A 60,948-nucleotide genomic window follows, 5' to 3' on the forward strand; every position below is an offset into this window, starting at 1 on the left:
TTTTCAAACTTTCATCCTTTGTTCTAACAAAAACCAAATATCAGAACTTGAAATAAAGTCCAGAGAAAGAGAAGAGGAGCTAACTGCTATGATGAAGAAACTCAAAGATAATGAGAATGAGTCTTCTAAAATGTCATATTAACATCTCAGATAAACAAGCTGTTGGCCGATATAGGCACATTACATGCTCAGAAAAATGAACTGGAAGAGCAGATCATTTCTAAAAGTGATGAAGCTTCGACTCAAGTCAAAAGCATTACAAATGAGTTGAATGCGTGCATGATCTCATGGTCAACATATGTACACATACAAAACCTCCTCCTGTCTACACTACCATGCTTATAGTTTGAAAAGGTTGGAATCTAGTCATGATTCAATTCATATCCAATTTTGATTCAGGAAAGTACCTGATTTCTTATTTATTTCTCTGACAAAATATTGAACAAGAGTGTAACCTGAAATTGGTTTATAAATCTAACTCCCATTTAGGTTTGTTTTCTACTTTCGGAGCTTTTAGTTTGTGAAGAAAGCTTTAAAATAGTGATTAAGTTTCAAATATTACGAATTGAAAAGTGAAAACTAATATCTACATTATTCCTGAGACAAGAAATGTCTAGAATAAACTGATTGATTGTTTCTATCAGTCGTCTATTCTGCATTTAGTCAAGTTATCATCTTAAAATGGTACCAAGTATTTTGTATATAATCAAGTCAGCATTGTCACTGATCTTGTGCACTTGTTAATTATATAAGTGAGATAGAAGATCTGAAGCAGAGTGGAAGAACTAACAGAATCAAAGGAGCAATTAGAATTTAGAATTTAGATATGAAGTTTTACCATGATAATATGTATAAGCCTTAATGCAAACCTTTATTTCACATATTATCTAAGTAAAACTCCAAATATAATTGGAATTAATACAAACAACACCTATAGAAATAATACTTATATATAGTTGTATGTGAGTTTTGTCCTAATTTTAATTTGGTCATTTCTTTTATGTGATTGATATCATGATATGGTACATGCAGCCTCATATTTGAAAATTAAATCCCCCACACCTTATATATTTAGAAATTCCTCGGAACTACAATATGGTATGAACTTTGCTCACGGAGGGACTGGTATTTTCAACACTTTGGTTGATGGACCAAACATGACTGTCCAAATTGACTCATTGGAGAATCTAATCAAACAAAAAGTCTATACTAAAGCTGACCTTGAAAGCTCAAGTTGCTCTAGTGAATGCTGCGGGTAATGACTATGCTACATTTCTACTACGAAAACTTGGGAGCATACAAGTGAGTGGTTAAGCTAATTAATTTTTTCTACATACATCTTTGGCACGGTTTGGTGATCCAATCTTCTTTCTAATTTTGTTCACCGACTAAATTAGAATCATGTAGAATTTTTTTTTACCAGTTTTCCACAATGCTTATGAGAAAACGACAAAGATGAAAGCACCACGACGACAACTAACAAAGGTAAAGGAAACGAGAAAGCAGGAGAGGTAAGGGCAAGGCATGGGGGGTTCTACGAGTAAGGGCAAGGTACGCGAGATCTCCAATGGAATTGACACTAAGATTTTAATTTTTAGATTGATCAATACGACGATGATTATCCAAAATTATTTTTAAACTTGTTTTATCGACGATGGTTTTCACCAAAATTGTCATCGTATCAAATGTATTTATAGTGATTTTAAATAAAATTGTCGTTAGCATGTTTCATAAATTAAAAAATTGTCACATTTGAAGACGGTTTTGGTACAACCCTGGTTGTCCGAGCATCATTAAAATTTTTATTTATAGTAGTGTAATATTTACACAATTGATCACCAAAAGTGCAAAACCTACTTGACTATATATAATATTGGTGAAAGTTTTTTTTTTCCTTTTGTACAATGACGGCAATGAGGATTGAAGCTAGATATCCTCATGCATCTATCAAACCTCCCACCACTAGCAAACGGTTTGAGGTGGAAGATATGGTGAAAAGTGTTTTTCTTTATATCAATATTCAATATTACCACTATCCCTAATAATCTTTCCACGAATATGGCTGATATAGTTCTCAGCGTTGACATCAACATCGTCTAGTGCCTGACTCAAATAGTTCGTTGGATCCTCCTTTGGTAGTTTCATGAGGTACGAACGAGGCCTTTTGATCCTCTCCAGCTTTTTAGTTCTTTCACTCTTGTAAAATTTTGATACCGAAGAAGATTCATTGCCTTTGCCCACATAGGTTCCTTCCTCTTGTGGAGGTTCAAGGTCTTTCGTGAAACTCTGGCCAGAAAATCTTAGAGAAGATAATCTGATGATGTTTGCCACCAACAATATTGACGTCTCACAAACTGATCTCTTGTTGTCTCTGTAATCTTTGTTGGCCATTGCGGAGAGGCAAGAAAGTGATCAACAATAAGAGGCGAACTTAAATGGTTGTTCTACTACAAGAAAAAGTGAAATTAAATGGGTTATAGTCTTATAGCTAGAAATATATAATCCTTAGTGGATTCTCTCAAGAACCGTGACTAAATGGTGACCACGTAACACATGCACTTTGAAGAAAGGTTCCGTAACAATAATTTAAAAAGTGATAAATCACGTAAGTATATGTACCATGCACGTATCTTCTTCTAAAAAAATGTACCACACGTATCTATATGTATGTTGTCCATGCTAAATGATATGTATTCGTAAGTATGATATAATCATTAATACATGTTTGTGGGATATTTAATGGAAAAAAAGGATTTTATTCTAGGTTTTGGCTCCTTATAAATGAGTTATGGTGTCCTTGCTGTCTAAGATCACGATCCCTTGAAGTTAATAGATTAGTTTGGTGATTGAAAAGAAAGGTTTAAGAATGGAAGGAGAAAGAGATTATGGATTCAAAAAAAAATCCTTCTGTTAATATTTTAATAAAAATTAACAATAAAATAAAAAGTAAAAAGATCACCATCTCCCTCAATGAATTATGAACTTACTAATTCAAATTTATCACGAACCATGATCGTTTTCATATTTAATAGCTTTAATAATCATGAACAAAATTAATAATATGTATGTGTGTGTAAAATAAATGAGTAGAGTGTTAAAATTAAAAGGGAATCAATTTGTATTTATTTACTTTTTATAGACTTTTGTTTTATTTTGAATTTTTTAGACAAATTTTGACCGGTCAACCTATTATATTATAACCCAACAACCCACCATTTTATCTTTTGACAGTCAACTTGTTAACCCATCTGTATTTTCTAACCCACTTTTCATAAACAAGTCAACTTGTCCTGTCCTACTTTAGGAAGGTTGATGACAAGTTAGGGTGAGTTGATCCATTTTTTCACCCCCTACGTGATAAGCAAGCCTCCATTATATAACACGAGGGGAGAGAACTCAAGAAACCTTGAGAAATCTAGATATTTATAGTGAAAAATAGGAGTTACAAAAATTGCATCAGTCCACTAATTAATTACGTGTTTAGTTTAAAAAATAAAAATAAAATATTTTTTGAATTAAAGTAAAGTATAAATGGTGTGAGTTTTCCTATAAAAAAAACTATAAAATTTCTCTCCGATAATATTATTTCCATCTTTCCTTTGAGGTAAGAGAGTTGCGTTTACTTTGATGTTTAAACTTTCGCTTAACGCCAACCCATTATTTCTCTCCATTCACGTTCAACTTCATTGAAATGTGTGAGAATGGTTTTACAAACACTCACTAAATCTGACCAAGTCAAATATAACAAAAATATCTACTTTTTAGATAAGCACTAAAACTCAAAATAATATTCTCTACTAATTAAATAAATATATTAACCTTTTGAAATATCAACAAAATTTACATCAAATTATATGTATATATTTATTCGAATCTATCAAACAATGCTCATTGACAAAGCATAGCTATTTGGCCGATCCTAATTGAACATCACACGTACCCTTAGAGGGCTTTGTCTTTGCAATCATAAAAGACAATCTACCTTTGTCCTACTTAACTATCAAGGCATCAATTACTCACAGCCAAATAAAATTATGGAAAGCTTTGCACATCACATTAAGTGTCATTTAGTGTTCAATTTCCTTAATTTTTATTGTTGCCTAATGCAATTGTGTAATATTCAAGCCCTTTCCCGAAAGGCCTCTTCGTGCATTCCTTTAAGTGGTGAGAACTAAGTTTGATCTCTTTGTGAATCAGTTATCATCTTTGGGAGAGTGAAAGAAAGCAACTAAAGCATTGATTCCTTCAGGCCTTAACTTCTCGAATCATGCTTGTTTTCCCCATGAATCAAAGGCTTTTCGTGAGGGCCCACACAAGACAGGTGCAGCTCTCACGAGCTGAGATTCAAACATCCACCAATGATTTTTTTTTTTCTTCGTTTGTTTGTTTCCCCTAAGTTCTTCTTTTTCTATCAACTTCATCATATCAATCAAACCTAGCCTGTCCCTCAAGGACCAATGTCTCTGTCGGAATCAATACCGTGTGGAGTTTGCGTGGTGATTTCAAATTGTTCTCAATGTTCATAAAAAAATTATGAACATAACATATATGTCACTTTCTCTTCAATACCATATTTTCAGTTGTTATTAAGTTTTGGGCAATTGCTTTCTGCCCCCACACTTTTTGCTTTCTGCGCCCATATGTTTTAAAATTTTCATTTTACCCTTACCCTATCCAGAATATGATTTTTCTATTCTGGAATAAGTTTCTGGATTACCATATCCTATATTGGAATACGTAATCCGAAATATGAAAATTATATTCCCTAAAAGGTATTCTGGAATACCTATCCTGTTCTGGAATACCTATCTTGGACACCTCTTTTCATGGCACTGACATAAATACATGCACCACTTCTTTAATTCTTTGCATATCATAGCAATTGCAAGCTCACAAGGGTGCTCTTCACGTCTAGTGGGGGCAGTGGTGTTGGGTAGCGATGGGGCGCAATGGTGGTGTGTGGTATGGTGGGGCATGATGTTTGGGTAGGGTGTTGGTGAGGGGTATTTTGTTCTATGTGGGCCTTTCGCGGGTGCAGGAAGTAATTCCCTTGGTTTTGAATTGCAATGGACAGAAAGGTAACCTTGATCAGAATGTTCATTTATGCATATTCGACCTATAGTTTAAGCTCTGCTCACACTTGCTACACCATTATCAGATTGGGTCGGAACAAATACATCGTACAAACTAATGAGCAGAAAAATTGAGGAACAGGGATTTCCTTTATCTTTGTTGATGGACCTAAGTTCTTGTTTTTTGTGCCTGGCTATTAGCTAATTCTTGATGCTTAAGAATTCCCTAATAACACCTACGAATGAGTCATATGCTGAGTATGATCTCCTGAAGGATAAGATAATAATAGTCAACAGAGGGGGGCCTATAGTACTCCAACTTTGATTTCAACAAAACCCAGTATTAACAAACTTTAATTTTGGTCAAAAATGAAATTTTGGTTAAAGCAGTTCAAAAACATCAACAATAAGTTTAGCAAGTCCAATGAAATATATTTCATCTCAAATCAACATAAACATTGCAAGTTTATTGAAAAACTATTGGTAACATTTTTTATATATGTAATATCATGATCACTTATTTGTATCTGAATATATGTACATTTTGTTTCTTGATTATCAAACTGTTCGTGTAAAAATGACAGACGCATACTCTAAAATCTAAACTCTATTTCCATTATGTAAAAATTTACACAGTAGAAACTCATTTTTAAAATGTAAATTTACATAAAAACTAGTTTATGTAAACACGTAAAAAAAAATTATTATATTATATTACGGAAACCAATAGCTACATTATGAAAACAAATTTTCGTAATGTAAAAACTTAATAAACTAGTCTCTAATGTTTATGTAAGCACGTAGCACACCAGAGGGGGCGACAGGGAGGTAAGAAGGGCCGTGAGGGAGTGGTGAGGGGAAGGTACTTTGGGCATTTTAAAATGTCCAAAAATAAATAGGTGTGCAGAGTAAAAAAGTGGGTGTAATAGCAATCTCCTTATTAAATCGATAGGCACACACAGATACCCTCTAGTACCCTCTGAAGAATTTGGCATGTTAACCCACAATTTGAGACGGTCATAAATTTGATAAACTCTGTCGCCTCAGTTTAGCATAAAAGGAATTCAACGACGAAATGAGCAACAGCAAAACCGAAGGGAATTGGTTCAAATAGGTTCCTAATTATTAGGTCTCAATGCACCATCCCTACTCAACCCTCTACCATGATATAATTTAATCACGAAAAATGAACACCTGCACTTTCATTTGGAATCATCAAAAGTCTCAAATGGACATCATTGTCAGGACTCAAAAATCTGCTCTCTAACTTGAGATTCAATTTAAAGAAAAAGGATTACAGAACAAGATATACCATGTTATTACCGCTTCCTCCCAAAAATATACAACCCCAATTGGTGGCTTGTGTCAGTTCTATTGGTTTCTTGTACAAATAAGGCAGCGGCAGCGGCAGCAGCAGGAGGTAAACTCCAAAAGAAAGAATTATGTTGATGACCACCCTCCACTTAAACAGCAAAACTCCTTTCCTTAAAGACACATCTACAGTAATGGCAGAGAGCAGTAACTACAAACAGGCAGATAAATGAAATTATAAAAAATAATCTGGAGTCTTGCGTGTGGTGTCAGGCTCAATTTGCCTGGGCGCTGGATCAAACTGAAGGAAATTCTGATCCATATTCTCTCCTATTTCTAGTATAGCAGCCATATTCCCACATCGGTAACAGTAATTTGGTGCACTAAATACAGTCACCACATTTTTGTCCTGAAAGAGTCATCATCAAAATGAAATCAATAGATAAAATAAAGAAGGTATTCTCAGAGTGGAAAAAGATTATTATATTGCTTGAAGAGAAATGCTAGTAATACACTTTCTTAAACACTCTTCATTTTTCGCAGGAAATCATTGAGAATCAAAAATTATATAGATCTTGCCTTATTTAATGAGTCCCCACTCATGATTTCGTAATTTCTACTAAATTTTAATCAATAATAGTGTTAAAGAGTATCACTCCTCTTAATTGAAAATAGCTATGTCCGTCACCTGGCACCAATTGAATCCTTCCATAACAAGCTGATGAGCTCTCGATATCAGGGAGAGACCATTGGTATGATTAAACTGAGCAGCTATATCCTGTCCAAATGTGTATCCTGCACCACGTGGAGATATTCCCCATCCACAGCGATCATCAGGGTCAGACCACAAGAGATCACACATTGGTCCTTCATGTGGAACCTGTAACATAAAAGTACAGTTGTTAGACAAACTAGGAGACATAATCACAAGGTATCTAGCCAATACAAATGTTAAGAAAATAGCATTCCATTGTGGAGTATAAGATGAGATATCCTAAAAGCTTCATGTGCCTGGCTAGGCCAATAGACATAGCATATTAAAATATTTTATTAAACTAAAGAGGAAGATATTGTGGGAGCTATATCGTCATCGTGGCTTGGAAGTAAAGGATACCATAATGTGGTCATTGAAGTTGACTGCCAAAGAGTTTCTAATAGTGTCAATAAGGAGCATGTGGATAGCTCTGAATTTCGAGAGATTGTCAAGCATTGTAAAACTTTGTTGAAGTCCTCACTGGATTACAAAGTTTGCTTTATTAGAAGGAAAGCAAATCTAGTAGCTCATTCTTTAGCTAGGGATTCTAGAAGTTATGCTAGCTTTCATGATTTTGAGATATATCCTACTTGTATTGCAGAGCAGTATTTGAAGGAAGTAATAATATAAGTCTCTCCGTTTCAAAAAAAAAAACAAAAGAAAGCAGTCATGATGGTAGGTCCTAGATGAAACATCTCGAGCAAAACAATATTACAAACTACAATTGCAACATCAAGTAAAATATTTCTCAAACCATAGTAACCATCAGATGTATATCTAACTCAAGACATCATTCTGCAAATAAAAATGTTCTTCATATTAAATGGATCATAAGGCAATTCAGTGCATTCATGCTAGCAATTGCATACAAACCTCTTGTATACGATCCAATGCTCTGATGTTATCCAGTGTATCCAAAGAAGGTGAGAGACCTCCATGCAAGCAGAAAATCTGTATACACAGAAGTTAAATGCTGGCATAAAATTAGTCAGATGAACATTCTGCAACATATTTAACTCAAACCTGACTCTCAATGAGGGCAGTCAGAGGTAAATAATCAAACAAGTCTGTAAAGTATTTCCAGACATTGGCATTTCCATATTTTCTCAAGCATTCATCATAGAAGCCATACCTGAAAGCAGTAGGTAAAGGATAGATGAAATAACACAGCAATAAAACAATTTTTAATTAAAAAAAAACTTGTTTGTAGTGTTTAAAGAGATTTTCTATTTTTTCCTGTTTCATTTCTGTCAAAACATTGATAAATTTGTTTTAACAAGTTTCATTCAGACAAAACTTACAAATTTGCTTTATAATGTTTCGCAGTTAAAGGGTATCTTTTTAAAGTTAGTTACCCTAGGAATTCACGTACCAGGTTCATCTCAACAAAGTACTTTTCTGGTTTGAAGTTTAGTATAATTGATTATGATAAAATTAATTTTGAACTGCTGAATGTACTGAGAGATGTGTGCAAATTAATTTCAACCACAAAGTTCACATTGGAACACGTGCTACAATGGGAGAAATTGATTTTAGTAAACCTCACAAGCACAAAGCAATCATGCTACTCATTCAGTGAAAAGACCATAAGTTGATAACAGCAGTCAGCATTGGATACATAGCTAAAAGCAACAAATATATTATTTTATTATTCTAAATATTAAAATCCTAAAACAGTCAGCATAATATTTTTTTTATTGACAAATGTTAGTTGTTAGTATTGTTAGTTTTTGTTAGCGGAGGGATTCGAACCAGCGACCCCTCCCCCCTTCCCTTCTCCCTTCACCACTAGACCAACCTTATATCTCAAGTCAACATAATAATGATGAGAACGACAAATCTAGAAAGAGAAAAAAATATGGCCTAAAGCCATTACAAACCAAAGCTGCTCTTAAGCCCTTAGAAATCACCCATTGGATAGATGGTGCACCAACAAGTTGGCTCCATTTGGTAATGAAGACAATAATGATTAGAGGTATTGAGGTTGCATGCAACTCCCACAAACTATTATCAAAATTTCAAGCTGAATACATAGTTATCAATCCTAGATAGCGGTGTGGAGTGGTTGACTCCAAAGTCCAAAACTGTTATAGTGGAATAGCAGATAGCAAGATGGCCACTATTGTGAAATTTTAGATGCAAGTTAATTGATACACACACACACACACACACACACACACACACACACACACACACACACACACACACACACACATATATATATATATAAATGTATATATGCTCAAATATTAAAAAAAATCTAAAAGTTAGACATTCATTATTAGCAAAAGACAGCCATAAGGGGCAGAAAACAAACAAAAAATGATAGGAAAGAGAAGAGAACAATTAGAGGGTGAAAACAGGGATAGCTGCAAAAATGGCAGAAGAGGATGGACATAAACTTGGGGTATGTCACCACTAGCTGGGCAATGTCGCCAGAGAAAGGTAGGTGTTCGCAAGAGAGAATGCATGCAAGAGTGAGAAATTTGGGGTTTCATTTGAAACCTCTGATTCAATTAAAGAGGGGGAGGGAGGAGGCAATCAAGGTTATCAATGGCAGGTGGCTGAAGGCCAAAATTCTGCCATATAAACACGCCATTGCAGCCCATGATGTCACCATAGAAGGCTGCCCTTCACAAATTTCCTGTGGCTGAGGGGTTGAAAAATAACATTTTATAGTAATGTAACTGTTATTTAACAACATTGGGGGAAATATCCTGAAATTACCCCCTATAAATCCCTAGCAGACAGTGAGACACTATTCCAGCTGCAAAAGATAGCAATTTCAATGTTATAGCAGCTGAAATGGCTGCTATTCAAAACCACAAAACTATTTGACTTCCATAGCACCCAAGAGCAGCATTGTGATGCGATCCAACTAAAGTGCGCTATTGACACTTATGGCTGAATATATATCAAACCTTCAGTTTAAAATGATAGAACTTAAACATATATAAATGACAATGGATCCAGAGATTGTGTTGTGTGACAAACATTGAATAAGAAGAAATGGTTCATACACTTGAGTAATTTGACGACTTTCATGATTTCCCCTGAGAATTGTGATTCTATCTCTGTAACGGACTTTCAAAGCCACCAAAAGTGTAACAGTCTCCACTGAATAGTATCCACGATCTGCATGAATTAAGCCATTATCATGAGGAATTGGAAGCAGTATCCACAGACACTGAAAATCCTTAAGAGCAGCGTGACAAAAGAAAGAAATATAATGACCAATGGTAAAACCTATGATGCACAGATACAATACAGGTATATAAGGCAACATGTCTATTCATGCAAAATGTAGTATGCAATATGTCTAGGATACGCAGATAGATATGCATGGAAAAGAAAATCATAAAGATAGTAAACATATGATTGCAATTCCAAAAGTTCAAACTAAGAACATACTTCTTAAACATTAGTGCATTACTAAAACAAAATAGAGACTGTAAACCATATCAGCAAAAACCATTGCCTATTTCCTACATTGAAGAATAGTTTCAATCTCATTGCCCCACCGACCATCATCTGTAAGGGTGTGAAAGATGAGATTTAGGTACTCATGCTTTGCTCATCCATTGTGTTGATAGTACAGGCACTATGCAGAGATAAGAAGATCAAAATAGTCATGCAAGAGAAAACTGAAATTTCATGTGTTATGATATGTATGAGCCAATTCCAATGCAACTACACTCCCATAACAAGATCTAATATACCCACAATTTCAATTTCAAAGCAGCCCTAAGAAAAATCCTTATCACGGATGCACGCCAATCACCGAACCAGGCGGGAGGAAGCAAGTTTCACTAAACAGTTCCCCATCTAACAACCCTTGGGCAGCTCAAAAAGTTGAAGTTCTTACTATTAGACTTCATCATAACCATCACAGACACAACACGGAACACAAACACGGAAACAATCAAGTTCATTTAATTCACCCAGAAATCATTAACAGTTATAAATAAATAAATAAAGTCAACACCGTGCTATCGACCTGGTCATAATTTCATTAAACCTATATGAAACCAATTACAAATTGAGCCCCCAGAAAACCCTAACCACACACACACAAATATTAAAAAGATGAAAAAACAAAAAGGGAAATTGAATCGAAGAGTGACTGACCTACATAATCACCCATGAAGAGATAATTGGTATCGGGTGCGTTCCCTCCAATCCGAAACAGCTCGATGAGATCGTAAAACTGGCCGTGAATATCGCCGCAGACGGTGACGGGGCACTTCACCGGTTGCACGTTCCATTCCTCCACGAGAATCGCCCTCGCTTGATCACACAGCGCCTTCACCTCCGACTCCGACAGAGGCTTGCACTCCATCAGCTGCTCGATCTGTCGTTCCAGATCCGCGTGAGACGGCATCGTTTCGTTTCGCTCCCACCTCCGAGATCGCGTCTTCTTCTTCTTCTTCTCTCAGATCGATTCGGTTTATTCGGTTTGCGGCAGTTGGCGCGACGGTGACGGCGTCGACGGCGAGCGGAGGAATGCCGTGGATAGGGTTAGGGTTTCGAAGCAACGCGAGGACGGGGGAGTGAAACGCAGCGTTTTGAAGCTGGCCTGGTTTGATTTGGTCTCTCAATCATTCATTCATTTCCACCGTTGTGTGTGTGCCTTTTCTTTCTCTTCGTCTCCTCGGCTTTGTGTTTCTCAGTCAGACAGAGACAAAAAAAAATAAAAAAATAAAACTATTTTTTCTCTTTTAAGAAATAAAAATGATAATTTAATTGTTAATTTAATATTTGTGTGAGTGAGAGAAGAGAGGGGAAGAAGGTGGGTTTTTTTTTCCACCAATACACTCTCTCAGATTTTCTTACTTTATACCAGTTTGTTAGTCTCGCCATCCCCGACATTGTCCTTTTTTTCTTTAGTTTAATTTATATTTTATTTTAAAATTTGTTTTAATTTAAACTATTAAAATAATATAAATATTATATTATATAAAAATATTTTTAATTGATTTTTAAAATAATTTTTATTTGTTTAAGAAAATCATGTTATTAAGTATAATTATTTTTTATGTTATTTAATTTATACAATACTTTTTATATATATTTAATTTATACAATACTTTTTTATAAATTAAATAATATAAGAAAATTAATTATACTTAGTAACATCATTTTCTTAAACAAAAAAAATTATTTTAACAAAAAAAAATTAAAATCAATTAAAAATATTTTTATATAATATAATATTTATATTATTTTAATAATTTAAATTAAAACATAAATTTAAAAATTAAATTATATAAAAAAAGGCTTCGTACAGAAGTCAGGTGGTCAGATACGACTTCTCAAAGTAAAAAAAAAGTGGTGTAGATTGGACAATAATATACAAAAGCGGTGTATATTAAGAAAATCTAGAAGAGAGAGTGTGCTTGGTGGGAAAAAACCATCGTGAGTTGTCAGCCACAGCCAGAGAACTAAATAGAAAAATGAAAATGAAATTCAAATGCCGAAAAAATAACAAGAAAATGAATTTTTCTAAGGATGAATTATATATTTTGTGCGTTTTTATATATAAGACTCATCTAATTAAGAAAAATGGTTAATTTAATTAATAGTAATATATTTGTCTAATATTTATAATTTCTTTTAAATTATTCTTATCATTAATATTTTTTTCTTTTTTAACAATTTGGTAATAGATTTTATTTTTTTAATGAGGGATATTTTTAGTCTAAAAATAATTAAAGTAAGGATAGATTGAATATTAGCTTTTTTTACTCTGATTTATTTTTTAATTTAATTTGATTATCTAGTTTTTTTTAGTTTTAATTTGATCCTCTAATTTTTAAAGTTGATTTTGGTTTACCGTCTAAATTGAAAAAACAATATTAAGAATTAAGAAATAATACTTTGTGGAAGTTTAAAACTTCGCTTAATGATTTTAAATATGAGTGATAAAACTGGTCCAACCCGACATTGATGTTTCCAATCCACTTTAACACATCCATTTTTTAAAAATAAATAAGTTTAATATTTATTTTGATATCTTATACGTATATTATTATTTTTTATTTAATTTATTTTTTGTATAAATAAATTATTATTCACAATTCAATGTAATATATTCAATTTTTAGTAAGTATTTATTATTTAATATTTGTGAAAGATGAAACTAATTAAAATATATTTATTATTTTATTTCGTTCTTAATTTTTTCGTCTTTCATAATGACCCTTGTTTTTTAGGCTATGTTTCATAAAACTAATTTTTTAAGTTAGATGAAAAGTTATAATTGATCCTTAAATCTTGTCTCTTTTGCAAATACACGCTATAAAACTTTAATCTTATTCTAATTTATCCTTAATTTTCTTTTGTAACCATGATATTAGTATGAAATTGCCTTAAACTTTATTCTATTTGCAAATAAATACTATCAACTTTAATTTTGCTCCAATTCATCTTTAAACATTACCACTTTTGTAAATAGAGACTTTAAACTTTAATTAGATTTTATTCTTAAAATCTACCCCTTTTACAAATAATTATTCCTATCAAGTTAAATTACGCATCTTAAATATCAATCATTCATTAATCTTTTTTATTTTTTGTCACAATTCATTTCTACAAAACATTAAAATACAATAAAAATATGGATTTAGACAAAAAATAAAAATAAAAAACATAACTTTTTTGTTAATTCTAAATTTTATTATGTTTGGAAAAGTGATTTATAAATATAAAACAACAAATGACTAGGATTGAAAATAAATAAATGATTGAGATTTGTGCATTGCTAGTATTTTAGCCCTAATGTAATATAAAAGACTATTCATAAAAGGATAAATTTTAAAGATTAATTGAGACGAAGTCAAAATTAAGACGTTTATTTGCAAAAATAATAAAGTTTAAGATCAATTGGAACATAATTAAAGTTTTATGATGTATATTTACAAATAAGGTAAATTTTAAGGATTAATTAAGATAAAATTAAATTTTATGGTGTCTATTTGAAGAAAGGTAAAGTTTAGGGGGACTAAATACTCTTTTCCTTTAAAATAATAGTTTTTCAAATCAAAGTGCAAAATATGCTGTTATCCTTCAAAATAATTGAAATTTGATTTTAATTTCTATAAAAAAAATTCATGCTTTTTTATATAAAAAAATAAATACATTCTTAATTCTCACAGTTATCAAAAGTAATATGATTTTAATCTCTTATCATAAACTAAAAATAGGCATTTCTATTAAAATGTAAAGATTAAAAGTATATTAAATGTTTACAAGGACTACATAACAAATATTTTGAAAGAACAAATATATATTTTATCCAATTATCAAAACCATTTTAGTAATAAGAATTATACAATAAATAATATTTATAACAATAGTATATAAATATTTTTTTAACTGTACCGCCCATGGTGCAACGAAAGGATGAAACTGAAAGGGAAGGGACAGGTATATAAGAGTAGTAACCCAATTGTCAACAACTTCAATTTAAGGGTTTTTTTTAGCAACTTATAAGTTATTTTATTTTATTAGCTTATTTTTTTATAAATTACTTCAAAAAGCTTAAATTAGCAGAAAATTTATAAGTTAGGAGCTTAAAACCTAAAGTTACCTGAAAATTTATAAAATAACTGATTTAATTAAAAGTATGATAAGATCAACGGATAAATATTAAATGACATAAAGGATATATATTTAATATTTTTTACATTTGAATTTATTTCTAGTAACTTATATTATTAAAATGTAAGACAAACATTTTTAAATTTTGTATTATAAGAAAATGGTAAAAATTTGGTGATTTTACTTATATTGTTTAAACTCAATTTTTAATTTTTTTCTAAAAAGTAAAATTAAATGAAATAAATTTTATTAGAATTATATTTTTTTTAAATCATTTTTTGACATTTAAATACTTTATTAATAATATTATTTTATAACAAAATAAAATGTGTTTTTTCTTTATAATTTTCTTAAACATTTATTTTTTATTTATACAAGAATAACTTGGATGTATATGTCTCTCAATTGCATAATTATGAAACATGATACAAATTATATCTTCTATTTAAAAATAATTGTATATATTTAAAATTCCATTTAAATTAGGTCATATAATTTAAAAACATAAAAATAATTCAACAAATAATTATAAAATTGATATAATTCAAATCATTTGTAACCTTAAAAAATGATGTGACGATGACAATTGACTATCATGTGTGTGTAAGAAGGAAAACCTATCAAATATTTAACTTGGGAGTAAAGCTTATCAAAATTAATGATTTTCAACAAATTTTACATCATTTAAATCAAGAGAAAAAATCATTAACTTAGAAGTGGAACCTATAAAAAATGATAATTTTCAACAAATTTTAATTAATCGCATCACTAGTGTTAGAAAAAGAGTATCAAAGATAATATCACTAGCCTTTCTCTTATTTTACGCCCACTATACCAATTATCAAACAAGTAATAATATTTTTTTCTCACATTATAAATTCTATCATATTTGTATTTTATTTCTTTTTTTTCTCTTAGTAGGTGTTGAATAAGGACATTAGGACTTAGGTGTCCATGCAATTTTTTATTCTAAAATTATGAAGACTTTTATGAACATGCAAATGCCAATCAACACTATACATAGGAGAGAAAAACCCTAGCAAAGGTACATGTCATTTCCATTTTTACCTCTTACTAATCAACCCATCAACCTAAGTACTAGAATCCCTGTAGGTAAACCTACCACCATCAATGGAGTAATGATACATCAACTATAGTTTATTTTAAATACCTCTCATTTTTCTCTATCACTCTCATTGTATCACATCATAAACCATATCAAATCTATCTTTTTCTTTCTTTTTTCTCTCCCTCCCTAAGTGTCTAATAGCATTGAGGGTGTTCATCAAATATTTTCCTTGCTGAACTCTCCAGAATCAAAGAAAGACCACAACATCACCGGAAACACTGCAGTGATTCCTACCTTAATGGGCACGTGAAGAACAGAGCTAATAGCAAATTCTCCTAATAGAAAGACAATCATATAAACTCAGCCCAACTATATGTATCGATCTCTTCTAAGCAACACCAACACATATATATAGCACAAAGAAAAGAATAGACCAATCAGGAAAAGAAAAATAAAATTGCTTCTAAGTGTAACAAGAAAAGATCTTGGCTCTTGTCCCATCATCTCCAATTCATTCTGATTCCTGACACTCTCATCTTCATAAGTCTTGAAAAAGTTGGCTAATTTTTCTGAGACAGATTGTAGGTCTTTGTCCAATGATTCTTCCCCTCCATCATAATCATCATCCCCTTCAAAGATTAAATGAACCCCGCATTGTTTTAACTCCAACCCTTTATCAAAAGGTGGATTTCTCTTACTCACACAAAATGTATCACCATCTTTTAAAATGGCTATCAACTGATGGTAATCATGGAACCTACACAAGTGTATGTGTTCTTCATCTGTCCTTGGCACCCCACAGATATTTAAAACTGTACTAAAGAGAGTTTTGCCCTGTTTGAGGACATTTGCTTGAACATCAAGCACTCCAGGCATATGCTCTCGCTGCATATTAGGTATGCCAATGTTAATATTATGGTTGATTGAAAGAACAACACCAACAATTACACCTTTTAGCTCAAGATTTTTAGGCTTGGAAAAGCATACAGTTTGTCCTGAAAACCATTCAGGTAATTTGCCTCCTGGCATGCTCAAGTTCTGTAAATTCTTCAATACTACCTGTCATATAAATACTTCGTTGGTTAGAAGCTATAAGAAGCAACAAGTAGTATAGTCTTGATTTTTCTTAATTTATGTATGACTTAAATATGTATGATATTTTTTTTAAAACTAATCCATGTTTAAATTCTATTCCTTTTTAGTCCTCATAGTGAAGGACAAAAGTCACATTGTTTTATTTCAATAAGAACTAAAACAATATAGGTCATATTTTTAAGGATCAATTTTTTTTTCTTAAATATGCTTGAGATCTCTAATATATATCCGATTTTTGTTGAGTCCCTGATAATTTTTTTCGTTGTTCTGAGTTCCTAACATATTAAAAGTTTTATTTTGAGTCTCCGTTGTTAATTAAGTGATGATGTGACATTGTTTCAACGGCTCTTCTAGTATATATCAGCTTTTGGGATCAAGTTATTTAAGACAAAAAAATTTATGCCTTTATATATTCATTAGTCAAAGGTTGAAAGGTAGAAAAGGGATTAAAAACCTTTGAAAGTCTCTTGCGTATTTGTGAGGAGCATGCAACACAACCACTCAGGTACAACCTTCTCAAGGACTTCAAGCCTTCAAGACCAGGTATATCCCTCACTTTTACACAGTTTGTGAGTTTCAACTCCTTCAGACTTTCTAAATTTGACATGTCATGTATAGTTTCTAGTGCATAACAGTTTTCAACATTCAGCTCAATCAAGCTTGAAGGAAGTGAGGGGAGAGAGATCAGCTGAGTGCAGTTTGGAAGTGAAAGCACCTTGAGAATAGAAAGGCCCTTCAAGCTGGAAGGAAGTTTTTGAAAATCATTCATGCCCAATTTTAAAGTCTCTAATTGTGATAACTTCTCAAATTCATCTGGAATTTTCCCGGATATTCTCCAGGAACGAGCATCAAGCTCAGTTAGCAAGGTCAGATTGCAAAAGGAAGGTGTAAGTACAAAAGAGTTGTGGTTCTCTTCAGGTTCTGCAAGGAAGCTATTTTCATTGGTATTTAAATTAGGCCTCTTTGCAATTCTCAATGTTCTTAAGCTTGAGAGCCTCCCAAAGCTTTCAGGTAAGCTTGCCACACAAGTTTCCTCCATGAAGAAGTGATACAGAGATTTCAAATTTCCTATAGAAGCTGGAAGCTTGCTGAGCATTTTACATTTGTTCAATCTTAAGGTGACAAGATTTTCTAGCCATCCAATGGACTCTGGCAATTCCCTGATATTTCCATTGAACATGTTCAGTGTAGTAAGAAATGCTAGGTGGCCAATAGATTCTGGTAAATATTCAAGATTTTTGCAATTCATCATCTCAAGTTTCCTCAATAATTTCATCTCTCCAATCTCATCTGGCAAATCTGTGATGGTTGTTCCATCTAACTGAAGCTCAACAACTGAAGCCAAAGTTTTAATTGAATTTGGCAATTTACTGAGAAATTTACAGTTCCCAACTGATAACTCCCTCAGGTAATATAAAGAACCAATGGTAGAAGGGAGTTCTTTAATTTTAGTGCTATTAAAAAAAAGTTGTGTCAATGATATGAGACTGCCTATAGAATCAGGAATTACAGTGAGAGATTCACACCACATCAAATTGAGTCTCTCAAGGTTATTCAATGATCCAATAGAGTCAGGTAATTCTTCTAATCCAGACTGATATAGAGATAATTCTTTCAAAGAACATAGATGTCCTATAGAACTAGGTAGCCTTCTCAAATGTTTGCAACCTTCTAAAACAAGTCGTTCAAGTTTCGTGAGGCGAAAAATGGACCGGGGCAACTCTGTTATAGCTGTGCCATCAGCATGAAGTGCTTTCAAGGATTTCAGGATTCCTATGTTTTCTGGTAATGATTTTAACTTGGTGCAGCCAGAAAGAAAAAGGCTCTCTAGTTGTTTTAGCCCTGAGACATCAATGGGAAGGTTGATAAGGCTTGAACAGCGCGTCAGTTTTAAACTACGCAAGGTACTCAAACTGCCAATTGAGTCATGAATATTAGTTAGATTAATGCAGTTCTCTAGATCAATCTTTTCTAGACGTCGACACCCAGATAAATCAGGGATAGCAGTGAGTTCGATGCAGTAGGAGAGATTCAAGACCATTAAGTTTCGCGGCACCTGCTAAACAATGTGATTTATATATATGTTATTATAGTTAAGTAAAACAAAAGAAAACATATCCTAGCAAGAAGAATTACAAAGCTTGATTTAGTTATAATAACCAAAATTATTAGAGAAATATCACTTGAACACTTCCACTCTTGTCAAATGCTTATAATAAGTGTCTTCAAAATTGTTTTTTGGTAAGTAAAGTTTCATTAAGTGGTTTGACATGTGTTTACTCTTTACATATCATAAATGGCTATAAGCTAGATTTGAGTAAAGATAATAAGTGAAGAACCTAATCATCAAATCATAATAATTTTTTTGTATTCATACTAGACAAGATATAGCTGAAGCATACCTTGTAATCATTCCATCCCCACAAGGTTTCTATTTTCTTGCTGTTTTTGAGATCAAGAACAGCCAACTCTCGTGGCCAAGATTTCAAAGGCATGTGTTTTAAAGGGCACCCTTGCCATTGTAGCCACTTCAGTTCAGCTGGAAGAAACTTGCCTTCTAATCTCCGATTATTAATCTGAAGTTGTCTCAGATTAACCATTGGTTCAAAGGATTTTGTATGAAGTATAACCTCTTTGTTTTCCTCTGCTTGAGGGTGGAGATAATTCTTAAGGCATAGGCATTGTTCGATGATGCCTCCTAATACATTTCTTAAACTTGATCTCCATTGAAGGTTCGTCGAAAAACCTGATTCGGCCTTGCTTCTATAAAATCTGTCTTCTTCAAAATCTAGCACAATTCCTTGAATACATCTAGTTCCCTATTATAAAAAAAAAGTTACTCAAACAAATTAGCATATAGCAGATTAAAACGTACGTATTCGAAATGTTTCAATCTTCAAGTAATACCATGCCCATCAAATATAATATATTAATCAAACAAGAACATGTAAGTATAACACTACATCCAACAAAAGATGTAATCTAAGTTATATTACCTGAACAGTGTCAAATAATTGGCATAATTAATGACATCCTATTAGACATTGTATATAATTATATCTATTTCTCACTCATTTTATCTTTTATATATTCAACAAAAATTGTCGTAAAGGTGTTGTGCAAAAAATATTATTGTATAATTGAGTAGTATCTCATTTCTTCTTTATTAGAGAAATGGCCACAATGGCCGAACGGCTTATATTTTATTTGCAATGCTCCTTCTCCAGCACGAGAAGCGACCCTTTTGAATAAAAAATGAATTAATGGTTTTGTTTGTGAAGTTTCTATATTAACGTATCTTAATTAGTGCTGAGAGACTCTTCACGTCATACATGTATATTATAATCAAACTCTCTATATGTTGCAATTTTAATAATCCTTACCATATGACCCTTCAAAACAGACATGATTTCAGCACGATCCCACAGTCTACTACGCTTACCAGGATCAACAATGCTTTCATCTACAACAATTTGCCTCCCCATGTCTCTAATTTGATCATGCATCCACAGTGTATTGTCCTCATCGGTGATTTTGATTAAGCATTTCTGCACAAGCACCGTAATAGCTATCTCACCCCTAAAACCACAACCTCTTAACACATCAATCACATCATCACGCTTCATTCCCATTTGGACAAACAAACAAGCCATATCAAGGAATATGCACTTCTCTTCTTCATCTAATGCATCATAACTTATCTTCAACACATCTTGAAGATGCTTAGGGCGAATTTGTCTCAACTTCTCCACAGCATCCTCCCATTCCTCCACCCTCCTCTTATCAAACAAAAACGAACCAAACACTTCTAGAGCCAAAGGCATTCTTCCAGTCAGAGACACTATCTTCTTTGACAGATTCAGAAAATTTTCTGGCGGTTTATTTCTTCGCAGTGCATGGTTACTGAACAACTCTAGTGCTTCATCAAAGTTCAATTCTTCAACTTCATACAACTCATTCACATGATTCTTAATTAGAACTGTATCCCTTGTGGTGATTATCACACGGCTTCCATCATAAAACCATTCCCTTTTACCAATCAAAGCATCAAGCTGCTTTACATCATCAACATCATCCAAGACCAACAAAACTCGATTCTCCCTAGCTTTTACATGATCACTGATGATGGTGGGAGACCCTGGTTCAGGGAAAAGGTCTTCGATGATTTTGGTTCGAAGGGAAACCAAACCGTCTTGTTTTGATGAAACTTCTCTGACATTTGAAATGAAGCAACGATGCTCAAAATGATTGAGAAGATTGTTGAAAAGTGCCTTGGCAAGGGTTGTCTTACCAACCCCACCCATCCCATACAACCCCAAAACCTTGACACCATTGGATTGAACTTGTAACACTTTCATCAACTTCTCAACGCGTTCATCAAGCCCTACTGCAAACTTAGGCGCACCCAAAGGAGTATTACTCAACTCTTTCATTATCCGTTGCACCAAAAGCCGAATCAGAGTATCTTCCTCACTGACACAACAACAACAAAAGCATTAAAATAACAAGAAGGAACCAGAACCAGTCAACCCACACCCTTGTTCATTTTCCTGTTAATTAAATTTTTTGCTATGGTAAGGCATTAGCTACTTTATAAGTTCAAATATAAGAAAAAAGAAAAAAACAGCATAAGTTAATTAACTATGTTTAATTACATTAATCTAAATTAAAATTTTTTTTTTTTAACTTATCATTCATTACAACTTGAAATCAGAAATAAAAAAAAAATCGTTCAAAGTGTTTTTTTTTTCTTTCTAATATTTGACACAGGCGAGTAGCTTTCTTAAAAGTTCTAATTTTTCATCTCCTTATAAACTTAAACTTGTTTATAAGTTAACTTTATCAATAAAACACTCCAATATACCTGTCATTAAAAGGCCAACCTGAAACTCCACCAAGTTTATTGAATGCTTCCCTCCACATGGAAACCTCATTTTTACCAAACCTTCGTTCATGCTCAACAAAACCCGCTTCGAAGGGACCCTTTTGGTCGCGGACATGACTCGGGTCGACCCGGTAGAAAACGGGCAAGACGAGCCTCCCGGTGTCGCAAATCTTGGTGAGTTCCTCGAGACACCAATGGGAAGTAGCGTAGCTTTCAGATATGATGACAATGAACGCTGCTGAGTCATCAATGGCCTCCATGAGCCCCTGCTTTATCTCTTCCCCACGCTCCAATCCCACGTCGTCCAGGAACACGCGAACCCCACGCGCCTCCAGAGACGAGTAGAGACCCTTCGTGATGGTGTCGCGCGTGTCGATGCCCCTGAAGCTCAGGAACACGTCCCACCGGAGCCTGAACGCTCCCGGAGTCGGTGCCGTGACGTCACTTTCCGGCGGCGACTTATATGGCATCGTGTGTTGTGTTCGCTCGTATGTTACTTGCTTACTCTGTCAAGAATGATCTGTGTTTTGGCGTTGGAATAGATGCTGACAAGTATGTGTGTGGTTTCTTAGGACTCGGGAGTTGGGACTGAAGGAGATAATGCATATTTAGTTTCTATTTTTATCATTTATTCTATGTATATAGTTACTGACATTAATTTAATTCTTTTGGGTTGGTATTATGTAATTTTCATGACAACAATAGTGAGTTTGAAAAGACAGCACTGGGATCATGTGCCGTGTGATAACATGATTAATGGAGAGCATCTTGTGTGCTAGAATTGAATAAGTCTCGTACGATGTCACAGTTTTTCTTCACCATTGAATATAATACTAAAGTAATCAATGGCAAATGCTTTTTTATTAAATTTTGAAAAGCATATATTTTTTAAAACAACTACAAGTGGAAAAGAAAAATACATTTTTGGGTAAATAGTAATGTATTAAATATAAAATTTAGTCATTGCGTTAAAAATACAATAAATATGTCATGACATTAACTTTCATTTAAAAAGTTGTCTACATGATACAGAACACAAATTTATCACAAAATTAATTATCAACATAAATATGCTAACTAGATTAAATGTAAATATTTAAAAAATATCTTTTTTATTACAAATGTCATTATTTTTTTATTGAACAAAAATATCAATATTTTTTAGATTGATCTTGAAATTAAGTTTGATCTCATCCAATTTATCTTGAATTCTCAGTATTATCCAATTTTTTTGGATAATCAAAAATCTCATAAATAACAACATTTATGAGTCAATGTAATGTGGCTCATATTATTTTTTTTAAGTTAAATCCATAATATTTTAAATAATTTAATTTTATTCTATGTATTTTTATCAATGCTACTTAATTTAACTTTTATATATATATATATATATATATATATATATATATATATATATATATATAAATAATACTGATATAAAATGAATCTAAACTCTTTTAAGTCTCTGTAAAAACGATTTGAAAATTATTTAATTTAAATTTTATTAGTAAACCTTTTGATTTTATTTATATCAATCCTATTAATAAAAGAAAGTATTAATTTTTATAATTCAGTCTTGTATATATTAAAAATATTTATCTTTTTGGCAATTTTAACTATATAAAAATAAAATTTAGCTTCTAGGATTAAGATACTAATTATATTTAAAATCTAAATTAGGGTAGTTAAAATATTAATTGATTCATTTTTTATATTTTCATTAACTTTTTGTTATTTCTTCATTTATACATAAAATAAATTAAATAGATATTCAAATAATTTTAAGAGTGACTTGATAGAAAGAGTTTAGATTCATTGTATATTATTATTATTAATTATTAATAAAAATAAAAGTTAAGTAGTATAAGTAAAGATTGCAAAAAATAAATTATTTATTTAACGATGAATGATAAAAGTTAATATCCGGATATATTTGTCATACTTCTTACACTTTTGGAAACTAAATTTTATTTATTTTTCATCTTTTAGGAATGAATTTGTTAGCGAAATGAGAAGATGAAAAGTAAAACAAATATTATATGACAAATATTGCTAATTTGACAATCTCTAATTGTCAACGTAGGAATATATTTATCATGTAATTGTTAACTTAGGGGCAATCCTAGAAGCTAAATTTTATTTTTATATAATTAAAATTGCCAAAATATAAATATTTTTAATAAATACAATAGTGAATTATAAAAATTGATACTTTCTTTTATTAATAAGATTGATATAAATAAAATCAAAAGGTTTACTAATAAAATTTAAATTAAATAATTTTCAAATCATTTTACAGTGATTTAAAAGAGTTTAGATTCATTTTATATCAATATTATTATTATTATTATTATTATTATTATTATTATTATTATTATTATTATTATTATATATATATATATATATATATAAAAGTTAAGTAGCATTGATAAAATACATAGAAAATAAATTAAATTATTTAAAATATAATGAATTTAACGTAAAAAATTAACATGAGCCACATTAGATTGATTCATAAATGTTGTTATTTTATGAGTTTTTTTGTTATCTGGAAAAATTGGATAACACTGAGAATTCAAGATAAATTGGATGAGACCAAACTTAATTTCAAGATCAATCTAAAAAATATTGATACATTTGTTCAACAAAAAATACTGACATTTGTGTCCAAAAATGATATTTTACTGACATTTTCATCCAATCTAGTCAACATAATCACGTTGGCAATCAATTTTATGATAAATTTGTCTCTCTGTATTATGTAGGCAACTTTTTAACAGTGACAGACGAAAGTTAATGGCAAGACATATTTGTTGCACTTTTAACACTTTCTTGGACTAAATTTTATATTTAGATCTTTCAGGAACACATTTGTCAGCAAAATACACTTTCAGGGACAAAAGTGGCTATTTACATTACATTTTTTAACTTCCAAGTTATTCACTTCTAGATCATGTTCACAACATCCTCAGTCCCCATTTTTTTTTTCACTGCTCAAATAGAACAAAGCGGCAACTTTATCCATAAAAATATGACACGACTACTAATGACTACACATTAAAGCAACCTTAGCCAGATCCACAGACATCAAAAGGCAAATTTACTTTAGGGGGTCCCCTTTACAAACTATTTACGTAAAGGGGTCCCTTCTTTAACATTTTACGCAGGGGGTCTCTTCTTGGGGTGGTGCCGCCAGCGAAATTAGCGACATAGGCGTGCCGCCAAGAACAAAAGCGAGAGCTCCTGAACCCGCCAACAGAAATGGCGGGATACTCCTCCACGTAGGCAGCAATGCCGCCAGTGGTGCCTGCGAGACAGGCTAGCAGGGAGTATTCCGCCATTGCTTCCAGCGATATAGGTTCAGCAAAGGAAAAAGAAAAAAGAAATAGCATTGAAATCCATTTTTATTGACCAATTAGAATTGCCTCCCAGGATCTATAATTGTCTCAAAAGATCCAATATTCATACATTATTTTTCCCCAAGTTGCTAGCAAATCTGAACAAAATTAAACCAAATATAACAAAATCATTAACCAATACAAATAGAGAAACCCCTTTATTCCAAGTTTTCTTTTTTCCCTTGAATTTGAAGAAACCCACAAAAGCTAAGAATTTAGGGAGTTATAACCAAATACAGAGACCCTTTTGTTAAAAGCCTTTAAATTTGAGACCTTGCACACACAGGAATAAACCCAAACACCCTAAGGTCAGATTTCAAATCTCAGCAAAGACAGAAGCTTTCAAAAGTTTGCGTTATTTTAGAGAGAGAAAGTACCTGAGCAGACTCAGAGGCTCCTCTAAGAGGAAAAGAGGACAGAAAAAAAAAACTGGGTGAATGAATCAAGGGAGCAATGAGAGGGGGAGAGGAAGAAAGAAAGAGTTGGCTGTGGTATTCATAGAAGACCAGGGAAAGAAAAGGAAAAAAATAAAAAAGAGAATATTTACGGAGAGGAGTATCCCGCTGGAAGAAATGGCGATACCTCCTAGCCTGTCTCGCAGGTACCACTGGATTTCTGTTGGCGGGTTCAGGAGAAACTTTCGTTTCTGTTAGTGGCGGCACGCCTATGCCGCTAATTTCGCTGGCGGCACCACCCCAAGAAGAGGCCCCCTTCGTAAAATGTTAAAGAAGGGACCCCTTTACGTAAATAATTTGTAAAGGGGACCCCCTACAATAAATTTACCGACATCAAAACACCAGACATAATTTTTTTTAAAAAGGAAAACGGTTATGGAGGCAAGAACATCAGAGAATATCATACAACCTCGCACAACCATTATTCTTTTCTCTCCGACAAAATCGATGAATCATGCCTGAGATAATGGTAATTTTATATCTTTGAACCTATACTCCCCAACCGATAACATAAAATTGGACTTTTACCATTTACCGAAATATCCATCACCAACATCTATTTTGGTTCAATAATCAATGTTTGTTCTTTGATGAAATCGCAAGACCAAGGATGAAGCAAAAATCTCCGGCAAAACCACATGACCAATAATGAAGCAAAAATCTCCGGCAAAACCACATGACCAATAATGAAGCAAAAGGGGAAAGGGGGATAAACGGTGTGCAAGTGTGGATTCTAATTTTCCACATGTATATACTTCATCAAATTATAAAGTTAAAAAATCCATTTTTCTTTTTCACATGGAATTTTTTAAAACAAGTATGTGTTGTGCTTGACTTATATTTGATGGGCCAGACAAAATGATAGAGTAGAGTGACTATTTCTATTTTTTATTCATAAAAAAATTGTTACATCACAATATATAAATATATAATATTATGCATACTATGGGTTTTATCCGCACCCCAACCCACTTTGTAATTCAATAACATGTGACATTTACGTTCTACTCTATCATTTTGTCCGACCCATAAAATATGAGTAATGGACAACAATCTTTCACCTTGACAAATATTTAGCCTTGTGAAAGATAAATAATAAATGATTTAATTACCCATTTAGTCCCTATAGTTTCCAAACTTATCCCTTTTAGTCTCTATAGTTAATAAGTGGATTTTTTAGTTCGTGTAATTTACCTTTTAATTTCCAATAGGTCCCTACCATTAAAATTGTTTAATACCGTTAAATAATGTTTACCGTGGACCTTTTGTATAGCATGAGTTTTTAATTGGGAGGGAACTCAATAGTTTTTAAGCATGCAAAGGAAGGAACTATTTCTTAGAACTCTCACTTGAAACTCTCACTTGCACATCAATAGAATGCTCACCGACAATAGGTGTGTTTTTGTTGCTCTTCTCGCACCGCACCGACTTTTGATTGCATTTTCAATTCATCTCACTCTCGACCACTCAAAACTCATTGTGATTTTTGTTGTTGTTGAGTATTATTTTTGGTTGTAGGTAGTTACATGCCAACTTGATTGAGATTACCAACACCATTTGTTTGTTTTTTAATGTCGATTGTTGAGGACAATGTCGACCATTGAACAACAAGTTTAGGTTTTGTTATCAATTAGATTTTTGCCTAATTTTCTTCATCTCTGTTTTTTGCTTATTATGGTTTCTTTGTTGTTGAATCATTTTGAAGCTGTATATCACGGTGGTCACTTTGTGAATATACCAACAAAGTCACATGGGCTTGAGTTGAATTATGTTGGGGGTAAAACCTTTTTGATGAGTAAATGTGACCTAGATGATTGGTCATTGCAAGAGATAACCTTTGAGCTTAAAAAACGGGGTTATAAAGGTTTTGTTCATATTTTCTATCGCTAACTTGGAATAAGGTTGGATAAAGATCTTGTTTAAGTTTGGAATGATGATGGAGCAAGGAAAATTGTTTAGACTGCTATGGATTTGTTTCAAAAACATGTTGAAGTATATATTGATCATACTTCACACATGACAAAGGGAGTTTTGCTGACTGTTGATGAGGGAGGAAAACCCATGGTTGAAGGAGATTTGGGAAATGATGCCATTGATGGAAAAGACAGTGATAGAGAGGTTGTCATGATTGACTTGGATGATAGGGATAAGGAAACTGATGAAGATAAGGGAGATGATGATAATTATGAGGAAAATGATAGTGATAATGGAGATGGCTTGGATGCTAAATATGATACTGATAAATTAGAATTTGATATAACAAGTGAAGAAGATGATGACTGTTATGCACTTCCTATGGCACCAATTAATGGAGAAGATATATCAATAGAACCAGTTTCTAAGAGATTTCAACCTCATGAAATGGGAAGAGATTTTAATTTTGAGGTTGGTATGAAGTTTGATTCAATTAGTCAGTTCAAGGCAGCCATTAAAGAATATGTAAACCTGCATGGTTTTGGGGTGAAATTCAAGAAAAATGACAATGTTAGATGTAGGGTGATTCGTTAGGATGGTTGTGAGGTGGCATATGTGAGTATGGTTGGTGGATCAACAACATATAGCTTGAATACTTACAATGAAAAGCACACATGTGCCAGGTTTGATGGTGGTAAATTGGCATCAAGTAAATGGATTGTAGAAAAATTGATAGAACCTTTGAAGCAGACCCCTAACATGTCAATTAATGCAGTGATTAAAAAATTCTTTGAAAGCTATTGTGTAACAATATCTAGTAAGAAGGCATATTGGGCAAGAAGGATTCCAAAGGAAAAGGTGCAAGGAAATTAGGTGGAGCAATACAATAAATTGTGGGATAATGTTAATTAAGTTAGAAGGTCTTAGCCCGATTCAACATTGTTATTATTGACTGAGCCATCTGCATATGGTAATGGAGAAGTGTTTATGTGATTTTATATATGTCTTAATGTTGTAAAGCAAGGATTTCTGTAAGCATGTAGGCTTATTATTGGTCTTGATGGTTGTTTCTTAAAAACACCTTTTGGTGGTATATTGTTGGGGGCGATGGGTCGAGATCCTAATGACCAGTACTATCCTTTTGTTGTGGTTGTTGCTTAAAGCAAGAACAAAGACTCTTGGAAGTGGTTTCTACAAAACTTGTTAAATGATATTGGTCATGAGCAGAAGTGGGTCTTCATTTCAGATCAACAAAAGGTATGATCATGTATGCTTTCATTCAAATTTTATTGTATTTGGTTGAGACATGTCTGATAACAAGTTATTGTGTAGGGATTAGTCCCAGCTTTGCAGAAACTGCTACCAGTTTTTGAACATAGGATGTGCGTGAGGCATGTATATGCAAACATGAATAAATATTTTGGAGGTGGTGCTGTTCTTAGGGACAAGATGTTGGCAGCTTGTAAAGCTACATATATAGGAGATTGGGAGCAAAAAATGATTATGCTAAAATAGGTATGACTTCTAAAAACTAATTAAAGCATGCCTTTTAATTTTTATTCTCAATATGACTTCTAAAAACTGATTAAAGCATGTCTTCTAATTTTTGTTCTGAATATGACTTATAATTTTAGGTTCTAAAAATTGATCTGAATATAGTTTCGAATTTCTTATCTTAATTTTAACTTCTATAAACTGATATGCATATAACTTGTAATTTTAATTTTAACTTCTAAAAACCGATATGCATACGACTAGTAAAAATTGATACGACTTGTAACTTTAGGTTCTAAATTTTGATATGACTTGCAATTTTAGGTTCTAAAAACTGATCTGAATATAGGTTCAAATTTCTTATCTTTATTTTAACTTCTACAAACTGATATGCATATTGTAATTTTAATTTCTAAAAATTGATATGCATATGACTTGTAAAAATTGATATAACTTGTAATTTTAGATCTCTAAGGAGGCATATGACTGGGTGATGCAACTAGACCCGAGATTTTGGTCAGAGGCTCACATGTCAGAGTACTCCAGGTGTGATATGATCATGAACAACATATAAGAGGCTTTTAATGGTAGGATTTTGGAAGCTAGGGAGCAACCCATCGTAGCTATGCTAGAATGGATAAGAATATATGTGATGACTAGATTTGTGAAATAGAAAATTAGGAGAGAAACAAAAGGCAAAGGGTCAAAAAGTATGTCCAAGGCCCATGAAGAGATTAGATCAAGAGGTGTTGGCATGTTCAAAGTGGATTGTGGTTTGGGGTGGCAATCCGAAATTTGAGGTTCAAAAATACCCACTTGCATTCAAGATCGATCTCAATGAGAAAAGTTGCTCTTACAAGTTTTGGCAGTTGATTGGAATACCATGCAGGTAATTATTCAAGCTTCTTAATTTCATGAAATGTTTGATTATGTGACAATTATATCTAAGTTTGTAATTTATTTTGTAGGCATGCAGTGGCAGCAATGTTTGACTGTAGATTGCTACCATCTAACTTTTTTCATCCATATTATCATGTAAATACTTATATAAATTGTTATGCGCCCATTATGGAACCAATTAATGGAAAAGATATGTGGCAACAAACTGGACTTCCAATTGTCTTACCCTTTAAGTTAGAGTCCCAATTGGCAGACCAAAGAAGGCTAGGAGAAGAGAAAATGATGAAGCACCAAACCTCATAAGCTAAAAAGGACAAACACGTCTTTGAGGTGCGACAGGTGTGGCACATTTGGGCACAACAAAAGGGTGTGTCAAAACATGACAATCCATAAACCAGATCCTCCAACAAGATGTTGTGAAGAATGCATCTTGGAAGAAAATTGATTGAAATTTTAAATGGTCACTATGTTTTATTTTTTAGGAAAGATACATACTTGTATTATGGGGTATTACTTTTTGTCTTTAAGTGTGGTTTGCTGCCACCACATGGCTTGCATACTATTTTTTGTCTTTTATTATTATCACACTCCAATCTTGTTTAGGAGCCAATGAACGACTTTACTGTTCTATCAATTGTTCACATTTTCTCTTTCAATTATGTTCAATGTTGGCAAATTCTTCAGTATTGGATTCAACATAAAATAAACATTTTATTAATTTCAATAAATTGGTTACATTACACTACAATACAATGACTTTCTTCGAAAGTGATAGGAGAAAGACTTCGTTGTAATGGTGTGTCGACAAAATTGATGTCGATGTCCCCAATGCCGAGAAGATGGCATTTTCAGGACTGGCTAGGAAGTCCTCCATAAGAAAATCCATCTGCAATGGTGTTGATCACACTTTTGATTTGTTGGGTAGGTTCATGTTCTTGGGGAGGTTGTCGCTCGCGCCTTTATTGTTGGTGTCTCCGTCTACCTTGATCTTTCGCATCATGATTCTCGTGTTGCTCCTCTTGGTACCCTCTGGGTCTTGCTACTGCTTGATGGTTGTCCGGTCTTTTAACAAACTAGACTAAGTACCCAACCTATATAAGCTCTTCTATTTGGTCATGTCTAACCCCAATCTAGGAGGTTTCATCGGGGATAGCCTAATGGGTACCTCCAAGTTGAAAGCTTCCTCCAGGATTGTAGTGCGATTGGTTGTCAGGGGTGTGTAACGCTCAGACCTAGGCCCTTTTGGGAAAGGTTGGTGCTTGTCTAGCTTGTGCCTCTTGTTCAACTTATGTGAATCGATCTTAGTGCTTCCTTCTTGCTTGTCGTGCTTCTTTCTGGCTTGTCTGACTTTGTTCCTAAATCTAGACATTTCTTCCATCTGGATGTAACTCTTATCTAGTTCCCGCAACTCGTCCATGCTACCAACGGTTTTTTTTCACAAATTGTCCACGAACTTATTGGGTCATAGGACAAGGAGCATGGAATGCAATGCTAACTCTGGGTTAAGATTTCGGATCTAGAAGACAATGCGCCTAAATCTGTCCATGAATTTTCTAAGAGACTCGTTGTCTGCTTGTCACAGATTGGCCAAGGCGACAATGGTCATACGATAAGACCGACTAGTTGCGTATTGCACATTGAAGCGCTCGACGAGGGTGTGAAGTAGTCTATGGATCTTTGTGGGAATCCACCGTACCAGGTCAATGCTGCCTCCTTGAGGGACCTTGGGAAGACACGACATAGGATCACATCTTCATTAGTGTACAGATTTGCCTAAGTCAGGAAGGCATCCAGATGTTCATTTGGATCGGTGGTCCTATCATACCGCTCCAGGTTGAGTGGTTTCCAACATAAGGGTATGTTGGCTTCCATGATGCAATTGACAAAAGGGTGTCGACGAGTAGTTCGCCCTGCTGGACAATACATGTGGGAGAGACTTAAGTCATCTGGAATGTTGATTGTGTGTTGGAGGTGTGATTCCTCTTAGGTGCACTCAGGAAATGTGTGAGCAGAGTGCTCATTGCCCTGGGGATGTCTGACACAAGCCTCTAGCTAATCATGGTCAGCCTTTAGCTTTCTCAGCTCCTCCTCATGGTTTCGCTCCATTTCCACAATGCAGTTTTAGAGTTGTCGAAGAGTATTTGTGAAGGATTAAAGCCTTCAAAAGGGATCTCGTGTCTGAGTTCAGACCAAGTGCTAATCATGGGTGAAAAAGAGAGAGATGACAAGAGACCGTGGAGTATGTTTTACTGTGACTCCACGGTGGGCACCAAATGTACTTATCAAAATTCGGAGCTGGCACACGTCATGGTAGACTTGGCTAAGGTGGGATCTCGAACTTTACACATGGGTTTTAAGGGTTGCCTTTGTTAAGAGGACAAGAAGGAGGACTTACAAAATAAAGGACTTCAACGCTCAAATAAGTGTATGAATTAGGAAAATAAGCAAGAATGTATAAGAAGGTATGCAAGCAGGTGTGCTTATTATGCTCAAGATGTGCTGCTGAGAGCATGTATGTTGAGAGTTCGAAGAAACCTAGTATTTATAAGAGAGGAATGGAGCTACAGGTCCTTGTTTGTAGGGACTGTTACAGTCCTTGTAAATAATTATCGACTTGTAGATAATAAGTGATAGTTTATAAATAATGTTATAGATAACATGTAGCTTAAAGATAATTGCTAGGAGATAATTGTTATTTACAAATAATGCAGTCTTGTAGATAATTGAATATCTGTCAAGAGATAAAGAGATAACAACATATTCAAATATTAAGAGGCTAGAGATAACCTGTTTGTTGGGGAGTCCGGTTACTAAGCGTCGGACGTTCCTGCTCTTATGCCATGACTGATATGGAGGGTAGACACATGTCTCGGAGTGTCATGCAAGATGCCACATGTATTTTATGGACCCTGGACGATACCCTTCCTAACTTTGATGTAATATTCTCCAAATTCCCAAAGAAAATAAAAACCTAACTTATGAAGCTGATTTAATGGAGAAAGCATTCATCGTACCAACAACTTTAGAGGTCTTAAACACTATTGACCTCTCTAAACAAACGTCAAAGTTCCAACCACCCACATAATAATCCGAAGACCAAATTTAAATATCGGAGTATATTCACAAAAGTTTATGGCCCATGCTAGCTATTATAAATAATGCGAGGAGTAGGGGACAAGAGTAAGTAACTCAACCTTCAAACATTTTGCCTTTTCAGCTTTCATTGCCCAACCTTGTAGTGTGGCCTTGCTGTTTTCTCAATGAGAAAGGCTTTTACTCTGCAACGCGCACTTTTGCGCTTCTCTGTTGCGTTGTTGCTGGTTGCCAGCTTCACTTGTGCTACTTCTGTTATGGCAATAACTGAAGTTTCAGGTTTGTGGCTGCATGCTAACGTTGATACAAATTTTGTTAGGTTTTTGTCATTTAAATTTATTTTATTTGCTTTATTCTTTAATGTTTTTTTTCAATCCTTACATAGTTACATTTATAAAAAAAAATACATACTCGTTAATAAGGACTACAAGCTTTCATTAAAAAAATAAGGACTACAAGCAAAAAATATAATGTTTTTACCAACAACAGGTGATTGATCTTTTGGTTTTGTGTTATTGATCTAAGTAGTGATAGACTTAGGTCCTTTAAGTAATCAGTAGTTTGATTAATCGATCTTCTTCAAGAGACCACTCAACTTCTACTTTTAAGTACCTTCAAATCACCTAAAGAAGATTAGTCTCACTAAAAGACCAATTTGCAATCACACGCGTATATAAAAAAAAAAAAGAAAAAATATATTTTATTTTTATTTTTAAGCACTGATTAAAATTTAAATATGGGTTAATTTCAATTAACATAACACAAAAAACATATATAATCTATTTTATTGTGTATAAAACGGGTATAGTTACACACATATATCATTACTTAAACATAGATCGGTTTGGGAAAATCTAAGCTTGACATTCATACAATCAAGACATTCCCTCTGGAATGTGAGAAATGAAAAACTATTCATGAATTGTATATATGTCGGTGTTGCCTAAGTTTTCAGGGACTCTTCATATACTAAATTCTGTTACTTGCTAGTTTATTAGTCTTTATGACTAATTATTTTCATCCTTTATTTTGTATTATATATTTTTCTCAGACTATGTCTACATTAAAAACCAAATTTTACTATATCACCAAAATATTATGTATGTTTAACTTCTGTTCTTTTACAATTAGGGAATGAAGTGAATACAGATGGGAAGCTTGTAAATGAAGAACTAGCAAAAACAAGCCAACAAGGATATGACAAAGAAGCAAAATTTAAAGGATTTTTTTCAAAACCTATTCCAAAACCAATTTCTGTTGTTAAGCCTATTCCTATTCCACTATATAAGTCTATACCAAAATCAATTCCCATAGTGAAACCTATCCCAAAGTCAATTCCTAATGAAGAAGAAAAATTTAAAGGACTTTTTCCAAAGCCTATTCCCATAGTTAAGCCTATTCCGAAGTCAATTCCCATTGTTAAGCCAATACTAAAACCAATTCCTGTTGTTAAACCTATTCCTATTCCAGTATACAAGTCCATACCAAAATCTGTTCCTATTGTTAAGCCTGTGCCAAAGTTAATTCCGGTTGTTAAACCCATAACAAAACCCATTCCTACTTTTGAGCCAGAATCTTTTCTAAAGCCGAAGCCTTTCTTTGAAAAACCTGTTCCTAAATTGCCACTGGAGCCCAAATTCAAGAAACCACGTATTCCACATTTTCCGGTTCAAAAGCCAATTTCAACTCCAACTCCATAAAACTATTTTGCTCAGAAAGTTATTCGATCCATTATCTAACGCCTATATATCTACACTAAATATCTCAAAATTATCAGTTGCATCTGCATAATCATCCTATCATATTTGTGTACTGTATTGGATAACATGTGGCGGATGTAAATCAATATTATATTAAAATACAAGAGTCGTATTGATTTTCCATTTTTATTTAAATAATATTTTTAATATGTGTTTCTGTTTAACATTTTGTGAGATGATATTTTGAGCAAGGATGCTCCTGATAAACTATATATATACTCACTTCTTTACCTGGAAGCAACATAAACATTAAGATAAAAGGGACAATTCAATGGCATTATAAAATAGTTTATATAATCATCTAATAAAAAACACATACGATAACTTTATTAATGTTTATAATAACTATTTTAAAAATCATACAAACAATCATTTATAAATTAGATAAAAATATATAATTGTTTTACACGCAAAATCATAACTCTATTAGTAAAGCATTAAGTTTGTTGAAATACTCTTACAAATATATATATATATATATAATTCTCTAAAATATAACGAGTATATTAGCACTTCTAAGCAAAGCTAGCTAGCTACTATTGTATCTTAGAGGGACACCACTATAGATTAGAAAATGACTATTTTTAGCGGTTAAAGAGGCTCTGCTTCAGTGATTACAACCACGAACTAGATCAGCACGAAAAAGGGTAATATTTGTGGTTATTATTATAAGGAGAAAGAGAGGCATGGAGTGCTTCTTTAAATATTTTTTTCCAAGTACAAATAAAATAAAAGGGAAGATAGATAAAGGAAGCTAAATAAAAAGTGAGTGTACAATTAATTTATAAGGAGAGAGCAAAAATGAATTGTTAAAAACATGAAAATTATTTAATGTAGGGGTAAACATGACGTAATCCAGTCCGTTAATTTGGTTTGATCCGAGGTTGATTCGGATGGATTCAAGCCTTTGGGTTTTGAAAACAAATTTGCTGTATTTTTTTAAGAGGAGCTTTGGTTAGGTTTTGTATTGTCCCATTAAAATTAGTATATTGTAATAAAAACATTTAGTCGATTCGATTTTGTCCTGTGTATTTTAGATCTTGATCGAATTAGGTTGAGTTTGAGCAAGCATAAACCTAACCAACTAGACCCTATACCCTCACCTAATTTAAAAGAAAGAGTTATTTAATAAGAATATACCACAAAAGTGTTTAATAAAAAGTGAACACCAAATTAAAATATTCTCATTATAATCATCTTTTTTAAAAGATAACATTTATCTTTTGATGTAAATAATTCTTTTCGATCCAAATATGATGATGATTATGAATAATAAAATTCTCCATTTGAGTTTCTAACACAATCATTATATAATTAAAAATTATAAAAATACTTTTGTCTTTTCTCCATTAATAAAAGTCCTTAACTAAATTGCTATAATCATAGATTTTTTACTCTTATGAACCATGATATTCTTGATAACTATATAATGTAAGATCAACTCCCCACTTCTTAGGGGTGCAAAGTGGGTCAATCCAATCCATTTTGGTCTACCCCATCACTAGCCCATCAAAAATAGGGTAGGGTAGACTAACTCAAGTTCTAATATGGGCTAAAAATTATGGTCTATCTCATTTAGGGATGGATTGGTAGAGTGACCCATTAGAAATAAAAATAAAATTATTTCATAAAATTAGCTCAAATGAACAAAATTAATTTTTTTAAAGAGGAACAAATTTAGTTAAAAATGTAAAGTATATCGATTGTTTATTTTAAGTTTGATTTTAATATAAATTTTCCTATAAGTATTAGAAAAATTGAATTTATAAAATAATATAAAAACAGTAACAAATATGTATTTTGATTTTTGAATGATACTATAAACTTAAAACAAAATACAAAGTGATAACCTAAGCCCTAAATACCTATTAATATTTATAATTTTCTAAAAAAATATATGTATGGTAGGCTAACCCATCCCATCTCGCCATTGACCCATTGGACTGATGTTTTAGGCAAGACATGGCACAGTGGGTTGACAGGTTGGATTCCTCGTGCCATCCTACTGCATTTATAGTGGGCTGGCAAGCAGACCTGCTAGCCCAGACTGTTTTATCATCCCTATTCCCTATTTTGTCATCCCTATTCCCTACCACTTCTGTCGTAGTTGATACTTGAACACTTACTATGATACTTTTGCCTTGTGTTTGATAGGACAAACAGAAGGGAGTGAATGTAAAAAAAAAAAAGTTAGATGTTTGGTAGAGTGGAGTATGAAGAAATTTTCAAAAAAAAAAAAAAAAAAGAAAACGTGAGGGTCTCATCAATTTTGTGTAAAAACGAGCAAAAGTGCCCAGAATTGAATTTCAAACACTACTAGGACTTCATCCCGATTATTCCTCACCCTTATATGTTATAATAATAATCATATTTTTATTTAATATTAATTTCTCTATACTTTTTTATCATCAAATAACTTTATTCAAATGTTTTCTCTCTATTCCACTTCAATTAAACAACCTCTATCTATATTCTCACCTACTCTTGTTTTTTTTTTCAAATATTCCCTTCATTTCCTTCCACTAACCAAACACCATTAATTTAGTATAGAATGTAAAAGAATGCATTTAATTGCACAGAAAAAAAAAGGCTATTAGAAACAACACTTTGAGCATGAATTTCAACAACAACCTGACATTGCAGATATCCAAAAACTAGTTACGTAAATCCAATACAAAGAAAAGTACTGAACTCCACGAATCAAGGCACAACCTCTAAATTTCACAAAATTGTCTATATACTAATTGCCGAAATGTCCTGGAATGTACATCTGACAAAACCTGAACTAATCCCACTACCACCAAAAAAGACCAAAGAAAGAAAAAAAGAAAAAGAATATATCCTAAATGAAAATGACTAAATATTTTACATGGCACATCCTAATTTTACAGAATTACTAGGCTGGCTCTCAAGGTAGAAAACCGAAACTAAGTAATGTACAATGATCCTACTCCAGATTATTTTTGCTGCCCAGTCTTTGACCGTGATCTCATGCTAGCTCTTCTTGCCACATCCCATGCCTTGGGTGGAGCATATACACCGAGCTGTGCGGCAAAGAAGGATTCGTATCCAGGTGAATCAAAAGCAAATCCGGTGTGCTTCGACAATTCGCGTGGGAGTTGAGATATAGCATAACTCCTTGCCTCATCTGGTGTAAGCTGGTTCCCTATCTCCAGCAGCTGTGCTCTACCAGTGCTATCTACCTCATCTCTATGCATTTCTTGAATAATCTGATAATCATAGGGGAAGAACCATCTTTGAACCCTGTAACCAAATGAACCAAAATGAACAAAGCTGGATGAATACCAAAAAATTGGTGGCAGGAATAGAGGCCACCAATTTATAAGGGAATATAGTTAATAAATGTCAAGTTTTTTACATGCTCTAAAGCTATCCTGTCACACATGCAAATAACATAGGATACTCAATTAAATTCACTATGTTCACCTGTCCATAAAAATATGTTCCCACTGTTAAAATGCAAAATATTTCGAGCACAATGAGAGATGATGCCGCAGCATCCATTTTATCAAATGAACATTATAAAAGATTAACATCTCTTGAAACCGAGATCCTTTTTCCAGCATCAACAGTTGGGTTTCCAGAGCATGATGAAACTTAGATATTTATCATTGTGTTTCTTGATCTTAAGTTCTTCTGTAACTATGCTAATCAGCCCCGATAGCATACTTTTATCTTTATCCATATTATGCATAATCAAAAATACAAGTTCTTCAAATCTGAACCTTACCCTTGGTAAACAAAGTCGCAGAAAAGTGCAGCAACAGGAACAAGAAATAGCATGACGTAGAAGTAGAATGTACTCATCAAGACATATATGACAAAATAAATATTCTCCTGCAGAAAATGAAACAGAACTCAAGTTAACAGCATTCTTAATGGGTCATAAGGAAATTGCCAGAGTTTCTTTTTCAACACAACACACCCAGAGTAGAAAGGGAATTCACCTGACGATCATAAGGAGTGCTAATCCCTGAATATATGAAAATAAAAAGAAACCAGGCTAATATACTTCCACCAACACTAATATAATGCCATCTAGTGATCGAATTACATATCATAAGCAGTCGCAAGTTGACAGTTATTACAACACAAGTGAAGGCCATTGTACTGACATCCCAGAGTCCAAATATCTTGCCTGCTGAGTTTTTAGCACTTAAATTTGTTGAACTCACAAAATAGAAAAATATTAGAGACTGGTATACAGAAAAGAATGCCCATATGGCCACAACTTTCCATTTGAAGAAAACATTTCTAATTCCTTCCATGTATAGTTGAGGATACTTCTTGGATAGAGATGAACTGACATCCTGGCAAAGGCACAAGTAACTAATCAAAACATGCCATCCATGAAGAAAAACTGTAATGTAACAAGTGAAGCACAACTGCAAAAGTCAACTGCCGGAACAAATACCCTACCTTGTCAAATAATCCAACAATGATTACAGGCAGCGCTGTGAAGATAACATTATATAATGATTGAAACCAATCATCATAGAATCTCTGACCAGAAAACCCAGTTTGAAATGTAAACCAAAACTGGGTAAGAGTGAAAGTGAGATTCTTGTAAAAGAAGTATATCACAACCTGCAATAACCAACTTAAGTGTTATTACAAATAAACAGTTACACTAGTATACATTGCAGTTAACAAAACATTATACCTTGCATATTCGCAAATATGACCATCGGCCATGAACAAGAAGCAAATCTGCAAGGTAACGGAACTGTGCAATGGCAAAATCGCTGGCCATCACAGCTTGCATTCCCTCCATCCCACTTATGCCAACCCCAACATGAGCAGCTTGAATCATGCTAACATCATTGGCTCCATCACCAATACTAAGTGTTATTTTTTGTGCACCTTTCTTGACCATACTCGTGACCTGTAAACAGATATAGTGAACAAATAATGGAAAATTTTCATAAGCTAACCAACGCCAAATTCTACTAGGCAATTACTTTAAGCACTCCTACTCACTAAGCCGAAAATTAAATCAAAATTAGCTTCTTGGACAACATAAATTCTCTACATATAAGCAAGATTAATAACTATAGCAGCAATAAATCAACAAATAAGTTATTGACACAATATGAGCTTTACCTGTGCTTTCTGTAAAGGAGAAACTCGGCAGCAAACTACAGCGTGACAATTCAAACTGAGATTCAGCAGCATCACTCTTAAACTTGGATCCAACGCATACATCAGACATTTTCCATCAATTACAAGTGCTAATTTTGGTCCACGTAGGGATTGAAAAGAGCTCTGTGCTTCCTCGAGGCATTTCTTCAGCTCTCTTTTCACCACTTCTTTAATAAACCGTGCAATTTCTACTTGGTCACCCTAAATAAATTACAAAACAATGCAATTATAGCAGTCAGAAACACTAAGAACTATGAGCAAAACATGGTAGCGAAAAGGGACAGTACCCTGTCTTCAACTTCTCTAATTTCATCAGTTTCTGAACTAATAACAAATTGCTTCATCTCATTGTTTATCAAGTTGCATGCTGTAGCAAGGTGAAAACAAGATATACAATGATAACTGCTACACTTTTGGGCAGATTAACATAAGCATAAAAATAAAAATAAAATATGGGTCTAACTCAAAACAGTCTCACCATAGGCTATGTTTATCGCTGTTTCAATCTTGTCCCCTGTAAGAACCCAAATTTTAATACCAGCTCTTTGCAGAGTCTCTATGCAAGCTGGTACTCCCTCTTGAAGCTTGTCTTCAATGGCTGTGCTACCAATTAAAATGAGATCATTTTCAATAAGTTCTGCGACCTGTATCATTTCTAGACACGTCAGTAAGAAGAGAATAATTCACATTAGTAACTTAACACAATGAAATCCAAATATTATGCACTCAAGGTAATTTTTTACAACTAGGGATTTAGTAAATAGATTACTGTTATAATTGATTGACATAAGTCTCATTGTTTGGAGGTTTGTAAAAAGTGGTTTTAAGATAATCTATTTCATTTGAGTTGCCTAAAATAATTGCTTTCTGTAAAAGCAAAAATACAAAAAAGAGTATGAAGTTATTTGTCGTAGTTGATTTTGTATTTAAACTAATCAACTGTTGGGTATCAAATGGAAAAACAAAATTTAACTGAAAAATAATCTGCTAGCTTTTATAATCATAATTTCCAAAATTTTGTTTATCATAAAAGACAATTATCTTTGTTAAGATTATAATCTTGGATTCCAATTTATATTATCAAAAACCTTTGAATAGTAACACTGACAGTTATTTTCTATCAATCAGATTATAATCTTGAATATTAAACACATCCAAACATGCAAGCAGTTTCAAAAAGGAAACCATTACCATAAAAAATATGGTTGCAGACTGTAGCTAAGAATATTAAGAATAACAATTGTTTTTTTTTCAATTATCATATCAGGATTCACTCTCTGGTTGCAGCATTTAATTTATCAAACAACGAAATGAAGAAAATTATTATCAATTATCACTTCAGAAAATTAGAGAAATTGAAGAGAAGGTAAGATGGAATTTTTTGTTTCTATGTTTTGATGATGTATTCTTAAATTTTCAGACTGTCGTGGTTTAATGTTTTGCAGTTATTTAATAGGGTCCAAGTGGAAAGTGCAAAGTTTATTGAGTGCATTGTGGGCACAGGGCCATTTTCACTTTATCAGAACTAAAATTAGCTCATGTAACTGGTGGCAAAGGTCTAATGCATACATTGCGTCCAAGTTTGAGAGTAATGCTACAGAATTTGAGTTTCAGTTGTCTTGCTATTTGAATCTGCAGAATAGCATAGTTGTTTCTTTCTATTGTTCTGTGGCTATTGAAGTTTGGTTTAGGGTTTAAATTAGTAAGAACAGTGAATCAGTTACTTTTTAATCTTAACTCTTTAGAATCCAATGACATTGGATTGATGTAATGAAAAGCAAACAAGAAACCTAACTTGACAAACTTAAAGAGAAATCGTCAAAAACAATATTTTAGTGAAATTTAACTACTTATCAAGGTAACCTATTCAAAAAATATAAACTGTTTGATGCTAAATATGCACATAAAAGCTTCCATGCAAGTAGGATAAACTGAACCTCATCCAATTTCTTTTCACGATCATTTAGAGAAGACTTGGCCTGGATAAACTTCTCATTCCAGCTTTCATAAACATCAGGATGCAATTCTTTGTAGGCTAGGCATAAGGTGCGTAATCCAGCAGATCCAAATTGTTCCAAATGCTCCCTGGTGACTTTCTTGATATTATTATTACCATCAGCCAGTCTCTCATAGACTACATTATCAGCACCCTGTGAAAAGAAAGTTCCATGGAAGATGTCATCTTAGCCAAATCCAAGCAACTTTTTAATATTGTGGGGAAGCTTCAAGAAACTATTACCTTACAGTATAGTACAAGCCTTCCATCAGGATAACGACAAACAACAGACTGACGCTTCCTTGTACTATTAATGGAACAAAGATTACAATGTTCAAAAGAAAATGTTAAAACCATAAAATTTAAAGTGTACCAGTTGGGGGGATGGTTACCTATTAAACTCGAGCACATTTAAAATCTCATAAGACACATCTTGAACTTTGCCCATTTTCTCAACATGAGATTCACGAACATATACCATTGTAGGTGTGCGTCTGACAAAGAATCATAACTATTTGCATTAACTCAAACTGAAATAATTTTAACTCTAGCAGTTATATTGACAAACCAGTAGCAGAAGCAACAATAGAAAGGCATACTTGGCATTGTAAAAGGATTCATGCACTCATGTAGCAACTTCGCTTATCAAATGACAGTTCAACTCAGATTCCAGAGTATAAGATAGACGAATAACTAAACAGGAAGAATAATAAAACACACTCAAATTTGGGTCCTACAATGCATTATTGGTCAAGCTAACTACATTTCCAAGACATCCAATCCAAAGATTCAACTGAACACCTAATGTAAACAAAAATATCTCTCTTATACTCTAAACAACATATTAGTATTTAGTACTTAGTAGCACACACATGTCCACTAACTACTCTGGATTATATATTATAATATATGCCTATGAACAAACAATTAATAGCAGATGAACAATACACAAAGTTCAACCGTGGAGTTTTCCATTTACATACAACTCAATTAATATTTCTATATTGATCCCTCTGTGTAACTACCTGAATACAGTTCATTTGGCAGTCAAACTGTCAGTCAGGAGTTAGTTAATTTGGTTCTCTATAAATAGCTTGCTCTGGACTATTGTAGCTGAGTTTCTACATTTTAAGATCAATACACATTTATGATTCACTTTTTATTTCCATCTCATACCCTAATATGTCCCAAACTTATGACTTTTTAAAATGATAAATACAACATTAAGAAAGTGAGAAGTTATAATAAATCAGTTAAAGAAGTTCAGGGAACTTCAACTTAACCAAAAAAACATCCTGCATTCCATGTAATTCTTATTATAACTTTTTACAATCATTTTGTCCCTACTAAAAGGGATGCTCATTACTCACTCAGTAACAAGTCTTTTCTTTTATAGCCACTTAAGCAAAAGAATATAACAACAACAACAACGCCTTATCCCACTAGGTGGGGTCGGCTACATGGATCAACTTCCGCCATAATGTTCTATCAAGTACCATACTTCTATCCAAATCATTAAGTTCGAGATCCTTCTTGATAACCTCTCTTATAGTCTTTTTGGGTCTTCCTCTGCCTCGAATTGTTTGTCTTCTCTCCATCTGGTCTACTCTCCTCACTACAGAGTCTACCGGTCTTCTCTCTACATGCCCAAACCACCTAAGTCTATTTTCCACCATCTTCTCTACAATAGGCGCTACCCCAACCCTCTCTCTAATAGCTCCGTTTCTAATTTTATCCTGTCGAGTCTTACCACACATCCACCGCAACATCCTCATCTCCGCTACACCTACTTTAGTCTCATGTTGGCTCTTGACCGCCCAACATTTTGTTCCGTACAAAATCGTCGATCTTACCGCAGTCCGATAAAACTTTCCCTTTAGCTTGATCGGTACCTTTGCATCACATAACACCCCCGATGCTTTTCTCCATTTCATCCATCCTGCTTGAATGCGATGATTCACATCCCCTTCAATTTCTCCATCATCCTGTATTACAGACCCAAGATATTTAAACCGTGTGACTTGAGGGATAATATGGTCTCCTATTTTCACCTCTGAGTTAGATACCCTCCTACTTTTGTTGAACTTACATTCCATATACTCCGATTTGCTTCTGCTTAGGCGAAAGCCATGTGTTTCTAGAGCTCGTCTCCAAGTTTTCAACCTCATTCAACTCCTCCCTCGACTCTCCAAGGAGGACTATGTCATCTGCAAAAAGCATGCATCTCGGCGCTATCTCTTGGATTTGTTCCGTGAGGACATCCAGAATTAAGGTAAAAAGGTAGGGGCTAAGGGTTGACCCTTGATGCAAACCAATTGTGATGGGAAAATCGTCTGACTCTCCACCCTGTGTCCTAACACTAGTCGATACCCTATCATACATATCTTGGATAGCTCGAATATATGCAACCCTAACCCCTTTCTTCTCTAGAGCTTTCCACAAAATCTCTCTAGGCACTCTATCATACGCTTTCTCCAAGTCAATAAAAATCAAGTGCAAGTCTTGTTGGTCCATGCGATATTGCTCCATCACCCGCCGTAATAAATAAATCGCTTCCATGGTCGACCTTCCCGGCATGAAACCAAATTGATTCTCAGTAACTTGAGTCTCCTTTCTTAATCTCCGTTCGATCACTCTTTCCCATAATTTCATGGTATGACTCATGAGCTTGATTCCCCTATAATTTGCACAATTTTGTATATCCCCCTTGTTCTTATAGATTGGCACTAACGTGCTTCTCCTCCATTCCTCCGGCATGCGTTTTGACCTCATAATTTCATTAAAGAGTTTGGTGAGCCACTCAAGACCTCTATCTCCAAGAGTTTTCCACACTTCAATAGGTATGTTGTCTGGCCCCACCGCCTTACCGTTACTCATTCTTTTCAACGCTTCCTTTACTTCCTATTTCTGAATCCGACGATAATACTTATAGTTCCGGTCCTCTTCTCTTGTGTCTAGACTGCTAGAGTCATATCCATATCCATCATTAAATAAGTTGTGGAAATACACCTTCCACCTTTCCTTGATATCTTTTTCATGCACTAAGACTTTGCCTTCTTCATCCTTAACACACTTTACGTGATCCAAATCTCTAGTCTTCCTCTCTCTACCCTTAGCAAGCCTATATATAGATCTTTCTCCGTCCCTGGTTCCTAGAGCTTGGTATAGTCCGTCAAAAGCTTGGGCTCTTGTCTCACTCACCGCCTTTTTGGTTTCATTTCTAGCTATCTTATACTTATCCCAAGTTTCAGAATTTCTACACCTAGACCACTCCTTGAAACACTCCTTTTTTACTCTAACTTTGCTCTGAACACTTTCATTCCACCACCACGATTCTTTACCCCTAGGTCCAAAACCTCTAGATTCACCCAACGTCTCTTTAGCCACTTTAATAATCTCTTGGGACGTCTTGTTCCACATATCATTTGCACTTCCTTGTGATTGTCCACACCATCCCTCCCATATCTTTTGTTGGAAGATTCCTTGTTTCTCACCCTTCAAGTGCCACCATTTGATCCTTGGTGCTACCATAGGACTTCTTCTCTTTGCCCTATCTCTAATTCTTACATCCATAACCAAAACTCTATGTTGGGTAGTCAAGCTCTCTCCCGGGATAACTTTACAGGTCAAGCAATACTTCCTATCAGACTTCCTGATAAGGAAGAAATCTATCTGAGAACATGTCCCTCCACGAATATAAAATATCAAGATTTTCATAGAGAGCTGGCATCAACCAATCAACCTTTCATTCACTGTTCCCATCAAGCTATGTTTGCTACTCACATAGAAGCATACAATCCTTATTTTGTTGGTAACCTAGTATCAATGAGCAATTAGTGATGTCACAATTTCCATCCAACAGCAAACCATCCAGCATGAGTCCAGAGGCTCATTTGCAGCTTTAGTTTAACTTTTTCACTCTCTGATTTCCAATTCGTTCGGTTAACAGAAAATAATGGGACTTCATGTTATAATTTTGAAATTGAACAAATTTAGATGAAAGATAAATGGCAGGATTACTGAAAATCTATTATGTGGAGACAGAAAAGGTGAACACAAGATCTCCATCCTATTGAAATGGGAATACCACCAATGAGGTTGTAGCTGGTTGTGAAGTGAATGTTGGAGGCTCAATACTTAACCATACTGCCCCCACCACCCCTTTTTTACCTAGATGTTATGAAGATAAATAGAACATAATCAAGAAGTTTGAACATTGAACCTGTAGAAAAAAAAACCAAAGTGTTTTGCAGCAATAACCAAAGCAGCCTCATCGGGAGATGCAGCTTGATATCTGATTTTTTCAGGGGACTCATCACCCTCGGGCAGTACAGTATGGCATATAGCAAGGCATCTGAAGAATTCCTACATAGCAAAAAAAAAGGAATATTACATTGTTTTACATAACATACTAAATCATGGTATAGTTCATGTCATAAGCATATTGTAAAGAAAGAAAATGAGAAGCATGGTTAAACAATATGAATATACTTCTCTTCCAAAATGAAGAATCTAGACTACGCCAACCGTGCTTGAATATTAGATCATAAATATAAGATTTGATTATTACCTAGGAAGCGTGGATATGACACAGAACATGCATACATCAATACAAAATAAACATGAGAATACAAAGTTTCAAAAACTATAGGCCACAGCATAGCAATATTATAGAACATAAAATTAGAATATGCACTTATTTCTAACAAAGGTTGTACATTTTGGTATCCAACTGCATCATACAAATGTGGCATGGAAATCATGACAGATGGTTACAGTTCATAAATCTTATACAGCTACTTCTAGGGTACACTTCAAGAAGCAATCTTTATATTAACATAAGACAAGCTAAGATTTAAAGCCAACTAATTTGCCATTATAGACAAAGTATATTAAGAAAAGTGAATGGATACATATAAGAGCCTTTGTCAGCAAGGGTCATACTTATGAAGCAAGAAACCCAGAATTGAGTTGAGAAAACGAACAGACAGCAGCCACTGATACAAAGTAAAGCAGCAAATTCATTTTTACCTTGCAGACATCAGGATTAGGCTCATTCCTCCAAGCTCCTCTCATAATCCTAGCATCATCAAAATTAAAACCCCTCTCGTGCACTGCATTGGGAGATCTATTTTCCTGTAGAGAAAATACAATATAACCACAATCCCTTGTTATTGATAAACCGCTTTTACACAATGCATACATATTTTACCTCAATCTTCATTCCATTGCGCTCTGCTAATCCTCTCTCAATTTCAGTCACACCATTTCCATAGACCTCTCCTCCAATTGAACATTTAAAGAACTCCATCAAATTTCTTGTCAGAGTCCCAGTTTTGTCAGAGAAAATGTATTCCACCTACTCAAATCAGAATGTAAAATTGGAGTTAAAATTTTGTTTCTCTTATTTAAATTTTTTTCATTCCAATTTTGAGCATAGTTTATACTCTCTTTCACTTTCTTCCTTTCCCATCGCCATCAGTAATAATTGTTTTTCTTTCAAGCAAAAAAATGAGGCAGCAATTTACCTGCCCAAGTTCTTCATTCAGATTTGAAGTTCTGGCCAATGCAGGTGTATTGGTTTCATTATGGTACATGCACAAGTCCTTGTTTATAAATTGAGTTGACTGAATAAATTTAATCATCTGGTAAAATAACCAAAATAAATTACATTTTCTCTTTATAATCATGACATTGGCTTTTATAGGGCATAAATAAATGAGAGAGAGATAAACCTCTATAGACACATAAAGTGAAATGGGAATGATTGTTGAGTATAGTGTAATTAGGGTAAACATAGTTAGGAGAAAAACCTGACAACACAAAACATAGAATTAACAATAATAATTTAAGAGAAAGCAAGAAAGGAGATGGCTATTCATCTTGATGGACTAAGCACACAGTACCAAAAATCTGTTTTTGGGGTTGAACTGTGCTGAGCCCTCCTCTGATGAATCAAGGTGTAAGTAAAAATACTTTTTGTTTACGAAGATAGCACTGCAATTTACACAAATACAATAATGTCATTTAGAAATAAACTATACTAGTACACAATAAGGGATTACCTGTCATGGTTTAATTTGTCCAAAATACCATCATCATTTAATTAAAAAATATATAAAATGGACACAGTCCTCAATTTCCCACTCTGTAATAACTGCTTTTAATAAGATTTTATAGTTAGAAAAGGTTAATCATTATTTTCTTTTATAACACTACCTACAGATTGAGGAACTACATGTAGTGCCAAACTGCCAATTCAAAACACATTAACAGTAACAAATACACTAAATCTAATGCAGTTTTTGAACAAAATCAATCCCAACCTCATATTAACAATTTACTTTAACATAAAAGCCCAGTAAACATTAGGAGCAGATTAGAAGGGGTCCGGGCAAACTCAATTGTCTAACTCACCTGCCCACGGCTCCAATGAAACACATCACGAAGAGAGTTGCAAATAGAGTTAGTATGAGCTTGTCAAGCTTCCTCTCCAATGTACTTCTTTTGGAAGGAACATTCATTGTATTCATCATCACCTGCAATGTTATTTCAAATATCTGTAAAACAGTATCCATGAACAATCACAGTAGGAAAATAAAAAGCAACAAGAGGGTAAACAAAATATCCTGAAAAGGCAAATATAAGACCAAGTTAATTTATACTTACAAAAAAGTAAGGAACAGAAGTTTAATAAAACTCATAAGTTGTAGATACATCTTTGGAGAATGTTTGGTTTGTTTTTGTAAGAATTATTTACTGTTGTGTGTATCAGACCACCTTGCTGATATTTTCAATTTTTCATTGACAATTACAATAATGTCTCCTTGCTTTCATTCAGCTTTCTGTGTTCAAAATTTGGTATAGGACATACCAGAATATCCATGAACAATCAAAGAAGGAAAACCTGTACGCAACAGTCACATTTTTTTAGGAGAGCATTAGGTTTCTTATTTTCATTCAGTTTATAATTATTACAAAAAATGTTGCCTTGTCTTCATTTTGTCACCTTTTATCAATATTTTGTGAGGAAAAGGATGTAAAGAAACAGGAAATTCATCATTATTTCCTGTACAAAAATTTTAAAACCTGGAAAGTGAACGAAAACATGGGAGACTTTTTATATTTATTAATTGAAACATATTAAATGAAAATTGAGAGCAAAAAACAGATTAAAACAAAACACCCCCTTAAGTTTCCATTTTCCATAAAACAAGGAAATCAATCCATAGCCATCAGAACAAAACTGACTTTCAATTGTTTTCTTCTTTTCCCATATCCCTGGCAGGGATAATTGCTTGGTATTATATAAAAATTAAATATTTGAAATGCTAATGATTTATGAATGCATAACAAGTGCAAATCAATATCAGTTTGTCACTAGCAACATTTTAACAATCAATGCATTCCTAGCATTACATGTCTTTGGACAAGATGCAAACCAAGGGCTACGAAATTGGTAGAGGTATTATCATTAGGCATCATTTTATAAAGCAAACCTTTGTTTCTTGTCCTGTAAATATAACAACCCCAACAATATACTCTGTATTCCTGAGACTGCAACCCTGAAAAGGCAGGATACTCCAAGTCAATGCAAGTTCAGATTCACAAACCAAGTAAACAAAATATCGGTATACGGTACAGAGCAATTTGTGATGCTTCAAACTGTGAGAGACTATCATCTATCGTATAGCCTAGTTATTTTTCAGTTTCTGCCAGTTGTCTTGTTAGCCCTGAAGCATGGGTACTTATAAAATCATGCCGTACATGTACCAGGTACATACAAAAGAAGTTGTCTTTTTAGGTACGTATCAAGCCCATACCTACGTCTGTATGTTACGAAAGAAATTGAAGCACATATTTCTTTATCCATTATGTGAACAAAAAAATAGGCTCAATCCAAAGAGAGATGAAGATTTAGTTCTTATACATACAAATTTTCATCTCCTCTTAAAAGAGTAAGAATTATAAAGAGGTTGGCATTCTTAAATTCAAGTTACTACCCTTTCTCTTAACAAACCAGCTATAGGGAAATTCTTTTAAGTGACAATGGACGATAAAATGATGAGATTGAAATTGTTAAAATGTGGTAAAGATATTTTTTTGTCATATTGAACAATTTAATATCCTTTTATATTACATAAAATTATGCTTATCTGTGTTTATTTTTACCACTTATAAGATTTAGTCGTACAAATTAAATTCTATTTTTATTTACATACATGTTTTTTTTAACCCGTGCCCTAGATTTTTGAAAAATCCCATACCCGTACTCGAATCCATGCAACATAGCTTATTTGTAGTTCTGTTAATCAGTTGTAACACAGTTATAACTGTCACAGCAGCAATATGTTAGGATCTCAAGCCTTTGTTCTATAAATATATAAATGCAAGCAGAAGCTTCCACTGCACAATCTAATACCACCAGAAATGCAAAATATTATCTCTATTTCACTCTTCTCTCTCTCTCCATCCCAATCTAATACAAACCAATCCAACAAAGAAAAAGCACTCTACTTGCCTTATCAAATGAGACAATTATCACTAGTTTATCAATAAACACAGTTCACCAGAACAAAAAAAAAACCTAGAAAATATCATTAGGGTTTTGGGGGGGATAACATACCCGCAACAAGATTTGATTTGGACTGAGAGGCAGTGTTTGCTTTTGAGTTATAAGATTTCCAGTAAAGGTATACAATGAATTGTTTGGTTGCTCACATTCAATTTCACCTGCACATAGTTAGAAAACTTGTCATAACTTGGAACAGACAAGCAAGAAATCAAATTTAGCATTCATCAACCTAATAATAAACAAGTCTTGCATAGACGTCAGACTAATATGCCCTAAAAAAATTGAAGACAATTCTTCCAAAGAGTCATAAAAAGTCCTATGAAGACAAATTACAAATTAGGAATTTTTATTAAAAAAAAAACCACCAGTTGAGGAACAGTTAAGCACACAAAATACACCAATTTATCATGAACATAAATTTACTAGTATCTTCCAAGATTCTCCTGCTTAAATCCAGTTGTGATCCCAAATTTAACACTTCCATCTATTTGGAGGATTTATTCAGCTGGATATATGACATGATCAATTACACAATTTTATAATACTTTTACTCAGCCTGGAATCCGAATCCTCAACTAATCTAATGCTGGAGAATGGTGAATGTGAACATTATCATTTGAATAAATTGGAAAAAGAGATTACAAATTTATAACAACTTTCAGGGAACGTACAAAAACAAGAAAATTGGAGTAAAACAATGAATATCCAACAGTAAGTGCATTTTCAAGTAATGGGAACATATCTATAAGATACTAATATACCATTTCACCAACTAAACTCCCATAGACAGAAGAGAATGCCAATTGAAAAGATTACATTTCTGTAGTCATACAACATATGAAATTAGAAGCAGAATTACATCTCAAAGAAACCAAGGCATTTAGCCAGTCCATAACAACATACAACCCAATGGGATGAGTAAATGTGAATCCTTGTTCTCATTACTCAGATGAGCCAAAATTATAAAATGCCACAAAAAAATTACTGTAAGCTTAAAATAAAATAGATGAGACTTTGCAATCAATAATATTTGTGAAAAGCTTCAACTTGTCTCACTCAGCTGAGACTTAATTTTGTATATAAGAAATCAACAAGTACATGTAAAGGCAGGGGAAGACTTTAGTCCTCTGTACAGCAGGGGGGAAAGAGTGCAGTACAAGAAAAGAAAGATAAGAAAGATACATATATAATAAACACATCTATCTAACAAAAATTATTTTTAAAAAAAATAGCTGAAATGTTGTCATTGTGAATCCGTGTTCACATATGTAAAATCACTTCAAACAAATTAAATAAAGGTTACAGGAACTGTTATTATAGGTAAATCAATAAAAAAAAAAAAACAGACCTTTAAACTCAGATGCCTTCTCTGGAGTCACGTAATCCCAAGTTTTTTCCAATGCTTTCCTAATCTTCAAATTGGTTTCCCCATCCAAATTAGCAGTCTGTCACCCAGACCCAATGTTAATAAACTGCATACACTATTAAAGAATATCAAGGAAACACTCATACCAGATTGAAAATTATAAATAACAAACCTCAATGTAGCAGACACCATCAGCATTGGTGCTAGCCAAGAAAAGCAGATCTGCAGGAAAGAATGCATCCTGCTTAACCTGCAACATAGTATACCTTATAGTATTTATTGCAAGTAAATAGGAACACCCACAATGACATCATAACAAACAGCTAAGGAGTACAAACCCATGGGTCTTATATTATACACAATCCGCAAACCAAACTTAACAGTTAAAAATTAAAATCATATATTGACAAAGGAAAATATAACGGTAACAAGAATTGGTGAGTTCCATGCACATCTTTCTAAGGAAAAAGAAAATTCCAAAAATAAAACATGATATTGTCATGTTGATGAATAATAACATAAAAGAAATCATTACTATTTAATATTGTATAATGCAAAGTAGGAAACCTATTATTATCTAGAAATGGATAAGTGACAATAAAAATGAGTTCAACCTATTAACATCACCATGTCAGTAATGACATATTTATGGAATAGAAGGGGCAATAGCATATTTAGAACATATGCAACGAAAGATTGCTGCCCACAATCACAACAAATAAATAACCAACATCCTGTGAAAGTTTAAAACCACAATATCAATTGTAGATATCCTTCCTTTCCTTGTAAGTACTAGTTCAAAACATAGACACATCAAAATTAAACTAGCACATAAACATATAGCACACTCACCTTGACAATGTCTCCAACCTGCAACTTTTTCCAGGGTACAGACTCCCACTTTTGATCATGCAAAACATCTATCGTATTATTGTTTATGGACATGTCATTTTGAAAACGCTTCTGTTATGCATAATTTAAAGGGGGGAAAAGAAATTAATAAGAGGAATACAAATACAAATCTATTGGCATAATACAATCTGTGAGAAAGAGTGGACAACTTCCAATTAAGGATGCCATTAAAAAATTGAGATCATAACCACATTCTCTAAACACAATATGTATAATGTTTCACAAACTTGTAAGCACATTGTACAATAAAATGCTTATTTCTACATTCTACTATAAAAAATATCTCCAACATTCTTCTATAACATCCTCTGCCAGAATTTCTATAAAATTCTGTCTGAAAGATGAAACTTTAATCCCCTTGCCCTTAAAAACTTAAGTAAAATGTGTTAAAAAGAAAGCAATGTGCAAGGAGAGCAAAAAATATTCTTACCCAGTCCTCAAAAGCTTCCTTAATAAGAGAGACAAGAAGCACCAGAGATAGAGGAAGCACATTAGTTATTGGAGACACAGGACTACAACATCAGAAAAATTATAATTAGACTTAGTCCAGCTTCTTTTTCAAAAAAATATAAAATTAGCCGAAAGTATAAATGAAAAGCATTCAGCATATGAAGTACATATTACTGATAAGAAACTCCATAATAATTAACACAAGGCAGGAAAGTAAAGCATAATGCAATATTCAATATAAATGATACTATAGCAATTTAATGAGAAGTTTGTTGTAATAATAAAGAGTAATTAAGTAAATAACTCATGAATGAATTAATAAGAATTTTGTTAGAGTAGGATTCCACTAATAAAAAGCTAAGCTGTTAAGAAAGTCAAGCTAGATCTAGTAGGTTTAGATTGTCCATGTTAGTCTATTAATGTTTCCGTTGAATTTCAGATTTTTTTTTCTCACCCAAATACTGTTCTTTTCCTTCCATCCTCTTATGGTGTAAATAAAGTAACAAATAGATATAGCACAACAACCATAACCAGGTGCTAAGAACAATAAATTGAATGGGTAAATTACATACTAACAAAATCAATATAATTCCTAGAGAAATTGTTAGAAATTCAACATGACACAAAACAGACATCCAGAGAGCATTCCAACAATTACAACTTCAACCAACTTAATACTTTGTCAACCAAAATCCAAAAGCAATGCAGAGAAAATTTGGAAAATTAAAAAAAAAATGAAGGGTCAAAACCTTAGCTGTTTCTTGCTTAATTTTCTCCAAACCCAAATTCTAATGTCATAGCATCACAGGTATTATTCACAGCTTTCTAATAGCCACGAACTTGACCCTTAAACCCATCCAATGGCTTCCAAATTACCCTAATCCTCTGATTACCCAATGAACCTTTAAAGCACCAATTTTCACCATGAATTAACACAAAAAAATCCTGAATGCAACCCATTAAATACTAAAACTTTCACTGTCCTATGTCAACCATGCATGCATTACGAAATATAAATTCCCATATCAAGATCTACGAAGGAGATTAAGATCCAATGCAGCGGTAACATATCTTGTCCATACAAATACTCACTCTAATAAAAGTTACCCAAGTATTCGAGAGCTACTACCACCTTCACCATACAGATAGCAATCAACTTAAGAAGATAATTTTTCATGAAAAATTAAGATGGTACTGTGCCCCTCCAGTGAGTACTGATTGCTCACTTATCTCAATAATGCTTGCAAAATGCAAAATCTTCTCAATTGTTAAGTTGACTGGTATTTACGTACCTAATAGGTGTGGTTGACAAAATTGAGATCGTAAGAAAGTAGAGATTGGCCACCCGTCTGAACTGCAGGACAATTAGGAATTTCTATCTTCTGAGTAACTTCAGTCAATAATATATGAATTTACAAAAAACGACGGCAAATTAATTTGAGCACAAGTTGCTTTAGTTTCACATATTGTAAAGCACAACACAAGAAGAGCCATTTCATTTTTCTGTGTGTGCAAAGAAATCAAAAAGCCTTTTGACTCCACCCCCACAAATTTGTAACAGAACTGGTGGCAAGAGTGCTAATTTAAGAGGAAAAATAATTATACAAAACAAAACAAACATAATCAGAAGTGTATAGAATGTCTAAAACAATTACATATAAAAAAATTACTCCTTGACTAGGTTGGTAGTGGGTACCCTCAAGACAAACATCTATCTGAACAACCATTCAACCAATCAGGCATACTTGATGTTTATTAAAAAAATGAACCTACAAAAAATGTAAAAAGTGCTCCACCATAAACGTAACAAATCATATAGGCCAAAGTGTGTCATCTAAAAGAGTCACAATGTACTTTCAATAAATACTGAAGAATAGTTTCCAGAAAATGCAACCATGCATGGTAAGAAAAGCCTCATTTTTTGAAAACTGGAAATCAATTGCATCTCACATGCTATCCAAAATTAGAAGCTTAGAGTAACTTACCTGTTCAAATAATCCTTTTGGCAAAAAGGTGAAGAAGTTATATTTGGTAGTTGATATAGAATTCCCCTGTCATAATCAATATTAACTAATAAAAATTACTAAATATAATCAATAATATCTCATAAAGCAGAAATCTCCAATTTCTTAAAGTATGTAAACAGAAAATTAATAAATTTTCTCTAGCTGTGTGCATAACAGTAGAAATACAAGAGAAAATAGAATCAATTTAATTCCATATTGATCAATTAACTGTAAGGCATACTGCACTGACTGCCTTAACTAGTTCAGCAGACATCCATGTTTAAGGAAAACTTGTGAAAAGGAGGAAATTTTCATAGAACTTTTATTTTCAAATGTCTGACCCATACATAATAGCAATGTTATACTTATACATCGCAATCTTTTTCAATTTGTAAATTCTTCCGTCCTACAAAATCTGAAAGCTCCAAACTGGACAAACCATGCTGTCTAGGAAATAAAAAAATCACTCGCCAATACCCTACATTTTATGCTTCACAAGATTTTAACTTCTTTCATATCAATTCAACACTTTAAAAAACTCTCTTTAAGAATTCGCAATCAAATATTTGCAAGTCCACTCCATAATGCAAATCTCATTACACAATGTCATAATTATACTACCAGTTCTAACCACCTTTTGAATAACTATAATACATTCTCCTTGTCTTTTTATTTCCTGTACATGATAGTAAATCACTTTTTGGGAAGAAAAAAAGACTATGCTTTTATTCAGAAAAAAATGCTACAAAAAATTCTAAAATGGATTCAACTGCTATTCCTACCCTGTTCAATCTTAAATATTGAGAAAAATAGAACAGTGCAATCGATTGGTGTGGTTGAACCAATGGTAGTTCAATTAGTCTGTCTTCTTTCACTCTTCCTCTGTTCAAACCGCAATTTGCTGTACAGGAGTGGGTTCACTTTTGGGCTTTGTTGTTCTTGTTTGTTCGAACTTCAAACCCACCCTCTCTTCTTGTTCAAACCCACACAGCCACAAACCAGCCTTTATGAGGTGGCACATTTGTTATATTAGACATTAAGATTCTAGGATTAGAGTATTACTATTTGCTTTCGGTATTTAAGTTTTATGCCTTTAATGTATTTTGTACATGTGTTTTGGAATTGTTAAGTTTCTTACTACTTTGTGGGTCATGACTAATGAATATGATGCTTGACATTCATGGAATATGGATTGTGAATTTCATAAAATCCTACAATTCAATTCACAATTTTAAGATTTACCTCCAACACCCCTCCCTTTGTCATGAAAACCTTAAATCCAACACATTGAATTCATAAAAATGTAGCAAATAACTTCAAAAACAATGTCAAATTACATGCCATTCCTACCAGTTGGGATTACAGGGATTTAAGTAAAGGAGGAAGAGAGAGCAAACTCTGAATAATAGAATATGATAGTGATATATGGCATGCAATTATATGTTGCAAAATACAAAGGGCATCAATCCCTATTTATTATAATACCTGATTCCTAATGCTAATTAAATATGAAATAAACTAGGAAATAAAATGAAATAAGGAAAGCATTCCTAAGAAATCATCTAAGGGCATATTTGGTTTAACAAAATGTTTCAGTTCCCAATTGTAAGTATAGAAAATGACACTTTATTTCTTATTTTCAAAGGTTTTTGTAGAAAAAATGAAAACAACTTTTTATTGATTTCACTATTTCCTATACAAAGTTAAAATAATTTGGCATTTTTGTAATTAAAATGAAAACAAGAAACTTTTTCTCATAGAAAACAAGCCATTAGATACTCTAAAATCTTCTAATAAGATATAACAATGATATTATGACTTAATGAGATATTTTCTAAATATTCTAACCAGTGTTGTTAAATAGCAAACATGGTAGTGCTATGACGGGTTGCGATGGCAGAAATCCTTCTGACAGCCATCATATGGCTGTGGCGAGGCGGATTTGTCATGGCGTGCCAAGGCAGACGCTATTTGTGTTGCGGTTATGTCGTCCATGGCCATGGCAGAAGATGGGCGCACAATGCACAACCAAACATTGTATCAAGCTCAAAGGCAATGCGCACCACTTCTTGACGCCACCGAACATCGGCATGCCCCACTTTACTGATGACCCTCTCTGGCAAATGTTGTGGTTGTGCTTTTCTTTGTTTCTTCTACTCTTAAGCCTCTGCCTACTCAACCGTAGAATGGCCACTGAACAAGGCTCAAGGGGAGGGAACATTTTTTTTTTTTTTTTTTTTTTTTTTTGAACGGCCAAAAGTAATCATATATTATATAAGGATAGTACCAGAGGTACTACAAAGATACATATAGAAAGCCATATGCTGAGGCTAGAAAACAAAGCCTACATAAACCTCCCCAACAAGAAACATTACAAAACCCAGCCAACCTTCCCACACTAGGTGAAGGCAAAAGACATAGATGAGGACCATTGTTGAAACGGAACGGCAAAGTCCTTTTCCCACCCCCTCAACCAAGACCAGGTGAGAAAAATTGCATTATCCACCAACTTAGAGATGACAAACTGTTGATTTTTAAAAATCATATCATTCCTATAGTTCCAAATAGAAACTGTGGCTGCTATCCACCAAATCTTCCACTTTCTATTAGTAGCCCTCGAAGCAGCCAAAGAGAAGTGCTGAGTGAAGTTGTCCACAGGCCTACAATGCACGACTCTTGCTTCCTTGACCCAAGAGTTAAATTCCCCCACACTGATGTTTTTTTAGTATTTATGTGTGTGTGTATTTTTTTCCTGTCCACCATGCCATCCGCCATATGTTTATGGCGGATTTTGGCCTTGTGCAATTTACAACACTGATTCTAACACTTGCACTCAAGCTAAACTTTACTAAGCTTGTTAATTGTAATTTAGCACACTAAAAGGAAATATGCTGAAAATATTAGAGTGGCTGGAGATGTAGCCAACATCTACGACTAGAGAAGTGGATACAAAGTCCAGACTGCAATGGGATAAAGATGGGAAGCAGACTGCATCTGCAACAAATATGCAGACCAAACTGCATCTGGGCCAAGAGATAGGACCAGACTTCATCTGGGACACAGATAGGGACCAGACTTCATCTGGGACTACATCTGATGGAGAGAAACAAAGCAAGTAAAATTTGACTAACAAACAAGGAAAAACAACAGCCAAGTAAGCCAAATAGCCAAGCCAGGAGAAGGTGGCATTGGCAAACAAGAGCAGGGGGCTGGATCCAACCAGAGACAACTAAAGGTGGCACAAAGGATAAAAAGTGACAGCTTGTGCTCCCAGACCACGCGAAAGACTAAATATACAGAACCACTAACTAGAGTGTCCTGTTCTAGAGATTTGATACCTTGTTTGAAAGAAATTGTAGGGATTAGAGAAAAGATGAGGGAAGAAGACAATAAACTCTGAATATAAAATGAAAGCGCAGAACAATCTCTAAGAGAGAGCAGGGAACAGTGAGAGTGAACAGAATAGGAACAACAGACCAAAATGTCAGACTGTGCCAGAGAACAGAGCAAGGCCAGAAATATCATGAAGGTGCCAGAAAACATAAGAAATGACCAGAGATGGTGCCAAAGAATAATGGTTCATGTTTCGGAAACACAAGGGCACACGATTGGTTTTATAGGATTTTGATTACGAACCACAAATATGGGAAGCAAAATCACAAAATTGTCCCCAAAAATAAACCTTAAATGATGCAGTATTGCAGTAGTAGACAAGGGTTTTCAACCATAAATCTAAGTTGTGCCATCTAATGCCATGAATATCCACAAATGTGGCCGCACCACAATTTGCCCCGCTTCAGGTGCAACAAAGAGCTGCACTGCAATAGCTTCAATGGAGCAGCTCATAGCCGTGAGTCGCGACGCAATGGTACTAAAGCGCCATTATAGTGCACATCATGTGATCACTCGTCACGATGACAACTTTGGGTAGAATTAACTACGTGAATCAAAAGATGCAATAAAGTTCAATTGCAAATCATGTCTATACTCTATAAATGAATATTGACCTCTGAATCCTTCTTAATTGCTTCACTTATAGTACACCTCTAGCAATTAGGGATAACCTTCACCCGATCTACTTTCTTTACCAGGGCTTCTACAGGTCTTCTCCATACATGTTCAAACCACCTAAGGCAAGCTTCTACCATCATTTTCACAATAGGTGATCCCTCAACTTTCTCTCTAACATTGTCAATCATAAACCTATAAAGTCTAGTAGTAAGAGAAATTTACTTCAGAAGAAACTAGAAAAATAATTTACTCTTTATAAAAACTTAAAAAGAAAAGGACACGCCCAGCCAGTCCTTATGTCATCTCATAATCAAAACATTCAACTAAGCATCTCCCTCAAATAAAAAGGAAAATGCCAAAACCAAGTAATCCCCTGCTTCTCTTTCTTAATATTCTATTTGATTGCAATTTGAAACGCTCAACCATCCAGGTGGATGAATTTCACTAAGTATGTTTGCTTTGCCGTTGAAGCCACCAAATGTAGATTAAAAAAAAACGTGAAAATTCCAAAAGCTACATTTTGTTGCTTCACTATTAACATGAAATTTTGAATTAATTTTGTTAACAGTGAATCTAAACCAAACATACTAAGCAACTGCCTCTTATTAAGTAACTGAAAAGGCATTTCTCAAGCAAACCCTACAGGTATCTTCTTCCAACAAATAGATCCAGTAAAAACAAAATATTAGTTTATTTACACTTTTACAGTTTCGAAGAGCAAAAAATACTTCCGCGTAGAAATTCTTCAACCATTTCGAAGATCAATCAAAACACACACTTGTTAAATCCAGATAAATCTACTCACCAAAGCTGAACTAACCTTAACCTTCGATCTTTATTCTAATCATACATAAACAAAAACATCAAGCAACTAACCAATCACTAAATCAAGAAACTCACTCAAACAAACACTGAACGAAACATCCTCAACAACTACACAATCAGGCAAAACCATCAATTAACCACGAAACACGACCACGAATTGAAATATTTTTTAAATAAAAAACAATCATGAAAGCCAGTTACTCGCAACAAAAAAAAAAAGCAAAATCGAAGAGGAAAACGGTGAAACCTTGAATCGGATGGGAATATTGGCCTCGCGATCGTTGCAGAAGATGGTGCGGTGAGTCGGAGCCTGAGGCTGAACTCGGCCGAGTCGAACAGTTTGCGAGGGAGATTGTTGTTGATGTTGGCCCAGCGTGGAACTCGATCGAGAAGAGAACGAAGATTGAATCCCATCCCATCCCTTCATCCTTCAATTTTTCATGCGATCGCTTCTTCTTCTCTTTCTTTGCGAACGAATCAACCAAACAATTTTGCTTTTAAACGCAAAGAGTGAATGAAGATTGAAGAATGAACGAATAATATCTCGGGCGCAACGTTGCAAACGCTACTTGGGTTGGTGCTTCTTCTTCCAAACAACGCTGAAACCAAGAGATTCAAGTTAAACTTCAACCCCCCAAATTTTTGTTTTGACGGTTTTGCCCTGCGCGTATGTTTTTTTTTTCTTTTTTTCTTTTTTTTTTATTTTCCGGAACCCGCGTTCACGTAATTAGGCGTGCTAAATTCCCTCCACTGCAATAATTCCATTCAAATAAAAATTACTGCGACAATATTTGATTTTTTTATTAGATTAAATTGTATAAATATTTGAACTATTGGTTGGG

At 33.7% G+C, this 60,948-nt stretch overlaps 5 protein-coding genes and 1 long non-coding RNA gene across 9 annotated transcripts; 2 read left to right on the forward strand and 4 right to left on the reverse strand.

The window, feature by feature from the left end:
• Nucleotides 1-1,762: 1,762 nt before the first annotated feature.
• Nucleotides 1,763-2,543, reverse strand: LOC100783412 (uncharacterized). Its single transcript, XM_006585925.4, has one exon. It carries the CDS (start codon nt 2,389-2,391, stop codon nt 2,014-2,016), a length of 378 nt encoding a protein of 125 aa, XP_006585988.1. The 5' UTR covers nt 2,392-2,543; the 3' UTR covers nt 1,763-2,013.
• A 3,701-nt stretch (nt 2,544-6,244) lies between these two features.
• On the reverse strand, nt 6,245-11,918 carry LOC100783950 (serine/threonine-protein phosphatase PP2A-5 catalytic subunit). Its single transcript, NM_001363207.1, has 6 exons — nt 11,266-11,918; nt 10,158-10,272; nt 8,161-8,269; nt 8,011-8,088; nt 7,072-7,263; nt 6,245-6,792 (listed from the first exon to the last, which is right to left on the reverse strand). The coding sequence occupies exons 1-6, from the start codon at nt 11,516-11,518 to the stop codon at nt 6,619-6,621; spliced, it is 921 nt and encodes a 306-aa protein (NP_001350136.1). The 5' UTR covers nt 11,519-11,918; the 3' UTR covers nt 6,245-6,618.
• A 4,099-nt stretch (nt 11,919-16,017) lies between these two features.
• On the reverse strand, nt 16,018-22,412 carry LOC100786934 (disease resistance protein RPV1). 3 transcript variants are annotated; one of them, XM_006585928.4, is made up of 6 exons: nt 21,765-22,412; nt 20,284-21,373; nt 19,303-19,719; nt 17,355-18,959; nt 16,793-16,864; nt 16,018-16,690 (listed from the first exon to the last, which is right to left on the reverse strand). In XM_006585928.4, exons 1-6 carry the CDS (start codon nt 22,253-22,255, stop codon nt 16,175-16,177), a joined length of 4,191 nt encoding a protein of 1,396 aa, XP_006585991.1. In that variant the 5' UTR covers nt 22,256-22,412; the 3' UTR covers nt 16,018-16,174. The 3 variants fall into 3 exon arrangements, with proteins under 3 accessions (XP_006585991.1, XP_006585989.1, XP_006585990.1); XM_006585926.4 differs by having other exon boundaries at nt 16,018-16,864; XM_006585927.4 differs by having other exon boundaries at nt 16,018-16,864; nt 17,355-18,956; nt 21,765-22,411.
• A 6,109-nt stretch (nt 22,413-28,521) lies between these two features.
• On the forward strand, nt 28,522-30,554 carry LOC106799674 (uncharacterized). The gene is made up of 4 exons (XR_001389365.3): nt 28,522-28,812; nt 28,888-29,070; nt 29,516-29,938; nt 30,018-30,554. It is a non-coding gene; the product is annotated as an uncharacterized lncRNA (long non-coding RNA).
• A 2,534-nt stretch (nt 30,555-33,088) lies between these two features.
• Nucleotides 33,089-34,933, forward strand: LOC100306651 (uncharacterized). Of its 2 annotated transcripts, none has more exons than XM_014778328.3 (2): nt 33,089-33,321; nt 34,183-34,925. In XM_014778328.3, exons 1-2 carry the CDS (start codon nt 33,210-33,212, stop codon nt 34,740-34,742), a joined length of 672 nt encoding a protein of 223 aa, XP_014633814.1. In that variant the 5' UTR covers nt 33,089-33,209; the 3' UTR covers nt 34,743-34,925. The 2 variants fall into 2 exon arrangements, with proteins under 2 accessions (XP_014633814.1, NP_001238179.2); NM_001251250.2 differs by having other exon boundaries at nt 33,132-33,321; nt 34,174-34,933.
• A 2,483-nt stretch (nt 34,934-37,416) lies between these two features.
• LOC100787473 (phospholipid-transporting ATPase 3) lies at nt 37,417-60,723 on the reverse strand. The gene is made up of 27 exons (XM_003530622.4): nt 60,354-60,723; nt 55,250-55,315; nt 54,557-54,618; nt 53,245-53,326; nt 52,755-52,865; nt 52,075-52,152; nt 51,885-51,981; nt 50,588-50,694; nt 49,461-49,526; nt 48,379-48,500; nt 47,868-47,958; nt 47,697-47,774; nt 47,490-47,606; nt 47,174-47,320; nt 46,993-47,097; nt 46,184-46,326; nt 42,354-42,455; nt 42,205-42,268; nt 41,903-42,115; nt 40,444-40,609; nt 40,253-40,332; nt 39,927-40,166; nt 39,487-39,708; nt 39,243-39,410; nt 38,771-39,133; nt 38,554-38,660; nt 37,417-38,066 (listed from the first exon to the last, which is right to left on the reverse strand). Exons 1-27 carry the CDS (start codon nt 60,531-60,533, stop codon nt 37,760-37,762), a joined length of 3,684 nt encoding a protein of 1,227 aa, XP_003530670.1. The 5' UTR covers nt 60,534-60,723; the 3' UTR covers nt 37,417-37,759.
• Between the last annotated feature and the right edge of the window lie 225 nt (nt 60,724-60,948).

The sequence above is a fragment of the Glycine max genome, chromosome 8 (genome assembly GCF_000004515.6).
Source record: "Glycine max cultivar Williams 82 chromosome 8, Glycine_max_v4.0, whole genome shotgun sequence".
NCBI lineage: Eukaryota > Viridiplantae > Streptophyta > Magnoliopsida > Fabales > Fabaceae > Glycine > Glycine max.

What these genes read in the sequence shown, in the direction of transcription:
- LOC100783950 (NM_001363207.1), bottom strand. Translation starts at nt 11,518, where the DNA reads ATGCCGTCTCACGCGGATCTGGAACGACAGATCGAGCAGCTGATGGAG. An exon ending in CTTCATGGGTGATTATGTAG is followed by an intron (nt 10,273 to 11,265) that starts GTCAGTCACTCT and finishes TAATTCATGCAG; the next exon opens with ATCGTGGATACTATTCAGTG. An exon ending in CATTGGATCGTATACAAGAG is followed by an intron (nt 7,264 to 8,010) that starts GTTTGTATGCAA and finishes TTTATGTTACAG; the next exon opens with GTTCCACATGAAGGACCAAT.
- LOC100783412 (XM_006585925.4), bottom strand. Translation starts at nt 2,391, where the DNA reads ATGGCCAACAAAGATTACAGAGACAACAAGAGATCAGTTTGTGAGACG.
- LOC100306651 (NM_001251250.2), top strand. Translation starts at nt 33,210, where the DNA reads ATGAGAAAGGCTTTTACTCTGCAACGCGCACTTTTGCGCTTCTCTGTT. An exon ending in GGCAATAACTGAAGTTTCAG is followed by an intron (nt 33,322 to 34,173) that starts GTTTGTGGCTGC and finishes TTTTACAATTAG; the next exon opens with GGAATGAAGTGAATACAGAT.
- LOC100787473 (XM_003530622.4), bottom strand. Translation starts at nt 60,533, where the DNA reads ATGAAGGGATGGGATGGGATTCAATCTTCGTTCTCTTCTCGATCGAGT. An exon ending in TTTGGTTTTTTTTTCTACAG is followed by an intron (nt 42,456 to 46,183) that starts GTTCAATGTTCA and finishes ATTCTTTGTCAG; the next exon opens with ACGCACACCTACAATGGTAT. An exon ending in GTGAAAAGAAATTGGATGAG is followed by an intron (nt 40,610 to 41,902) that starts GTTCAGTTTATC and finishes GAAATGATACAG; the next exon opens with GTCGCAGAACTTATTGAAAA.
- LOC100786934 (XM_006585926.4), bottom strand. Translation starts at nt 22,255, where the DNA reads ATGCCATATAAGTCGCCGCCGGAAAGTGACGTCACGGCACCGACTCCG. An exon ending in GGTTGGCCTTTTAATGACAG is followed by an intron (nt 21,374 to 21,764) that starts GTATATTGGAGT and finishes TTGTTGTGTCAG; the next exon opens with TGAGGAAGATACTCTGATTC. An exon ending in CTGTTTTGAAGGGTCATATG is followed by an intron (nt 19,720 to 20,283) that starts GTAAGGATTATT and finishes TTTTTATAATAG; the next exon opens with GGAACTAGATGTATTCAAGG.